Raw genomic sequence first — 65,618 nt, 5'->3', positions numbered from 1 at the left:
TTCTTGGGAGCCAGCGGATTGCCTCAAAAACAAAAGCGGGGAGAGAGGAAGGAGGAGGAGGAGGGAAATCCATAGACGGGGCGTCTTCCAGTAGGATGGTCCACAGCATTACTGAACAACAGAAGCTTAACCAGAGAAACACAAGATCTGGACCGGGACACTGGCTGCTGGGGTCTGCCAAGCCCTTCCCCTGTGCTGGCGGGTGCGGGGTGGTCCCCACACAGAGCCCGGCCCAGGAGGACATGCCCACTTTAGAGCCAAGGAGGCTGAGGCTCAGTAAGGGCTGGCACCTCACTCAAGGCCACAAAACTAGAAAGCAGCCACGGCCAGGCCGGTTAGCAGGCTCCATCAGTGCCGACACCCACACTCTCCTCGCTGGAGCCCCGGGAATTTAAGGGGACTGGCACGTGACACGGGGTCCCGGTGCCCAGAACCCCCCAGCCTCGAAAACACCCGGAGGACTGCAGCAGGATGGTGCAGACGCGCAACAGCACCCCGCGTGCGTGGAGCCCAGAGCACGAGCCCCAGGGACAGGAGTGCCCACCCTCTCCCTGTGGCCAGGGCACGTGGCCCTCCCTGCAGGGCCCTTTGGAAGCCCCTCTCCGCCAGTCCCCACAGGGGTCACAAGGATCTGACATTCTACAGCAAATGGCCAAGGCCTAACCTTGCTGACTTCTTCAAAGTAGTCGAGGTGGCAGCCCATGAGGAAGGACGTCGGTGCCATGATGAAGTCTAGCATCTGGCGCGACAAGACGGGCACGAACGTGTGCTGCCACTGCAGGGGGTACAGGTAGGCCAGGAAGCACTCAGCGACCAGCGGTAGCAGCGCCCAGCTGGAGGAGAAGAACACCATCCGCTGCTCCATGAGGAGGCACGTTAGGATCTGGGGGAGATCAACGACACCGTGTACACACCTCTGACCACGCGCCATGCACTGAACATGCGTGTGAATGCGCCACCAAAACCACGTGGAGCCTAGGTCTCACCCAGTTTCCCTGCTGTTTGCCAAAACGAAAGCCCCTTTAACCCCCAAAAGCACTGCTTGTAAATGGTGTGCACAGTCCTGAATGTCTGCTTGAAGCCAAAAAGCAACTATTCCCAGTGTGTTGTGGAACATTCGGAACATTCTGGAATGTTCTGGAACACACGTGCCCTGGAATCACCCTCCAGACGATGACAGCTTAGATGCCCCACCAAGCCAACCAGCACGGACGCCCCAGGTCCGGAGGGACGCTTACCTGCCGCACTTTCTCGGGCCTGAAGCACAGCAAGGGCAGGTGAAGGTCCAAGTCGATGACCGGGCTCTCAGGGTCCACGTGGGAGGGAAACACGATCTGTAGTGGCTTCATGTTAAATATCTGTGACGACCAAGTTCCGTAATTAGTTCAGAGAGCCGCTCCCAGCAGAGGCCGAAATGCACTGAGACTCTCCGTTCTGGCACCGAGGGTGTCTGACCTAGGATACGTGTTTGAAGACTCACGCTATCCCCGTATATGTCACAGAACCAAACAGTCCAGAGACACACAGAATTGCTGAGCAAGGCTCAGACGTGAATCAAGTACTGAATGTCTTTTTCGGCCAAACTTCCCTAAACTCTTTACTTCATTAGCAGACTGCCCATCGGCAAAGATAAACTGACACCTGGACATCTGTCCCGATCAGCACAGGTTCTAAGTCAAACACGATCGGGTTACTCTCAGAACACTTACTGCATATTACAAATTCTCTTAGTATTTTCAACGTAATTGTCAAAGCTCTTTAAAGACGTGCACTTTAAGAAATCGCTGAGAAAGACTTTATTTTTCTCAATGATGGTATCTCAAAATTACACTTTGATTCAAATTCAGTATCTGCAGAATGCCCCTTCTGTGTAAAAGGACGCGGTAGATGGAGGGGGACGGTAGGGGCCCCTCCACCGAGAAGCCTTCCAGCTCATTGGCAAGTTCGTTCCTGACCGTGGGTGTCAGCCTTTTGGGGGGCACCCAGGAGCGTCCCTGGAGCCCTGGGGACCAGCAGAACGGAGTGACCCAAGTGTGAGGAGCACCGGGCCACAAGCACAGAGAAGATTCGAATCTGAGCACAGAGAAGCTCCCGCCAGGAAAAGTGTGGAAGGGGACACACGGAGAGATGCGGAGCACTGGCTGGAGAACAAATGTTCGCCTTCCATACGTGCTCACACCTGCATCACCACGGCTCTGCGTGAACGCTTGTGCAAAGAACCTGAGGGCAGGAGAAGCCTTCTTTCTGCAAGGGCTCCCCGACGGCACCGTCTTGTCACCCACTGGCCCACAGAAGCAAGACACATCAGAATCAAGGCGGACGCGCTGTGTGGACAGTAACATCCTTTTTATTTAAAACAAAACACGGTAGAGCAGAGTTACATGCTCCCAGCGGTGATGAACTATGAATCATTGTAAAGTTTATATGAAAAATTCCCCTCAATATTTCAAAAAATAAACATATCGACCAGCTTCCCAACTACAGGTAGAAACTAATACAAACACCAGTCATTCTACCAGGGACGCTGTTGGGCCCCCGGGATGCCAGCAACCTCACGTGCGTGAGACCCACACCCTCTGAGCTGGGCTCTGCTGTCCACCCCACCTCTCAGGTGAAGAGACTGAGGAGGGAGAGAGATTTCGGGGAAACACTTTCCAAAGTTCAGCTTTGACTGTAGCCCCACGCAGACAATAGGATCCACGCACAAAGCAACACAGGAAGTGAGTCCGGTAGAGTGAGACGGAAAAGGCGCATTTCACGTGCACACCCAGCGACTTGGCCGTGCTCTGAAAGCACGTAAAATCAGACCCGCTGGTGGGCAGAGAAGCGGCAGAGCGGGCCCAGGGACGCGGGGTGTCTGCTGCTCTCGGGCCGGTGGTCCAGGCGCCGTCCGCGAAAGGGCACCGAGCCAGGCCTGGTGGAGGCTGGGCACCACCGCCCCTGACGCAGACAGGAGATGCCCCACCCGGCGCCCACACGCTTGATTCACAGGAACCACAGCTCCTGACCACTAGCTACACAGCATCTCCATCAATGTTTGCTTGTAGTGGGTTCTGGAATTCCATGCTGAATCGGCTCCGGGGTTAGAGAAGAACCTTGGCCTTGGGTTTTTCCAAAACAAGGAACAGCCACAGTGGTTCAACACTCCCAAAGATGGGTCAGGGCCACGTATCAATGAGGACCCCAGAGCTGGTGAGGCCGCACGAGGGGGATCACAGCGGCTAGTCTGAGCCAGACTCGGCTCATTCGGACAAATGCGCAAGAACCAAGACGCAGGCCCTGCTCTGTGAACAGGACAGGCTAACGCCGAAACACGACCCATCCGTTCATTCATTCACTCGACAGCTGTGGGAGCAGCAGGCATGGTAACAGCGTCGCAAACGCAGCTTGGAGGCCGATGGAGAAGATGGACATTGAACAAAACACACACGTGTGCGGGCCCTAACTGCAGACCATGCTGGGCTCTGCAGGAAGGGAGCAGGGCACAGAGAGACGGGTGGGAGGTCACACAGAGGCCATCCCGAAGAACCTGACTTCCAGGAACAGCATATGCAAGGGCCTGGGGGCAGCACCTGCGAGGGACTGAGGGAAATCCAGTGTGGCTGGACAACAGTCAGCAAGGGAGTGAGGACATGAGACAGAGCAGGACACTGATACAGGGGCTAGGGATGCAGGACTGCGGCAGCTACGCAGCGAGAAGCCATTGTGGGCTTTTACGCACAAGAGGAGAGTCCAATGAATAGATGTTAACAGTCCCTGCAGCCACTATGCAAAGGATGAACTGAATGAAGGGTCAAGAATGGACGTGGCCAGACCAATGGCTCCCCAAGTCACGCAGGTGGGACCCAGTGGCCCTGCGTGGGGTGGTGGCCGTGGCCAACTAGAGGCAAACGCCGGGAGCTGGCCGGTCAGGGATGAGCCATGGATGGAATGCAGGGGTGAAGAGAAGAGGCATCAAGAACGACCCCCAGGAAACTTTCTCACGGGGGTGGTAAAAGTCGGAGAACCAAATGTGAGCTCATCCAAGACTCCGAGGTACAGAAGATGGGTATGGGCGCGGTTCGTGCATTACTCATGCTCAAAGGCGGAACATAGTACATACGGTTAACCCTCAAACTGCCCTGAACTCAGCTTTGTTCACTGCTTAGCCGGTCCTCAGGGAACACTTGTTGAGTGATTAGAGCAAGAACAGAAACTTTGATGACTTCACTGAACCATAAAAAAATACCAATTATCCACATAATAAAGATGAGAGCCTTGCACAAAACAAGAACCCAATAAACGTCCCTACAAAGGTTTCTGGGAGCGGAACCAAGGTCCTGGGGCAACTTGCTCTGTCTCTGGGCCTGGAATGCATCTGGCAGGGTTCCCTCCCCCATCCCACACACTGTAGTGTGATATTAAAAATATACATTTTAAGTTCATGATCACATGTCTCCTGCGAAATAAAATTAATTTTTCAACTGTGAATAATAATCAATACGTAGAGAACCGAGATCTCTATGTCTAAGCTTCCAGAAAGGACTGAGTGAAGCAGAGTCGACATCTATGACCTTCTTCCAGACACTAATCTGGCAGGTGCTTGTTTGAGAACGAGGAAATGCCCGGTGGTTGCGTCAGTCTGGAAGATGCCAGGCCAGACAGGTGTCATCACAGCTCAGCCGTCTTGGCCCATTACTCGGCAAAGGGGGAACGTGGGCTGCCTTTCTGCAACTGTCCTTAGCCCGAAACCCTCAAGTGGTGAAAGAGCCAACAACATCTCAGGACGAGCGTGCCAGGGAACCCAGACCCACGGAAACGCTTGGCCACTTATTCAACAACACGGTGGCACTGGGAAAAACCAAAAAATAGGAAGCCAGGTACTTTTCATTAATCACCCCGGACAGGAGAAAACATGAATCAGTTTAATACAATACCCAATATTCCAGACAAATAAACCAAATGAGCCGGTGTGTTAAGCACTAAGGGGGCCCATCACCAGCTCCACACCACGTATCACGGGCCGCCCGGCAAACGCATCTCTAGAAACAGCGTAATTAGATGATTCTGTAAGGAACCTGAGAAGCGTAATTTAAACACCCTGGAACGTAAGAAACAGTTTAAAACATTAAACCCATCGTCGACATAGGACTTTTACTATTCATAAAGAAAAGACAAAATTCCAGATTTAATGACCAAATGAAGCGGTCCAGGCGGCGGGCTAGGTGTCAAAGACAGTTTTGCAGCAAAATCTTTTATGTGATTGTCAACTTCAAAATCTTTACAGAGCTTCAGATGAGTCAATAAACTAAAATAAAAAAAATCAAATCACAAAATAAGTATGAGTATCCAATTGTCATCTTAGCATTTCTTTTTTTATAATAATTTTTTATTATGTTAGTCACCATACAGTATATCCTTAGTTTTTGATGTAAAGTTCCATGATTCATTACTTGCGTGTAACACCCGGTGCTCCATGCAATACGTGCCCTCCTTACTACCCGTCACAATGGAATATTACTCAGCCATCAGAAAGAACGATTACACAACATTGCAGTGACATGAAGGGGACTGGAGGACATCTTAGCATTTCTAATCAGCGCTGACCTGTCTGCCAGTGCCGGCAGCCCCAGGGCCTTCCAGGCTGGGGGCGGGGGAGGTGGCGGGAGGACACTGACGACAACCCTAGGCCTCAGACAGCAAGGTGAGGCTGCCCAGGGTCAGGACCTGCCTGCAGGGGGGCACAGGAGAGGTGGAGCGTGGGGGGATGGGGGCTGGTCATGTTCTGTTTCTTGCTGTGAGTGCTGGTTACACAGCTGGAATTCATGCAATTTTCTGTCTGGGTCATACTTCAGCAGCGAGTAAACATCTCAAAGGAAAGTGCTTGGCCATGTTTGTTTCCCAAATGCATTCTGACTTTTGAAGTACGGTTGGCCCTTGAACAATGTGAGGGGTTAAAGGTGCTCTCCCCCACGCAGTTGAAAACCTGCATAGAACTTCTCAACCCCCAAAAAACTTAATTGCTGATAGCCCGCTGCTGACCTAAAGCCTTACTGACGACACGAACGATCGATTAACAGGTATTCTGCATGTAATATGCATTATATCCTGTATTCTTAGAATAAAGTAAGCTAGAAAAGAGGAAATGTTTTTAAGAAAATCCTGAGGAAGAGAAAATACATATATAGGACTGTACTGTATTTGTTGAAAAAAATCCAGGTGTACGTGGACGCGCACAGTTCAAACCGCGTTGTTCAAGGCACAGCGGCAAGTGACTGAAACGCATGACGGACCAGCAGGTGCCTGGGGGCAGGCGGCTGGGAAGTGACCACAGGGTGTAAGGGAACTTTGGGGCGTGGTGAAAATGTTCTCTGTCTTAATGGCAGTGGTGGTGACATGGTGTCTACATTAGGCAAAATTCAGCCAACTGCCCTGGAAACCCCACCTCTGTGCCCTGGGGCGGTCCCCGGCCTCACTCGCCACAGCAGGGCCACAGCAGGGCCCACGCGTGTCCCGCAAGCCAAGCGCTTACGCTGTTACTTTAAGTAACAAATCATAAGTCCGCCTGGGGTCAGTCAGGGCGCCTAGGTGGCGCAGTCGGTTAAGCATCTGACTCTTGATTGGAGCTCAGGTCGCGATCTTAGGGTCATGAGATCAAGCCCGTGTCAGGCTCTGCACTCAGCATGGATCCTGCTTGGGATTCTCTCTCTCTCTCCCTCTGTCCCTCCTCCCTGCTCTCTCTCTAAAAATAATAAATGAATAAATCTTTAAAAATAATAATAGCTCTTCCTGAAGTTAGTGTCAGGAAATGGAGATAATTCAATATTCTTCCATATTTTAATTATTGTCAAAGAATAGTATCGAGTTAAAAAAAAAAAAACCAGACTCTCCATAATCTAATTCCCCAAATACAACTAAGCATTCTCTCCCAATTTCTGTCCACACAGAGGCCTAGTTTACACGCCACCATTATAGCAGAAAAACAGATTTTAAAAATCTATAAATCTGTATTTATAAACTGCCTTTTGCATTTCTGTCATCTGTTTTTCTGTTTTCTAGTTCGGGTCATTTAGCAACGACCATCAGGAGACAGAAAACTCGAGGAGCAGGGAAACTGAACACGTTTTTCGAGTTAAATGTTCCTTTGCATTAACGTCTAGCAGGATGGTATTTGTTGCCAGTCACACGTGAATGATCACGCGTACAAAGGCCGAGAAAGTGCAGCAGGTGCTGTCCTCCCCGCAGGCCCGAACCCGTTCCGTTCGAGAAAGGGTGGCAACACCACCCCCAATTCACAGAAGAGGAAACGAGATGGGTGCACAAGCCACCTACCCTCAGGTGCTGAAGATTACCAGTTAATTAACGAAAAGGGACCCTGTCCTAATTTATCATCCTATCACTGCCCACGCCCGGGCAGACATGCCCTACTGAGCACGCAGTCCCGGAGGGAGACCCGGTGAGCGCTCTGTTCTGTGTCGGGGGCAATAAAACGCGGGCTAGACCCAAACTATGGGCAAACACCAGCCACATTTTGAAAACTAAAACATTAAGGCGCTGGAACTTGAGCTCCGAAGGTGGTGAGTTTGGTCAGGAAGGATTCCTGCTCATCCCTCTGACCACAGTGTGAGAACCAAAATGATGGTCTTTCCAGAAGTCTGCGACTTGCCAGGGGTGGAGGGTGGGTATTACAGCATTAAGGCAAACCTCCGTTGGCCGCCTCTGTCGTTAACCAAACCACTGAGAATTCCAAGACTAGAACTTGGTGAGAACGAAAACCAGGCGGCCAGGGCGCGTGTGGCCGGGGGATGGACCGTGTCCACACGCCACAATCATCCCCCGACGACAGGCGGCAAGTGCGCCCGACGCGATTCTCTCTAGAGTTTTCAAAACTTCTCTACGTCCTCAGGCTTTCTACTCAATATCATCAGCATTAAGGCACTTCAAGATTCCACCCCAAGAAAAGATAATTCGTTAACTGTCATGAACTTAACAGGACTGACAGCAGCGGCAGCCTGATTTTCTCAGATAACAGGAGAAGAGCTATTTCTGATGGACGTCTTTTTTAAAAAACCAAACAACATAAAATCCTCCATACTAATTTTACTTCCCACAGTTTGGTTTCATCTTCCCTTGTCTGGCAGACCTTCCCCACAGGCTACCGCCTCGGGAAGCCTCTGGGCCTTCACGGGAGCTCCCGTCACCAAACCAGAGCCCGCCCACCACCGCCAGCGCCAGGCGTGGCCTCGCAGACACGCGGGCACCGCACGGGCTCACCAGGACAGGCAGTCCTTGAGGGCGTTGTAGTAGGGGAGCTTGGAGACCACGCACACCGCGAACGGTCCGAAGCAGCCAGCCACGCCCGCGGTCGGCCAGGATGGCTCCCAGTGCGCCTTGCCGTTGTAGAAACACGACTCGTCCTGGAGAGAAAGCAACAGGCCCGTGTCACCCTCCGATCCAGCTGGTCCCAGCTTCTATCCTCAGCAGTGTGGGCCTCTGCAGACAGAAGCGAGAGGGCAGGGGCCCAGACAGCATCCTGCTCCCCCGCCACCCGGCTGGCGCCCCCTCCGGTGTCACCGCAAGTCCCAGTCAGCGTGGATGCCCCCCCTGTGTCACTGGGAGTCCCAGTCCTCGCAGATGCCCCCCTCCCCCAGTGTGTGATGTGCTGAGGTGGCAGAGACAATGACACGTCCCGACCCCAGATGGGAACACAGTGAGAACACAGTAAGACACAGAAGGGGCCATGGGCTCTGCTTACACAGGAAAAAACCTCCAGCACTGGGCCATATGTGTGTGTGTCGGTGGGGGAGAGGGGGGGTTCTCAGCTGGAGAAAAGTACCGGCACCGAGATTCCAGAAGGCACAGACCACTGCAGAGCTTACGAGTGGTGCATCACTGAGGGCCACAGTCTGGCCCCCGTGGAGGGTTGTTTGGGGTTTTTCAGTAGGGACGGCGGACCGTGATAACAGCTCCACCTGGGGATGGTGTGAACGCGAGGGTCTTGCAAGACAGGGGGAGAGCCCGGCAAGCAGTGGGCACGCCATTCGTCTACCCACCAACCTTGAACCAAGGCCCTCAAGTCAGTGTGCTGGGCCCCCAGGCAAGTCCCCTCACCTCCCTGTGCAACTGCCTGCTCCCTCAGCGGTAAAATGGGGATGATGCTGAGAGTTCCCAGCCCCGTTCGCTGTGGATTAAATGAACGACTGTGCAGGAGGGTCGTCGGCACCGGGCTGAGCACACGGGCAGCTGGCATATGAGGACCACAGTGCCGTCTGCACTCCGGGCGGGGCTGCGCGTGCAGTCCACGGAAAGACAGGAGCGCAGGACAGGGCGTGGCTGGTCACTGGGCACGAGGGGAGGTGGGGAGGCCAGCATGTAGGGCCCAGAGTCACCCCGAAACCACGCAGGCACTGAGAGGATGGGCGAGGGGTCACGCACACCCCAGCAGCCAGGTGTAGTGGGGGAGTCACAGGCAAAGCAGAGGCTGTGACCTTTTTAAAATGTATTTAAGGATAAGAGAAATAACATGTACTTCTCATAGCGATCACTTCACAGACAGGCTCCCAAGCACCTTCCTGAATAATCCAGCCTCCCATCCTGTCTCTGCCGGAAGCGCTGGCCAGGGAGGGGCAGGAACTCGGCCCCCGGCTCGTCTCCCACCCCTACCTAACCCAGGCAAGCAGGCAGGCCGCCAACGCCGCAGGCCCAGCAGCCCGCACACACGGCCATGAGGGGTGGCCTCCCCGCGCTGCCCACTGCCCACCCTAGTCCAGGGGTCCAGGGGACGCCTAGTCCAGACACGGAGGTCGCGCACTCAGACATCAGCAGAATGCTGGACTCCCACAGGTTTCCGAGGCACATCCACAGGCGTGAAGGGACAGAGCCCATCGAGTTGAGCCTTATGCCGTGACACTTAGGGATAATTCTCCCAGCACACCTGGCCCAGCCTCTGACGGCAGAGTGGGGAGGAACAACCGGGCAGCCACCGCCCCCTCGGTGTGGGATTCCTGGACTTCCCCGGGGTAAAGCACTGCTGCTTCTGGAAACCCTCTGGACACAGGCCGTGGGTCACCCCGCCTCTTCAGGTGCACGGCGGCCCCTGCGACCTCCAGGGGCCGGCTGGCTCGCACTCGTGGCCCTGCCGGGCGGGGGAGGGCCAAGTCATGCTCTGGAGGCCCAAAGCCGTCACCCCGCATACAAGAACACAAATGTCCCTCCACGGACATGTGGGAAACAAGCTGTGGCTCACATACACTGGGCGGTAGGACTCGGCCGTAAGACAGAGGCGCTGCTGCCCCAACGTGGATGAACTCTGACCCCATCCACTGAGTGCACGAAGCCAGACACAGAAGCCACATGCAGCCTGAGTCCACTGACACCAGGTGTCCGAAGCAGGCAAACCCATGTGGGCAGAACGGGGGCCGGGGGCCGGGGGCGGGACTTCCGGGGTGATGAACGACTTTTGCAACCAGACGCGGCAGGGGCTGCCCGCCAGCGGGAGTGTACTTAGTGCCGCTGACCCACACACGCTAAAATGATTACAGTCGTGGTGATTGCGGGAAGCGTGTTTCAGCAAAAATAAACACCAGCAGATTTCAGAGGGAATTCACGGCGGTCACGTACGTGCAGGGGTCGGGAGTACTGGGCAACCACGGCATACTTCTGTTCCCACAGACATCGGTCAGCACCAGGAAGTGCACACAGTCCTCCTTCGGTTCGGAGGCCACGTACACGCCCCCTGCGGGTAGAGAAAGGAGAGGAAATCTCGGCACGGCCCCGTGGCATCCACCTCCGAGGCTGGGCTCTCCGTGAGCCCACTTTGCGGCCTACAGAACCTGTCCTCGCCCTGCCAGCTGTGGCACTTGGGGGGTCGGGCCGCCAGCCAGCCGTGGCCCCCTCCGTCCCTCCGTGGGTGCCCATTTCTCAGCCACCCTCTGTGCTCTGCAGAATTTAGCGAAGGAACATAAGAACAACCGCAGACAAACCCTCTGGGGTGTGCCTGGGGGAGGCGACCATTTCTGAGCATGGCAGGTGCAGGGGTTGTCCTAGCTGTCCCCGGGTTGTAATCCCTGAGACCGGGAGACAGCAGCCATTCCCGATGGAACCTCCCAGACAGGGAATGACGGACGGGAAGTCCCTAGTCTGAGTCTTCTACACCAGCCACTCAGCGTTTCTCAAAGACCAGTGGAAAACATGAGGGCCACCCACTGCCGGGAACAGGCCAGGTGGGGAAAGCATGTGAGCCCGGGCTACAGGCCCCGGGGTCCCCAGAAAACAGGAGCCAGGGAGCCCGGCGGAAGTGCACTCTGGGGGGAGATGCTGCAGGCTAACTGGACTCATCCTGATCCACCGGCCGGACCTCTGGAAGACGGGCCTGTCAATCAGAAGTGAAAATCCTTGGAAAGCACCTCTACCAACCGTGCTGGCGATCCCGACAGCCCTTCGTCTGGGATTCGCTCTCCAAAACATGGGGGCTGCACGTCCTTCAGCTCCCAAACCCCCAAGATTAAGAGAACTGAGACCTGCAGTTTGGCCTCGGGGCTGCCAGGGGTAACCAGCCCCCCGTCTGTCACCCTTTCTTGACTTGGTTTCTAGAAAGCACCATGGGGGAGTTGGGAAAGCAGGGCGGGGGATACCTGGGAAGCAGAGCTGAGGCAGGCCAAGCAGGTCCACACCGTTGGGGACACTAATGTCTTCAGGAGGGAGGCCCTTCCAGGGCTCCGTTTTGGGCTTGTCCCTCTTCTTTCTGAAGGAGCGCCTTCTGGTCTTGCTCAGAGTCGCGGAGGGGGCGCCAGCCATCTGACTGTCATCCTTACTGACGAAAGGAGGCACAAAAACCGACAGGACCTCCAGATCGAGAGAAGAGGGGCTGCTGACCCCCTGCTTCAGGGACACCTAAAGGGAGTAATACGAGTAAGCCAACAGCGCTCACCCTTGCTCCGCTGTGCGCCTTCTGTCCAAGCACCCACTGTCGCTCTGTTCCCCTTCGACCCGCCAGAGTGCCGGTTCCGCACCCACGTGTGTGTGTGGCCTCACCCACCAGTGGCCCAGGACAGGAAGGACGGCAAAGAAGCTGCTTTTAGGGACCCATCAGGCCATGCGTTCAGGCAAGTCACCCACAGCACAGGGTCTGGCTCTCCGGCTGCCCCTGGGCACACAGCCCGGCAGTTGCCAGCCCAGGACTGACAGGCAGACCTCAGTTCACATCCAGCTCTGCTTGGACTGCAGCAGCGAACGCCGCATCCCTGAGCTTCCCTCTCAAGGGGGCAAGGTCGCAGGTCAAAGGCTCAACCCCAGCCCCCACACCAGAGGCCCCAGTGCCCTCCCAGGTTGGGGGGGCCGCATACTGTCCAGCCCAGTACAGATGGGGTGCCGGCGTCATGCCCCATGCCAGTGGTCCTGTTGCCACTGACCTGGGGACACGGACCGAGGGGTGAGAAGAAGGACTGCCGGCCTCAGAGAGAAGAGACACACCCTTCCTCCAGCAACCAAACGGTCACCCCAGGTCTACACAACAGGGTCATTCAGCCTGAACACTTTCGAACTTTAACTTGGTACCCGATTTTTACAAAACCTTTTGTCTTTTCAGTCTTCCCCCAGATAATATGAAGAGCACGGGCTCTGCCTCCGACCTCCGTTCTGTCTAGCTACGATGCCTGAGACGGGCCACTCCGCAGAGGCAGTTGCCGGGCTGCTCCCCGAGCTCCCAGAAGAGGTCAACAGGCCGTGACAGAGAAACGGGCAGGTCAGCTCCAAGCTAGTGGAGAAACAGAAGTCAGGGGCAGGATTCGCTGGGTGGCAAGCATGTGGGAAGGTGGGAGGATGCCGGGGTGGGGTGGGCTGCGCGGAATCAAAGATCTCTGAGGGACTCAGAGAGGGCATGAGGAAGGACATCGTTGTCACCAGGAGAAATGGAATTGTCACCGGCAGGGAAGGGACAGCCAGCATCACCGTTTCAGTAAGAATCGTGGAGCCAAAGGGGAACTCTTACCCTTGAGAGGATTCATACAAGGAACTCCCATCAGTAAATACACTCTCTAAACTCAAAAAGCTTATTTTTATTCTGTATAATTTAAATTCAGGCAATAATTTCTTTATATTTGGAAAAAAGTTTAGTACCAGTGGGAACAAAGACCAAACATGGGAAATCCATAGTACTGGATAATGTTTACATCTTTGTGTATCAGGCATGAAAGGAAACCACGTCTTGAGTTCTACAAAACCTTTCTAAAACTTTCCTTATCACCATCCAGCAGTTCGGACCTACTTAACTATGAAAGTATGCACGTCCGCTCCTTCCTCACGTCAAACATCACATCGGTGAGCACTGGGCACAGGTGGTCACACCGTGAAGCCGGCCCCTTGCCTGCAAACCCCCCTCTGCTCTTCCCCTCTGCCCTGACGCTCCTGGGTAGGGCCCCGGCAGACCCCTCCTTCCAGGCTGTGACCCCCCCAGGGCTGACTCCTTGCCCCTCCTCAAGTGCCCCGCCTGGCTGGCAGTCTCCACACTCACATGGTGTCCTCACCTAGGGACGGCGCCCAGAGTCCCACTGCCAGCTCAGACCTCTTGCCAGTCCCAGACCGCACCCAGCTGCCTCCAGACATAAGGCGGGTCCCTTAAACTCACAGCTTCAAAAATTAAGCTCCTGCTGATTTCCCTAAAACCCAAGCTTCCGCCCATATGCTTGCCTGTGATAAAGACAGTGACCCTCGGGTCTTCGGAGCCACCAACCGCAGAAAAGTCTCTGAAAGCAGCCCCAGTGCCAGCCCAGCTGCGCACCTGCAGACCAAGCAGCCACCCACCCCGGGACTTAGAGCAGCTACAGACTCCACAAACTAATCCTTCAAGGGTTCTGCCATGAGAATGGCATCGCCTCCTCCCGCCCGGCCCAGGGCGCCCGACCCGCACTGTCCACTCTCACAAAGGGGGGGCACCTGGGTGGCTCAGTCGGTGAAGCGTCTGCCTTCGGCTCAGGTCATGATCTCAGGGTCCTGGGATGGAGCCCCAGGTCCGGCTCCCTGCTCAGCGGGGAGCCTGCTTCTCCCTCTCCCTCTGTGCCTCTCCCCTCCCCGCTGTGTTCACTCTCTCTCAAATAAATAAATAAATAAATAAATAAATAAATAAATAAAAATCTTAAAAAACAGAACACATGTGACCTCATCACCTGCCCCAACGGGCGGTGGCTCCTGCCACTGGCACCAGCTTTTTACCCCTGCAGACCCTTCGATGGATCCAAACCAGCCTCACACACCATCCCTGTCCCTCCACCAGCATGAAAATGGAATCTGTTTCCATACATTACCGTTATTACCACGTATTCCATGTATGTGGCACACGTGTGCTACGTCACAGGGCAGGACGACGACCTGCATCGTACGCCTGAGCAGCAGGCCAGCCTGCTTCCAAAGCCAGGGTGCCCCCAAAGCCGTGCCCCGCTGAACCTCTCGGTCTCCAGACACAAGCGCCCATGGTCCAACGCTGTGCTTTTTCCCTGCTCTCCACTCCGCTGGACTCGTGCTCACCCCCTCCCCGCTCCTCCTCTTCACCAGGGATGCCCCCTCCACCCCCACTGGAGGGAGACTTTCCTCACCTGCAGCCAGGACAAGGCGCCTCTTCTAGACCATCAAGCCCCTGGCTCCTCACCTTCTTCCACCACCTCCACCTCCCCTCCTCACCTCCTACAGCACCTCCTTCCATCACCTTCACCTCTCGTCCTCACCTCCTACAGCACCTCCTTCCATCACCTCCACGTCACCTCCTCACCTCCTCCAGCACCTCCTTCCATCACCTCCACCTGCCCTCCTCACCACCTACAGCACCTCCTTCCACCTCCCCTGAACCTCCTCCCTCCTCACCTCCTACAGGACCTCGTTCCACCACCTCCACCTCCCCTCCTCACCTCCTTCAGCACCTCCTTCCACCTCCCCTTCACCTCCTCCCTCCTCACCTCCTACAGCACCTCCTTCCATCACCTCCACCTCCCCTCCTCACCTCCTACAGCACCTCCTTCCATCACCTCCACCTCCCCTCCTCACCTCCTACAGCACCTCCTTCCATCACCTCCACCTCCCCTCCTCACCTCCTACAGCACCTCCTTCCACCTCCCCTGCACCTCCTCCCTCCTCACCTCCTAGAGCACCTCCTTCCGCCTCCCCCTGCCCTGGCTCAGCACCTAGAGCACTGATGCCTTCCACGTTGTACTCTATCACCTTCAGAGCTGTTGGTGGGCTGGGCCGGGGACTGTGTGGTCTCTCTGTGTCCCCACATTCAGCCAGCCGACGGCTCTCAGCGGAGGTTGCTCATCCATTCACATCCTCGCGCTCCGCGACCTCTTAGAGCGCAGCAGTCCGGATGCTGAAGGGAATGCGGTCATCATGCTAACGGCAGGAGACTACCTCTCGCCCCGCCATTTATCTAGTCCCTTAAAGTAAGATGGCCTAAATTCAGCCAACTTGGCATTTGGCCATACATCACACATCTGTTTTTCCACCGAACGTATGTCCTTGCGTCTTTTCTGGTTGGATAAGCAATGCAGTCTCATGTTAAAAGCTAACGACAATACAGGAAGAATAAAATACATAAGAATAGAAAGGAAAGGCCTTCCCCCTAATTCCACGAAAGGGTGGGTAATACTATGCACAGCGGAGATTACAGCCTTCACGTTTCTTATGTGCGTATATATCAATATGATTTGTCCCCCTACATACAATCATCTCCTTTTACTGGTTCCACTAGCTTTTTTCTCCACTTCAGCATATGGGGTGGCTGATTCCCTGTCACAGCTGTATGGTGCCACACGGGGACGACGCAGTAACAGCCCTACCGAGGGACAGCTGGCATGCTCTCTTCTTCGTCACACGCACAACCTGAGCAAAGGCAGCGGTGAACAGTGTCTGCCATACATACGTGCACGTGTCCGACTGGGTCATCAGAGTAAGTTCCTGAACGCACAGTCCTGGATCCCAGAGCATTGCAACGGCCCCTCCCCTACGGGCGAGACAAGGTCTGTTCTCACAGCCTGGGGACAGTCACTCCTGCTCTTCTCTCGCCCACACTGATTTACTAACCCCTCCCCGGGAACAACCATTTCAGTCCAAAAAACCAGAGCTAATTAAAAAGTGAGACACACACACCCTAACTGATAGCATCACAGATTTGTTTCTTATTCTTTTTTTTTAAGATTTCATTTATTCATTTGAAAGAGAGAGAGACAGCCCGTGAGAGAGGGAACACAGGCAGGGGGAGTGGGAGAGGAAGAAGCAGGCTCCCAGCGGAGGAGCCTGATGTGGGGCTCGATCCCAGAACGCCGGGATCACGCCCTGAGCCGAAGGCACACGCTTAATGACTGAGCCACCCAGGCGCCCCCACAGATTTATTTCTGTTAGATTATAGAGCGGCACTGATCTTCACACAGGATGGGCCATAATCTGTGAAATAAAACAGAAAACAGATTTGTTTAGCGCTCTAGAACTTGCTGTCCACCACCGTTAATAGCCACGTGGCTATTGAAATTGAAATTAAAATTCAATGAAGTGTAAAATCCAGTTCCTCAGTGGCACTAGCCATGCCTCAAGCACCTGGTAGCCATGTGTGGCTAGTGGCCGACACACGGATGGCACAGATGAAGAACACTGGCGTCATCACTCAGAAAGTTCTGGTGGACAGTGCTGCTCTAGAAGCCGAAAGCCTGGACGCTCTCCACCAAGAACCGCTACAATGTTGCCTTCACACCAAGAATTACGCCAGTGACCTACTCGAGGCACGGAGCTCTCGGCCCACTCGGAGGGTTAGTCGTAGATCCTTCCACACCCCACGCCTCGTCTCCACGGCAACCACGGAGTAGAGAGAGATGTACAAGCCAGAACCTCCCATGGGGTGGACGTATTCTCCAAGTCTTTGTCACTACCCTCACAAAACACCACCCATCTAAGAAATGAAATGGAAAGTTAGGACTCCTTACTACCCTACCAGTAAGTGGAATGTTTCTCATACCTCCAGGCTTGTTTTCATCTGTCACCGAGCAGGAATGCGTCAACGACAGAGAAATGGTGATTTTCAGAGTTATAAAAAAAGCCTCAGACGTTAGAAATAGAACTGCTATAACAGCAGAGTGGCCAAGTGAAGTCACATGTTTAGGTAACTGTAACGTCAACATCGGCCTTAAAGGAGGCTCAGCCCAGGAAGTTGGATCCGTCCCGAAAGGCTGCCTTTTTCCTACTCCAAATATTTGCGCTCCACCTCTTGCTGAACCCCTAACAGAATCAGCGTGTAGGATAAAAAGGGTAATAGCTAAAATGCAGAGTAGCAAACTGCCACTTGCCTGGGAAAGCCGTGGCCTGTTTGGGGCAGGAAAGCACCACCGTGCCATTCACCCTGCTCTCGAGACACGTCTCACCCTGGGGCAACCAACATGCATGCCGAAATCACCCAAGAAGCAACTGAAACCAGGTCATTTCCTATCAGAAGAAAAAGGAGGCAATGCCATTGGCAAATTAGAGGCAGGGAGATAACTCAGTCGATGAGGGTCAGAGGAGACAGAGGTCAAAGGGGATGCAGACATCACCGGGATTTGGGGAGTAAGAAAGGAGGAGGGAAATGCAGAAACCATCGAAGTTGGCTCTGTATGAAGTTAAGGGAGACAGGTCGCCTGGGTGGCTCAGTCAGTTAAGCATCTGCCTTCTGCTCAGGTCATGATCCCGGGGTCCTGGGTCCCTGCTCAGCGGGGAGTCTGCTTCTCCTTCTCCCTCTGCCCCAGCCCCTCTCCTGCTCTATCTCTCTCTCCCTCACTCAATAAATCTTAAAAAAAAAAAAAAAAGCTAAGGAGACTACCAAGACATTAAGAGACATTTATCCAGTTAATTTGAGCAATATCTAGCTTCTCCTGATGACCTCAACCCTTTCCGCTGCACCCCTAAATACTCGGGTGCCTTCCTGTGCCTGTCACTGCTGTTGTCCAGAATGAGATGAGGACTTGCCCAGGTAACTGGGCGGTAGAGCCGGAATCTCGGAGTACTCTGGGCATCACCACTAACCAGAGAAAAATCCACAGATAGAGTCATATGGACATCCTGGACCAAGAGAAAAAGAGGGCCACAAACCAATTCAAAAGAAAGCCTGGGTTACACAACCAAGAAAAAGCAGGGGCACAGTAAAGAAACACAGAGAATGAGTGTCCAAAACTGCTGCTTTCCGGGAAAAGGGTTTGTCACTCTGGCTGCTAGCACACAGAGAAAGAGAAAAGGGCCCCGGGCGGGGGGGGGGGGGGGGGGGGGGAGTAGGCAGCCTTTTCTGCAAGCGAGAAAAACAGTTAGGTTTCATCGCAAAATGACTAAATGCAGAACATTTGAAAGTGCCCCTTACATCTAAAACCCCAAACCTCACGATGCTGTGCCTGGCACAGCACCCACCACCGAGGAGACAGTAAGTCCGGGATAATGAATGAAATCCTTTCTTCCGCGACGACGTAACCCCAGGCGCCCCGGCGCACCCCCCGCCTCCCCCCATCAGCCGCCTTCACCCTGCCCAGGTGTGCTTCCCGAAGCCGGAGCGGCCGAAGGCGGAGCACCTGGAGGCGCGTCCTCCGAGCCCGCGCTCCTCTCCGGCGAGGGCTCCCCAGTCCGCAGACCCCCGCGACTCCTCCGCGGCCAGGACAGCCAAGGTCCCCGCACCGGGCGGGCTGCGGTGGAGGGGGGGTCTGGCCGGAGCCCCGAGCACCGCCCCCACCCCGCAGACGCCCGGGATGCCGGGGCCAGACCCGCGCTCCGATCGTAGCCGCCGCCCGGCCGCGCCCCGCCTCCGTTTCCCCACCGGCCCCTACCTGCTCGGGGCCGCGGAGGCTGTCCCGGGAGGGCCCCAGCAGCGCGCACGACTCCAGCAGCCCTGAGGACAGCGCCAGGTGCTGCGGTGCGGCCTCCGCCATAGCTGCTTGGCTGCTGCGGCCCGCTGGGCGCACCCCACTCGGGCGCCTGGGGCCGCCGACCCCGACCCCAGCCCCGCGCCCCGCGCAGCGCCGCCTGCACAGCACCCAGGCGCCCCACAGCCAGCCGCCGGGTCCCCGCAATGAGCGGTCGGTGGAGCGGAACCTCCCCGGGGGAGGGGCCTCCTGGGGTCGGGGCCTCCATGGGGGCGTGGCCGGCTGCGGCGCGCGGGGTCCGGTGGGGGCGGGGCCTCCATGGGGGCGTGGCCGGCTGCGGCACGCGGGGTCCGGTGGGGGCGGCCGCGGGGCCCCGCGCCAGGTCGTCATTTCCTTACCGGCTCGCGGATCCTGGCGCGTGCGCCGTGTCTGTTCGCGCGCATTCGCCCCATTGGCCCCGCCCCACCGGCAGCCCCCTTCCCGGGGAACGGAGGGAAGTGGGCGGCGTCCCCAAGTGGCAGGCGAGGGCGCCCAGCCCCCGGGGCCCAGGGCGTGAAAGTCACCTGCTCTGGGGAGCCCCGGGCCGGCTCTACAGGGCGAGGAGAGACCTAGGCCTGGCGCGACCCCGGCTCTCGCTGCCTCCTGGAAGCCCTCCTGTGCCCTGGACTGCGGAGTTGGTCGGGCGTGGACGGCAGAAAAGGCTGGTGGGGAAGGGGTAGAAAGATCCATTCCTGGTTAACCCGGTTAACCTTGCTGGCTCTGTCTAGTGAGAGGTTGAGCAACATTCGGCAGGAAACCCCGCGGGGTGGGCACCGCTGGAATGGATGGAGCCTGGGAGCACAGAGATGAGGAGGGTCTGAGAGGAGACAGGGCCCGTACCTGGCCAGCTCCAGACTGGCCCGATCCCGGGGGACCGTGGGCCTCCCCCAGCCACAGACTGGGCCCAGGAGCCTGGCTTTCGTGGCTGATCCCAGTCCCAGCTCTGCCTGCCCGCCAACCTTGGCACATCCCTATCCCTCTCTGCAGGCCAGCATAAGCATCTATAAAACCGAGTGGGTAGGGCACTTCGGTGGCTCAGTGGGTTAAGTGTGTGCCTTGGGCTCAGGTCATGATCCTGGGGTCCTGGGATTGAGCCCCACATTGAGAGCTCTGCTCATAGGTGAGCCTGCTTCTCCCTCTACTGCTCCCCCTGCTTGTGCTCTCTCACTCTAGCTCTCTCAAATACATAAATAAATAAAATCTTTAAAAAAGAAAAAGCGGGAAATGATATGAAAGGAACTTTTCTAGTTCTAATAATCCATGATTCATTTTTTAAAAACCACAAATGTTTAATGATAATGTCAAACATCTGTCATCAGCCTAAGATGAAAAGGAACAAAGCAATGTCAGAATCACAAGGGGGATGGGTGGGCCTGGACCTGGGAGTGCAGTATTCCTCCAACCTTCCCAGCCTGGTGAGGCCCTCACTGCCCGCAGCCTGACTCATGGGTTCCGAGTTTCACTCACTAAGTCACCTATTTATTGGCTGTGGGTCACTGCTGGTTCTCACTTAGGTCTGGCATCCGCGATCTCATTGGTAGTTACCAATGAGCCAAGTAGTTACAGTCACTGACTTCCAAAGCAGGACAGATTTTGCTCATACTTGTCTGGCTCTCTCCGTGGTGTTTTCGTTGTTGGTGGCCTCAGCACAGGGCAGAGTGGAGATACCCATGAACCCCCAGTGCCCAGGAAAGGCTCACTGATGCAGCTTGGAGGCATGAGCCACTCCAGGAAGGCAGCAAAGCCCTGGGCTCTAGGGACCTGGGCTGGAGCCTGGCTCTTGTGCGAGCTGTGGGACAGCCAAGCTCTTCACTGGCCCTAAGCCTCGGCGCCTTCCTGTTTGTTCAAATGCTGCTGGGTGTGGTCAGGACTCGGGGAGGTAAACACTTGGCGGCTGTCAAGAAGACCTAAGTGAGGCTCGGGCGAGAGCAGTGTCCCTTTTCCTCCAAGAGCTGCAAGGGTGGGTTTGAGGAAGGGAGCTCCGGGTAGCAACGGGTCCGGGCCTGGCTCCCGCCGTGCACGGGGCCTGCGAGGTTCTGCTTCTCTGGGCTTCACCCTTAACACCCGAGAAGGCCACAGGTCCTCCACAGGGCTCCTTCTTTACCCTGTGCTTTTCGGTGAGTCCCCAGTGCTCGTGCTGCAGACGCCTGCCCTGTGCTTGAGTGCTGATGGGATTGGACACAGAAGTGCAGATAACCAGCCACCAAAGGCACAGGTGGAAAAGCCACATAACGGCCATCTAGAGGCAGACGATGCAGGCAAGGGAGAAGCGGGAGCACGCAGAGCCTGGCTAACGGGGCCACCTGCAAGGGCGTAACACCGCCCCACGCTGGAGCCAGGGAAGGGACAGGTCGGACTGGCTGCAGAGCTCGCTGTTACAGGGGCTCTTGCTGCGGGCACCCCCATCCCTAGGAGCAGCCTTGCTGCTCTGTCTCACTCTCAGGATTACTGTGAAGAGCAAAGGAGAAAATAGATATGAAAATTGTTTGTAAACCGTAAAGGACAGAGGCAAAAATAGGGGGATGGGCACACCGTTGTGAGTAATGCTGAACAACACCGAACTGTCGACTTCAAAAAGGTTACTTTTACGCTATGGAGTTTCATCTCAATAAATTTTTTTTAATGGAGTTTATTTTTTTTTAAAGGTTTATTACTTAGCGCGTGCAGTGTGGGGGAGGGGCAAAAAGAAGGAGAGCATCTCCAGCAGATTTCCGGTAGGGCTGGATCCCACAACCCCAAGACCCCCACCTGAGCCAAAACCAAGAGTCTGACGCCGACCGACGGCACCACCCAGGCATCCCTCTAACGGAGTTTAGGAGGACCCGGTCTCAAACTGTGCTATATAGCAGCACGCCTTGTGCGTTTTAGCAGTGGTTTAGGTGTTAAAATTCTTTTAAATATAGGGAATAGAGGGAAGCTTCATGACGTTGGATTTGGCAATGATTTCTTGCATATGACAGAAAAAACACAGCCAATGAAAGAGAGAGAAACTGACTTCATCAAAATTAAAACCTTTTTGTGCATCAAAGGATTCTATTAAGAGCATGAAAAGGCAATCCACCGAAGGGGACAAATATTTGCCTGTTCCCTTATCTGTAAAACAGGGATGACCCCCACCTCACCGGCTGTTGGAAAAATTGAACCTACCGGTGACTGTGGAAGAGCCTCGTGCAGAGAGCGGGGACATTTGAATATTTACAAGTCCGACCCGGGAGGCATATGGGCCTTTCGAAGTCTGGGCCCCCATGTTGCCAGCCCCACCCCTCCCTGAGCCTGTCCTGCACTACCCAGACTTGGTCAGGGCCCCCCCACCAAATGCATGGTGCTTTCCACCTCCCTGCAGGGCTGCCCAGAACACACCTCGGCCGAGGGCTGCACTTGTGTTCTCCTACCTCCTCCCCCAGTGGGAGGGGCTATTTCCCTCCAAGCTACAACCCTGAACTCAGGGTTCCGGCCTCCTCATTCTCATACCCCTGCTGCAAATCCTGATTCCAATATGTGCTGTCTTTGACCTTGGGCAAGTGACTTTCTCTCTCTGGGCCTCGGTTTCTTGTCTGTAAGATGGAATAGTACTACCTACTTTGCAGGGCTGTTCTGAGGGTCCAGCGTCACATACACCACGGTCGATGGTCAGGTGCGATCGGCATATCCTTCTGCTCTCATGGTTTATAGGAATCATCTACAGGGCCCGTCCTCTGACTTAATGGTAAGTGGACACTGGGTCATGTTGACATGTATAACCGTAAGCGTCCACACACGACAGACCCGAAATGCCCACTGCAGCGTTCGGGTGCTCGTCACCATGTTCCAGCTGGTGTTTATTGTCCTCAAATCATTGCCCTTTTTACTCCTCTGGCCGAGAGCTCCAGAGGTAATGTGAGTTTCTTCCATCAAGAGTTGAGGTGCCCCATTGCCCTTAAACCTGGTTGCAAATTATTTGACTCTTAACCTATGAAACTTTAATCCTTTGTGTGTGTGTGACACGTGTTCATGAGAAAATACATTTAAGCAAAAAGAAAACGCTCACACCACCCAGGATAAGCAGTTAAGTTTTTGATGTACGTCCATATACACACATGCTCCGCACACACAGTTTGGGACTTAGTCCTACATTTGTGAGCTGATACTAAACAGACTGCTGTGTAATCTGTTGTGTTTTGCTTTACAGTCTAGAATGAATATACTTTCACGCAGATGTGTGAAATCTTCCAGTTGAAAAACAGACCTGGAGAACAGGTCAAAATACAAAATCCAGTGCGATGCTGGTAACAAGGAAAGGACCTAACACGAAATTCCACCAGATGATTAAAAGTAAAACAAAGGTCAGGGGTACACCAGAAACGCTAACAGAAAGAAATCAGGGGCCAGATTTTCACATGAGGCAAAGCAGGAACTCAAGGCCTAGAGCACACACGGTGAGGACAGCTGAGGGAGTGTCTTGGCCTACGAGGCACCAACACAAACTTGTTTCTGACTCATCTTCTCTCTTCCCTAAGCCTTTCGGGCTCAGCTACTCCTCTGGTCCTTTCTCCAGGGTCCAAATGCCCCAGGGGCGTGTCCTCTTTCCACCTGTGGCCAGGCTGGGTCCGCCCTCCCCGGAGGTTTTCTGTGTGACCTCCTTCTGCTCCCAGGGCATAGCTTCCGGAGGACAGGCTGTCTTGGCCTTTGGCACTTCATCCAATGTTCGCCTACCGAGCATTCTTCTATTTCTTTGGAATAAATTAATCCTGCAGGGATCCAGAGCATTTTCCTCCCCCTGGGCCCAGGAGAACAAGTGTTCTGGAAGGATCCGGGGCACTTCTTTCCTTCTCCAGCAACACGGAACTGCACTACAGCTAAAACAGTTAAATTATTTATTCCTCACAAAAGTCCTGAGCTGAGGGCTAGCTGGTTTTCCACGTGAAAATATAAGCCAGGCTTTGACTTTTCTTGGTAAAGTTTACATATCCATAAACAAAGAAAAACATGAGTCTGAATAAAGAGTTTTCTCCGGGGAACGAGAGGACCAGCACATCAGGAGAAAATGTTCGCTATGAAGAAGTCAGACGTGACCGCTCCCAGACCCAAGCTGTCCGAAGGCGCTCGCTGGGAAGCCGCTTCCCCTCCTGAGCCTTCGCGTGCTTGGCTCTATTGGGATGTTTACTGAGCACCTACTATACATCTGGTCCTGTGATAATAGCTGGGCCCGCAAAGAATAAAATACAAGCCCTCCCCGGGCCTCCCCCCGGAGCTCCCTGGGCAGCAAGTGCATACCCAGGGAAGAGAGGGGGGCAGAGGCGCTAAGGAATCAGAGCAGGGCTCCGGCGGGGGGCTCGGGCAAGAGGAGAAAGCCCTGAGACCAGCCAGGAAGGTGAAGAGGCATTTTCCAGGGAGAAAAGGCCTGGAGAGCACGGCAGGCAAGGCAGTGGGGACGGTGTGGCGTGTGCAGAGCCCCACAAGCAAGTCCTTGGGTCCCGCAGCTGAGGAGCTGGTGGGGAGGTCTGTCCTGCCGTTGGCTCTGCCCTGGCCCCGGAACAGTGTCCAGTGCATGGGCTCCAGCGCACATTGGGGAGGGATGAAGACAGCGGGAGAGGGGGCGGGGGCCAGGTTGGGAAGGCTCAGGCGCCATGCTCGGGAGGCTGGCATCTGTCCTGGGGATGGTGGCAAGAGGCTGAGGACTTGGCCCAGGAAAGACGTGGGGCCAGTGAGGTATTTGAGGAGACTGACCCAGGCTGCAGGGCAGAGGCCGGAAGTGGGATCTGAGCTCTACAGTCATCAGGCTGGTGAGCGAGGGGTCCGAGTGAGCAGTGGGTGCAGAGTGGGGAGGGCCCAGAGTGAGGAACCCTTGGGAGGCAGGATGGCAGGACAGGGACGGGGCTGGGGGGGGGAGGTGTGAGTCCAGGCTTCTCCTCTGTGGCCCCACAGATGACGGGCCCCCGTGCCACCTCCCCAGCATGGACAACACCGTCCTCTAGAGGCCTGATGTTCTGCCCTCGTGCTGGTCCGTCCGCTCCCAGGGCAGGGACTGTGGCTGAGATGCCCGCTCCCTTGGAGCCCAGCACAGTGATCGCACAGGAAGATCTCTCTTGTCGGGACCAGGCGGGTGAGCGGGGCAGAGGAGCCTCAGAGGGACCGATGACCTTGACGGACTTGTGAGCATCTAAATGGGGCATCCTGGGGGCTGGGTGTGTGTGTGCATGTGTGTGCACGCGTGGTGAGCAACTCGTGTACTCCTGTGCCTCGGGCTGGGCCTCTTTCGTCCGCTCCCACGGTGCAGAAGGACAGGGATTGCGAGAGAGCCAGGGCGCAGCTCCAGCAGAGGGGACGCGGAACGGCTGCACAGCCGATGAAGCCCGAGCGCCCCCCGGAGAGATGGGGTCGCAGCAAAGCCACGGGGCCACCACGCCTCAGGGGGGCCTCCTTGCCAAATGCCTCCGACCTGCCCAGACAGCCCACCCTAAGCAGCTAGAGCCCCGCTGTCGAAAGTAGTTTTCTCTTTCAAATATTCGTAAATGAGAGGAAGCCATGTGTTGGTAAATGCTTACCGCCGGTTCACTCGGAGACTGCGTAATCTCTGAGCTCAGCATCTCACAGGGTTTGCACGGGTCCAAAGGGCGGCCCTTCACCCTGGCCTCAGGTCCAACAAGCCCTCCGCCAGGCACCCCCGCGAGCGGTGGAGGGCCATGTGTCGGGCCGGGCCCTGTGGTCCTGCAGGGATCGAGGCCATGCCTGGGTCCAGCCAGGCCTCACGAGCACAGGGTCAATGCTCTATGTCGTCAGTGGTGAAATGAAGTGAGAGTACTTCCCTCCCCTAAGAACAACATTCGGTCTGCACAACAAACATTTATTGAGTGTCTACTGTGTGCGGGCCGCCGTTGTGCCTGGCTGTTCTGGGGCGTGGTGGGGTTGAAATCGGACCTGTCCCGACATGGACCCAGCCCGGCTCCAGCAGGCTAGGGGCCCCCAGGCAGGCTCTCTGTGCTCTGGGCACGTTACTTCCCGGGTCCCGGCTCTGCGTCGGGCACAGAGTAATAGGGGTTCAAGGAGTATTTGATGAAAAGAAGATCAAAGTCCCCCTGTCCACTGGTTAGGGTCCAGCTGGGCTGCAGGGTGCCTGCCATTCAGCAGGGATTTTCCCCGGCCTAATACTGAGTAAAAGGATAAAGTCACAGGAGAACACCCGCTATGGCACCATTTAACAAAGTCCAAGCGTGGACAGGACACACCTTGGTAAGAGTATGAGGCAGAGTGGGGTGCTGACGCTGAGTGCGGGCCGGGCGCAGTGGCCATCTGAGGGTTCAGCGGGTGGGCCAGCGGTGCCCGTGTTACAATTAGACATATTCTTTTTTTTTTTTAATGATTTTTTATTATATTATGTTAGTCACCATACAGTACATCCCCGGTTTCCGATGTAAGGCTCGATGATTCATTAGTTGCATATAACACCCAGTGCACCATGCAATACGTGCCCTCCTTACTACCCATCACCGGTCTATCCCATTCCCCCACCCCCCTCCCCTCTGAGGCCCTCAGTTTGTTTCTCATAGTCCATAGTCTCTCATGTTTCATTCCCCCTTCTGATTACCCCCCCTTTCTTTATCCCTTTCTTCCCCTACTGATCATCCTAGTTCTTATGTTCCATAGATGAGAGAAATCATATGATAGCTGTCTTTCGCTGCTTGACTTATTTCACTTAGCATTATCTCCTCCAGTGCCATCCATGTTGCAGCAAATGTTGAGAATTCGTTCTTTCTGATAGCTGAGTAATATTCCATTGTATTTATGGACCACAACTTCTTAATCCAGTCCTCTGTTGAAGGGCATCTCGGCTCCTTCCATGATTTAGCTATTGTGGACAATGCTGCTATGAACATTGGGGTGCATATGGCCCTTCTCTTCACTACGTCTGTATCTTTGGGGTAAACACCCAGTAGTGCAATGGCTGGATCATAGGGTAGCTCAATTTTTAACTTTTTAAGGGACCTCCACACTGTTTTCCAGAGTGGCTGTACCAACTTGCATTCCCACCAATAATGTAGGAGGGATCCCCTTTCTCCACATCCTCTCCAACAATTGTTGTCTCTTGCCTTGTCAATTTTTGCCATTCTAACTGGCGTAAGGTGGTATCTCAGTGTGGTTTTGATTTGAATTTCTTTGATGGCTAATGATTTTGAACATTTTTTCATGTGTCTGTTAGCCATTTGTATGTTTTCATTGGAAAAGTGACAATTAGACATATTCTTTGTAAATAAAAAATACTTTGTATATATGAAGAAAGAGAAAGCCAACGGTCTCGTCTATTTCTGGAGCACCATTGTGTTTGAAACGATGCAGTTGCATGGAGGGTACTTCCCCACTTCAGACACCGTGCACCTGTCCCAGACGCCCCGAGACAGCGGGCAGGCTGAGAGAATGGGGACAAAAGGTGACTTCCACAGGAAACAGGGAAGCCAGCCCTGCCCAACGGGTCGTTGGCTGCCACTGTGGTCGGCTGCTGCCGGGTGCTCAGGCGGGAGGAGAGGACAGATGCGAGAACTATCTTAACCCATCCAGACCAGGAATTAAGACAAGTAAAAATAGACAGCTAACAGTAAATGGGGAGAAAAGAGGAAGTCAGGCGCTAACCTGCACTTGAGAGAGGCCCAAGGTGACTCAAGGTAATTTTCCTCTGCACCTGCTGTTCCTGTTGCCCTAGAACGCTCTTTCCCCTTCCCTCCCTGATAACTCTGACCTACCTTTCATTCGTTCAGATACCACCTCCTCCAGGAAGCCCCCTGAACCTGCCTCCCTGATTCCCAAGTTAGGGCGACCCTCTGCACCCCAACACACCCCTCAGTCCCTCGTCACGTCCCTCTGACCATGAGGCTCATGTCCTCTGTGCCTGTCCCTGGGCTTCCGACCTACTGGCCAGCCTCCCCCTCACTGGCTCCTGGCTCCGGAGCCTCGGTTCAGCCCCTCTCACACGGCACTTTTCAGAAGACAGGGTGCTGCCCTACATCCCGTCCGGTGCAAAGAGCATGGGCATTAGAGGCAGAATGACCCCTACAAGCCCACCCTCAACCCTTCACCAGCTGCAAGGGGGGAGAGCCAGGCAGACCCCACGAGGCTGGCATGAGTGATAGGTGGACCCTCAGGAAAAGTCAGACGCTCCTGCTCCACCCTGCCCTGGACTCACCCCTCCTTGGGACCGTCTGCAGTGCTACCCAGCCTGTCCGGGTTCGACGGAGGTGAGGGGCAGGCCGTGGTAATGATGGCAAAGTCTGCGGACTGCTCGCCCAGTCGCTGCTCAGTGCCTGATGCATACACAGGCCTTCTCTTATCGATTGTCCCTGCAACGCGACGACAATGTGCCACCCCATCTGGTAGATCAGGACCGAGGCTCATCTTGTCAGCTGTTGACCCAGGAGCGAACGGTGGGCAGTGTGAGGATACGCACCTGGGTCAGTCTGCCCCCAAAGCCCTTGCCCCTGCCCGAGGCCGACCTGCTTCTCTGTGCGTGGTTGGAGCCTTCCCCGGCTGGACAGGCTCACCCCGTGGGCCCTTCGGCTCCTCTTCAGGGGGTTCTAGCATTCGCTTGGCAGTTAACAATAGCTCCCTCACTGGAATACTGTATTAGTAGGGATTTTCAGACCATTTGGCCAAAGTCGATCAAATCTATAGCTCCAGGACCGTGAGAGTTCAAGGCCATCACCTCACAGTGCTCTGTAAATCCACTGGGACCTGTCTCCGCACACACAGTGCATGTTGGCATAGACACTGGGGTGGCCTGGTGGCTTCCCTGTCTCCCCACGACCCAGGGCAGTGTTTTCAGCTGGGTCCTGAACGAAGCTCAGAGAGGACAGAACAGGGCCTCAGGAACCCAGAGCAGGGCCTCCAAGGCCAGACTGGAAATACCACCTTCCCAAAAGAGAGGGGATTCATTCTCTCAGGGCTCTTGAGGGAGCCTGTGGAGGCCAGTCCATGCAGGTCACACTCTCTCTCACCAGCCCAGGAGGGTGGTCCTGCTCCCACCCACAGAGAAGGCTCAGAAGTGCTGGGCTTGCCTGGGCCCCGGCCAGGAGCTGGGTCCCTTGGGCCAGCTCAGGTCAGAGTGGCAGTGGGGCTCTCTTGTCCCATCTCTGTCCCTCTTCACCTCCAAAGCCAAAGCCAGGCTGACCCCAGGGTCAGGGAGGGGCAGAGGCCTGGAGGCCCCCCTGCTGCCTAGCCCAACCCTCCTTTCCAGGTGTGCACTTACACCTGTGTGTTTGCCTCTGCACGTGCACACCTGGGAGGAGGGAGACCGAGAGCTAGCTGGTGGACAGCTATCCCTGGGACCCGGGTCACCCCCTCCTCCGTTCACCCCTGACCCAGAGACGTCCTTAGTCCTTATCAAGCACTGGAGCCCTTCCAAGGCCTACGCTCAGCTCAGCTCGGGGCTTTACAGAAGGAAGGTGCCCCTTCCACTTCCCCCCACGCATCTAGGAACATTTCTGCTAAGAGGGTGGAGGCCGCAGGCACTGAGCAGGGGCTCCATGGGAGAGACACCCCACCCTGCATGGGAGGACTGGGGACGCTGACATCAAATGGTCTGGAAGGGCCTGGCCGGGAGAGTCAGCCAAGGTGCATTTTGTTAAAAGCAACACAGGCTTTGGGTCCCAGGCATTTTCATTACCTGAAACACAGCCCTTGACCTGCGAGTGGGTTTAAGAGCTCGTTCCCGCTCCTACTGGGGATCAGACCCTGGAGAAGGAGACAGCTCCTCCCCCGCCAGACAGGGGGCTGCAGGCAGGATGGTGTCCACCTGCTCCCCTTTCAATCAGGGACTGGAAACCCAGGAGAGGGGGCACAGGAACCTAGGGGCATCTTGCACCTCGTCCCCCCACCCAGAACTTGCCCGCAGCCTTCACCTGCAGCATCCCACACTGACCCCCACCCCTCCTCTACTCCTCTCTAGCCGCATCCCCTCCTGGACTGGCCATTCTTGGTTCTGACCTGGGCCTCAATGCCCAGCCTAGGTCAGCACCATGACCTGGGTTCCCTGGACAACGGAACCAGGTCTGCCCTCCGAGGCAGCCCCTGCATGTGGGGGCGTGGCACACCCTCAGGGCCCCTCTGTGTCCCTCACCCTAGCAACCAGATTGTGGACTGAGGAGGTCAGGGGCCAGGCCAGCCTCCTGCAATGACCTCTGGGCCCCAGGACTTGTCCTTGAGCATTCTCAGTACCACCCGGTGTCTCTCCTTCCTCCAAACCTGCCCCCACAGAGCCCCCCCCCCAACGCCTGTCGAGCTGGCAGCCAGTCTTGGGCCTGTGGGAGCCACTCTGGATGCCACTCACCCGCCCCACCCCTGGACAAGCCCCAGCCTCTCACCCCACAGCTCTGTGCGTCAGCCCTGTGCCCCTGAGAAGCAGACCTCACATGGGACTGTATCAGGGGACAACTGTGAGATAATACAGGGAAGAAGCAGGAGCGCCCATCAGACCCTCGGCCGGAGGGAAAAGGGTCCCTCGGAATCCACATCCCCTGAGCCTTGGAACGTGACCTTACTCGGAAATAGCATCTTTGCAGATGTGAAGCCACGGTCGGACGAGGTCATCCTGGATTAGGGCAGGCCCTAAACCCGACCTGAGGACAGCTGCCCTTCTGTTTTTCGTGCACAGTGTTGGCCCGTATTTAATGAGTCTCTGAAAGGGGATCTAGAGACAGATTCCCCAATGCACCTACAATGGTGTTCACTGAGCGTCCACTGTGTGTGTCAGGGATGCAGAGACAAGTCAGCAGGTGCCCGCACCCCCAGACCTCCCCACAGTGCCAGGGCCCTGCTCCAGGCCACGCTCCAAGGCGGTGGGGAGGCAGGCCTCAGGCCCGGGTCTAGGGCCCCTGCTCTGCATGCTTGCCCCCAGGGGTGCTAGGAGGCTTGCTAAGCCTGGTGTCAGTCCTTCCTTCTCAGAGACAGCCATTCAGCCCGTGCCAGGCACAGAGAAGCACAGAGCTTGGAAGCAGCAGGGCGTGGCCCCCCTGCACTGCTCCCCAGCTGAGTGACCGAGTGACCGTCTCGTGCCACTGCAGGGATCTAAGTCAAACGGGGCGACCCTCCCCAACGCCATGGCACCCTGCCCCAAACAGAAAGAGGACTCTGGATTCGTGGGTACTGTGGGGGTTTTCCTACAACCATTTGGAACCGGTTCTAATGAAATGCTTTTTAAAGAATCATAAATGGAAGTGCCGAGTCGACCCGTAATTCTGCTCTTTCCCTTACTGTGAAACCTTTCTTTAGTCAAAAGTGCATCGATGTAAAATAACCTCTCCTCCAACAGACCAAGTGCTGCCCTGATCTCTGCATCCGTCTTCCCAACCCCCAGACGGGTCAGGAGGCCGCCTCACCACTTCCCCGTGCTGGCGGCAGCCGGCTCCGGGGTCCAGTCTTCCCGAAAGCAGTTTGTTCTCACCCTGAGTTTTGCCAGCGTAGCACGAAGGCTAAGCACCTGCCCTCACCGCATCGGCGCCCTGGCTTAACTTCCTGGTTTATCTGTGTTTGACGTGTTGGACGAATGCTCAGCTGATGATTCTGTGGGAAAAAATCCACCCAGAGAAACACATGAAAGACACGTGCCGCGACGCTCTCAGATCCTTTACGCTTGCAAACCTTAGCAGAGCTCTTCCTAAAATCTCGGCATTTGCAGAGAGACCCGCAGGGTGACGATAGTGCCATCTGTCAAATCGTAGCGTTATCTACGGACTTTATTATCGGATCTTCACCACATTTCTTGAGATAAGAACGAGTATCCCATTTCACACCACAGAACGTTGGGGGCTAGAGCTGCCCAGTGTCTTACAGCTGGTGATTATTGGAGCCGAGGGTTCCTGGATGCCTGCTCTCTTCGAGGGTCTCTGGTCAAGCCTCTCCCACTGACCCCCACCCCACAGCACGCTCTGGGCCAGGACTCCCGTTGGACCTACTTCAGAAAAGTCAGGCGTGGGGGCGCCTGGGTAGCGCAGTCGTTAAGCGTCTGCCTTCGGCTCAGGGCGTGATCCCGGTGTTCCGGGATCGAGTCCCACATCGGGCTCCTCCGCTGGGAGCCTGCTTCTTCTTCTCCCACTCCCCTGCTGTGTTCCCTCTCTCGCTGGCTGTATCTCTGTCACATAAATAAAAAATAAAAAAATCTTTAAAAAAAAAAAAAAGAAAAAGAAAAGTCAGGCGTGGAGGCGTCCCGAGGCAGCTCTGGAGATGGGAGCCAGGCCCACGTGTCTGTCCATCCCCAGAGGCCCGGTGAGCCCTCGGGGCACAGCGGAGTGGAGCATCGATCCTTTGCCACCAAATCTTTTTTTTTTTTTTTTTAATGATTTTTTATTATATTATGTTAGTCACCATACAGTACATCCCCGGTTTCCGATGTAAGGCTCGATGATTCATTAGTTGTGTATAACACCCAGTGCACCATGCAATACGTGCCCTCCTTACTACCCATCACCAGTCTATCCCATTCCCCCACCCCCTCCCCTCTGAAGTCCTCAGTTTGTTTCTCATAGTCCATAGTCTCTCATGTTTCATTCCCCCTTCTGATTACCCCCCCCTTTCTTTATCCCTTTCTTCCCCTACTGATCATCCTAGTTCATATGTTCCATAGATGAGAGAAATCATATGATAGTTGTCTTTCTCTGCTTGACTTATTTCACTTAGCATTATCTCCTGCAGTGCCGTCCATGTTGTAGCAAATGTTGAGAACTCGTTCTTTCTGATAGCTGAGTAATATTCCATTGTATATATGGACCACAACTTCTTAATCCAGTCATCTGTTGAAGGGCATCTCGGCTCCTTCCACGATTTAGCTATTGTGGACATTGCTGCTATGAACATTGGGGTGCATATGGCCCTTCTCTTCACTACGTCTGTATCTTTGGGGTAAATACCCAGTAGTGCAATGGCTGGATCATAGGGTAGCTCAATTTTTAACTTTTTAAGGGAACTCCATACTGTTTTCCAGAGTCTTTGCCACCAAATCTGATCCCCATCACGCACCAGCACCTTAACTCAGGGCATCTTTGTTATCCTGGACTTCCGGCACGTCCCCCACCTGCGTCCTAGCCAGGGCTACTGGTGGCCACAGGGCTGCCCTCCTTGTCCAGCCTGGCACTCAGGTCCCCAGCCTGGCCTGGTGGAGCCCCCTTTGCCCCCAGCTGGGGCCTTGGCTTGACCTTGACTGCCCTCCTGAGCGGACGCTATGGCCATAGGGAGCCCACCAGGCCCCCTAATAGCAGTTGCCCTGCTGGACAGCTGCTTGCTGGCAGAGGGGTCCAGTCCTCACTGCTGCCTGCCATGGGACGTGGCCCTTGGTGCAGGCCGAGCTGAGCAGAAGGCTGGGGGGTGGCACCCAGAGTCTGGCAAGGCTGTCCAGCTGCTCTGCCCACGATCGGATTGTCCTATACCTCCCCGCCTAGGGTGCTCCATGGCTCCCTGGTGCCCTCAAGATGACCTGCAGCCCTCGGCGTGGCCCATGCAAGGCTGGCCTGTGCGGTCTCAACTCCTGCTCCCCACACACCCAACTGCCTCCCAACTAGAAGAGGCTCGGCAGCGTCTAATTCTCCAGGCCCTTCCAGACCCGTCCATGCCATTTTGCCTTCCCCACGTCCCCAGGCAGCAAGCCTCCTCCTTGGAAGTGCCCTGGCTCACCCAGCAGGTGCACCCCGGCCCGTGTCCTATCTCACTTTGTAATTAGAAGGAGTGACTCTGAGAACAGGGTGCTAAGTCGGGGTCTAGGGATGGCAGGCACTCAGACACGGACGGAGCCAGATCACGGAGGCACCAAGGGGAGACAGCTTAACTGCTGGCCCAGCAAACGGACGCAGAAGCAGTTCACCCAAAACAAGATGCTAAGTGAGGTCGCCAGCGTGTTGCCAGGCAGGGAGGGGCCCCCTGGAGTGGGCGGGGTGGGGGGGCATGTGAGCAGAAGCTGGGCTGCCTGCCGCCTGGCTTACCCAGGACTGTTCCTGCACTGAGAGCCCCACTCCCCAGGATCCCCTCCATCCAAAAGGTCCTCGTGGAGGCCCCTTCGTGGCTCAGAGGCAGGACCATCAGGCGAACAGGCTGGGGACCTTGCCATGGGCCCTTGTTATTGACCAGGTCACTGAAAACTCCCAGTGAGCTCAGAGCTGGGTGCTCCCCACACAATTCTACACACCCTCCCAGACCCTGTACACGTGGGCCCCATCGGACAGTGAGAGCCCCACTGGGTGGGCTTCGGTGTGAGTCACGTGAGACAGCAGGTTTGGGCCTGGGTGGTGGTCTTACATGAACGAGTGAGTATGTGGCCTCCCCTTCTCTTTAAAGCTGCTTTGCAAATCAAGGACTGAGCCCAGGTCGCTCCTGCCTCGCCCCCGCCCCTCCCCTGACAGAAGCAGCCCTTAATCGGACCCTGTCCTTGCCCTGCCTCCCCTCTCGGGACAGCAGCCAGAGCCGCTCTGGGAAGCCTAAGGCAGCGCTCTGGCCCAGAACTCCCAGTGTTCCCAACATTGGTGTCATCGAAACCGCATCCAGCTGGTTAATTCTACACGTATCTATTTTTCACCATGAAGAAGAAAGGCCCTACCGGAAGTGCGGCGGGTGGCCTGGGATAAATTGTGGCAAAGCCAGGGTGGCTGATGCAGGGGAGCGAGGGGCGAGCAGCCAGGGGCGAGCAGCCAGGGCGGAGGTCACGGAGGACATGGGATGAGAGCCGTTCTGGGCTCAGAATCTCCAAAGCGTCATAGCCTGGAGCCAGCTGACCACAGGGAGCTGGCCTTGGCCACACGATGCCACGGAGCACCTTCCCAGCCCGGGCACCCAGAAAGGACATGGGGTACTCTTCTCTCTTCATGGCCCACTCCGTGGCCTGGGAGTAGGGCTCTAGCTCGCTGCTCCTGGGGGCTCCCTCTCAGGGCATCTGGGCTGCCGAAGGTGGTGACATGCAGCCCCTCCTCTCCCCCATGTCCCCTCTGCACTGCCTTCTGGCCTCCTCCATGTTCGCTTTGGCTTAGGGTCCAGTGTGAGCAGGGGCTTTCTTTCTTTCTTTCTTTCTTTCTTTCTTTCTTTCTTTCTTTCTTTCTTTCTCTCTCTCTCTCTCTTTCTTTCTTTCTTCCATTTTTTTTAAAGATTTTATTTATTATTTGAGAGAGAGAATGAGAGAGAGAGAGCATGAATGGGGGCAGGGTCAGAGGGAGAAGCAGACTCCCTGCTGAGCAAGCCTGATGTAGGACTTGATCCCGGGACTCCAGGATCATGACCTGAGCTGAAGGCAGTCACTGAACCAACTGAGCCACCCAGGGGCCCCAGGGCCTTCCTTCTTTGCTTTTGGTGCCATCCTTGTGAAAAGAGGGTCATTTAAAAAAAATCTATTTTAGTTCTTTTTTTTCTGACATTCAGTTCCTTATATTTGGTTAACGATTACAGTTAATAGAGCTCCTTAACCATGAGGTTGAGGAGGGTGTGTAGGAGACTGTTGGTCTCCCAATATCCATTATCCCCTTCTCCCTTTCTAACAGAACTTTTATATTGCTGGAGATGGCAATGTGCCCAACTGAAAAATGACATTTCCCATCCTTTCTTCAAAATAGGAGTGAGGAGCCATTATGTGAGGCTTCTAGGAACGTTTAAATGCATGACCCTCTTCCTCATTCCTCCTTCCTGTTCCCCAGAGGTAGGATGTGATGGCTGGATCTCTAGCAGCCATTTTGTACCACAAGATGATAGGATGGCAGTGCAGAAAGATCGGAGGCACCTGGGTCTCTGGTGACTGTAGTTCCAGATTTTTCTAACATGAGAAAAAACAAACTTCTATCTTGCATAAACTGCCACTATTAGAGGTTTTCTGTCACTTGTTGCCTAGTCTTAATGGCTACAGAAGGTATAATCCTGATCTCCGTTGTACAGAAAGCAGCATCATGCACCCACTCTGGGCTGGTCCCCAAGCTGAGATCTGCACACACTCTGCCTCAGTAGTCCTCACTGTGGCTCTGTGAGGCAGCTGCCAGGGCCCCTGATATCGGGGAGGAGACTGAGACCAGAGAGAACAGAGGACTTGCCACGGCAGAACTGAAGTCCCCCTAATCGGGGTGTCCCTCCTGCTCCAGCCGAGACACCCCAGGGAGTAAACACGTGATGCCGGAGATGTGGGCTTCTGGACACACAGCGAGAAAGCGACTTGGGTAAGTCGAGTATCCTGAGCCCCAAACCACAGGATTGAGGCCTTGTCTGTTCATGGCGGCAACAAGTCATCTGTGCAGTGGTGGCTTGAACCCTTGGGGACTGAGTCTCCCCACCCTTGAAGGGGGCGGGATGGGTGGGGCTGCTGTCAGCCATGGAAACCCCTCCCGGCTCTGGGATTCTGGTGCTGTGCGCTCGAAGACTTCTGCCTGCTTTGTCTGTTTCTAACCCTCCCTGTCCCACAAAGGGGGCAGCCCCAGAGAAGCTCACTGAGCCCCTGCCCAGGCTGGGAGGGAAACTTTTCTGTGGTTCGAGAACCTTCTGAATCAGGCAGGAGCCCTGTGGAAGCGAAAGAGGAAGTGTCCTTGTGTCTACCTCCCTCTGGTGACATCATGCTTCCTTGCTTTGTGCAGAACCTACAGGTCTGCGGCCCGCCCGTCCCCTGGGAGCACCTCACGCAGTTGCTGTTCCGGAAGGGCACATACACAGCCCTGGGCCGGCTCTCCTGGAAACAGGAAATGCTGGTGTGGGGCTGGAGATCCGTTCAGAGGGTTTTCTGGTCTCCTTAGGGGAGGACGGCTCCTTGAGGTCAGTCAGGTCCTGTTCACCAGCACATCCCACGGGGGTGGCCCTCAGTGCAGGGGAGGAGGCCAGCTGGAGGGTCCTGCAGGTGAGTCTGGCAGGCCTCGGAGGGCCCAGGAACCACAGACGGGACAGGTTCCAGCCCCAGCTTTGCATGTAGGAGCCAGGTGACCCCGGGCAAGTTGCTTGCATCTAGTAACAGCGCTTCTCCCCAGGAAGGTGGAAACCGGATGACCCCAAGGGCCCCGTGTGGATCCCGGCACCGCCGGCCAGCTACGCAGCCCTGGGCAGGTCAAGACCTTGATCTCTTCATCTGTCAAATGCAGCTCGAAGCAGTTCAGGCCAGAAAGAAAACTGGGCAGCACGGACTTGAAAGGCCCCCCACAACGGAGCAGGCTCTCGCTGAGCCCACCATGATCACATACGCCTCCACTCTGTGCACGCAGCAGGCACCAGTGAATGAGCGTGCCGGACAACTGTGTGCGATTACACAGTGGTGGAGAAGCAGGCGCCGGGTCAGACACGCACACACTCACCGACCACCCCCCTCTGTGTCCGCTGAGTGCCTACTATGTGCCAGGCCGTGGCAGGGGCTGAAGGTGCCACCACCCACGAGAAGGGCATAGTGTCCTCTCTTGGATCTTACACTCCAGCAGGCGGGGGACATAAAACAAATACAACAATGAAAGCCTTTCAGTCTGTATCAGAAGCCAGGATGTGGGAGAAGAGACCGAGGGAGCTGGAATCTAATGATGAGAGAGGCAGACTGGGGCAGAGCCCCCAACGGGCCCACATGTCATGTCCGGTGTGGCTGGAGAGTGTGCTGAGCGGGAAGAATGGGACAGGAGAGGAGGCAGTGACGAGGCAGGGCCAGATGAGCCAAGGTCTTCCTAGTTAGGGTGGGGAGGCTGAGTTTATTCTAAGTGCACTTGGCAGAAATAGGTGGTTTTCAACCAGGGGAGGGACGTCGGTCTGACATGGCCTCTGCCACTTACTAGCTCTGCACCAGGCTCTCCTTACCCTGTCTGTGCCTCAGTTTCCCCTTCTGTAGAACGGCACCCACACTGCCAACAACTTCAGATGGTTTTGGCTATTCGTGCCTTTACACGGTACCTAGCACGGAGGACGTGCTCAGTAACTGTCAGTGTGGTGGTTTTTAAAACAATGACTGCAAAATCTTGGGCACTCATCCCGCTGAGAGCAGGGCTGTGTGTCCTGTCCCCTCGAGTCTCCGGTTTGGTGAGCGCTCTAGCACTGTGCAGCCGAGGTCACGCAGCACGGCCTCCCGAGGCTGGGTCACGAAAGCCCTTGGACCGTCTGTCTGGTTTCCTCGGACAACTCGTATCCAGATGTTTCCCCTTGGGATGCTCAGACGTGGCCGCCACGTGGTGAGGAAGCAAGGCCCCACGGTGAGGCCGCACGGCGGGCTCCCGCGGCCTGTCCCAGCTGAGCCCCGTCACCCTGGCATGGGAGTGAAGAAGCCTGCAGGTGGCTGCAGCCTCCAGCTGCTGAATGAGCTCCGTCACAGCTGGGGCCCTGGGTGTCATGGAGCAGAGACAAGCTGTTCCCCTGAGCCCCGTCCAAACTCATGCCCCCAGAATCCGTGAGCCCAGCAGCACAGTGACGAGTTCTGAGGGCTGGGACACAGCCACAGAGGATGGGGAGAGTCCGCCCCTGATGTGACATCAGCCACGCCCGCCTGGCCCACGTTGTCCTCACTCCTCAGGACATCTGCCTGTCTTGTCTTCTCTAGCCCTCACTGTGGTCTCTAACCATAGATAATCTAAACTTGTGGTTTGAGAACTTGTTTTTTAAAGATTTAATTAATTAATTAATTTGTTTGAGAGAGAGAGAGAGCTCGCAAGAGAGCACGGATCGGGGGCGGGGCGGAGGGAGAGGGACAAGCAGACTCTCCGCTGAGCAGGGAGCCCGACTCGGGCCTCGATCCCACGACCCTGAGATCACGACCTGAGCCGAAACCACGAGTTAGACGCTTAACCGACTGAGCCACCCAGGCGCCCCAAGAACTTGTTTTTAAAATGGCAGGATTCTTGGCTTCAAATGAAATCTCAGGCAAATCCAAGTGGAACTGGGGTGGTGAGGCCTGAGTGACCCTCCCCCGCCGCCGCCCCCCACCCCCTGGCACGGCGGCCCCTGGGCGGTCTGGGCACTCGGGGCCCCGGGAGCGCAGTCCTCCCTGGTGTGGACAGGAGGGTCTCTCTGTCTGTCCGGAACTAGAACGTGATCAGCAACAGGGGGCGTTACTGCAGCGGCAGCCGCCTTGCTGGCCGACGGCTCGCTGCACATGTCACACCCAGCCTCTGGTTTGCAGTCTGTCCTCGACGCCCCAGGACACAGAGTGGCCATGTCACCCGCCCCTCCAGTCCTCTGCCCCTGCAAGGAATTGGCCTCAGGGGGCTTTACGGAATTCCATGAAGGGGTATAGAGAGAAGTCAGCCCAGGGCGAAGCGTGCGGGAGCTGCTCAGAAATGACCGACCAGGGGACGTTCGTACGACATCATAGGTGCTTCACAATGATTCAGGGGTCTCAGCTTCCTCGGGAATCAGAACACCTGAGTGCTGCTCTGGCGGCTCCATCCCCCTGGTGTGCCTCAGTTTCCCCACCAGTGAAATGAGGGGCCTGAGCTCAGTGCCCGAAGAGCCCATATGGCACCAGGCTATGGCTCCGGGCCGCACAGACAGGACTTGTTGGGGTCAGGGACGCTGTCCCTGCGGGCCCCTGCTCGGCCACAGCCTGGCACTTCTCTCTCCGGCTCCGGGTTCTTCTTAGGCTGGCGAGGGTGGAAGCACGTGTTCTAGCACCAGGGGGTGTCTGTGACCATCCTGCCTCCTGACTCTGGCCACAGCTGGAGTCATGGGGCCCCCAGCCATGACTCCCGGCAGGCCTGCAGGAGTTCGGGTGGGAAACAGACTCCCATGGGGCCTGGACCAGCAGCCACTCTGGTCTCTCACAGGCCCAAAATCCAAAGAAAGGAGAGGAGGACCTACAAGCAGACACACCCAAAAGTTCTGGGTTTCTTGTTCATTTCTTCTTTGCTTATGCTTCTCTAAACCAGTGATTCTCAACTGGGGAATTCTGTCCCCAGGGGGCATTTGGTAATACCTGGAAACATTTAATGTCCCAACTGGGGGAGGAGGGGTTGCTGGTGTCTCGTGGATAGAGACCGGGGTGCTGCTGAAATCCTGCAATGCATAGGGCAGCCCGACAACAAAGAATTCTCCACCCCAAATTTCAACAGTGTCAAGGTTGAGAAGCCCTGGTCTAAACCAAATCCCATCCACTCTCCAAGCTTCACCTCCTCCAGGAAGCCATCCTTGGTCTGCTGTCCCTGATTATTCCTACTGGCCTTTAATCAGGTTTTCCAGCAATAGTAACCAGCCTCCCCCACGAGGGGAACAGCGTCTACCACCTTAAAAATCACCTTTCTTTGTTCACGTTTGTATCGTAAGATAAAACATCTACAGAGAAACACACATAACCTATGTACAACTTAGTGAAGTGTCATCAACGGGATCCCTTTTAACTGCCGTCCAGGCCAGGAAAGGAAACTGTCGCCCCGCCTCAGCTGCTCGACGGGCCACGTGACGTCATAGCCTTACCTGCCCTGAAGCAAACGCCGCCCCGTACAGAAATGGCTTTCCTGCAGGCTCTGTCTCCCCTTGTCATCTCCCATTGCCATCGCTAGACAAGGTGGTTCAACTGCGCCCTTTGGAAATACTAGAGTCTTTCCTTTTCGTTGCCAGTGTGGAAGTAATGAACTGACCTGCTTTCACCCCATGCAGGTGACCAGTCAGGGTCTTTGTTTACTCAGCCTGGACACATGGATGTGGACGTAGTTGAAAGTCTCAATCAGTTGCAAGTACGATGCTTTTTCCAGCTGAACTTGACCATCTTTGGCCAGTGGACACGTCTGCAAGTTTGGACCCAGAGATCTTTCAATATGACCCTGGTCTGTGGCGGCTTTCTTGCTCTCTGGTGTGTCCAGATGCTCCAGGCTCATCTTGTCTATTTCCTGCTGCAAACCCCGAATCAGCCATTTCTCCAAAAAGCCTTGGTTTATTTCTGTAAGAAACTGCATTTCAAGAGCACAGTGTGGACCCAGGGACGCTCATTTATACTGAGTTAGTCCTTTTTTTTAAAAAAGGCTTTTTTGGGGACACCTGGGTGGCGCAGTCGTTAAGCGTCTGCCTTCGGCTGAGGGCGTGATCCTGGCGTTCTGGGATCGAGCCCCACATTGGGCTTCTCCACTAGGAGCCTGCTTCTTCTTCTCCCACTCCCCCTGCTTGTATTCCCTCTCTCGCTGGCTGTCTCTCTCTGTCAAATAAATAAATAAAATCTTAAAAATAATAATAATGAAAATTTTAAAAATTAGAAGCTTTTTTGGTGGACAGAGCTAGGAAATATACCAATATTTCTTTTAACTATAAAGTGCTTCATGAGTTCAAACTGATACTTCCAACTCAAACTCCAGGCCTCCAGCATTTTGACTTAAAGTCTGTCGCACACCTGCTACCCCTTTCCTTGCACGTTTAGAATTCAGGCTCAAAGAACCTGATAATCACATCACAGTATCTCATAATTACTCATTTGCTCTCTCCCTCATCCCACACTCCACCGGCTTGGAGTAACAATACCAGTGTTACTACCACAGGGATGATTCCTGAGACAACCCACCGTCTCGCAGGCTCTCCCCAGTCTCACTCTGGTTTCTATGTCTCTCCTGTGCCTATGCCGTTGGTAGGATCTGCGATCCTGTGCAATCCTGTGCAATCCTAGATCCTCACAGACGTCTCTTAGCTTTGGTCCTAGAGCCAATCTTCCTTCCAGACTTTCCCTGGTTGCTCATTCTCCAGATGGTTTTTTGGGACCCTCAGACCCTGGCGGGAGCAGTCCCTGACTCCCCGCAGCCCGTGCCCGCTCACCTCTCCTGCCGGAAGGTCTGGTTTGCTGGAGGCTCGGTACTGGGCTCACATTTACTTTGCTGGGTATCTTACACATGCTTCTCCACTTTCCTCTGGCAGGAAGCATTGCCATTGGAAAGTCTGAAAACAATCGAATTTTCATCCCTGTAAGTCCCTCACTCTTTTTACCTAAATTCCTGAGGGATTTTCCTCCTTTTTCTTTAAAGGATTTTACTAGAATGTGTTTATATTCTCAAATACACGGTGTGCTCTTGATACGTAGTTCCAGCTCCAATTTCAGGGAAGTTGTCTGGAATTTCAGTGTTAGCGTTTGTCCATTCCTCGTCCGTGACCGCCTCGTGCAGGGGCTCCTGCTACCTCTATGTTGGATCTTCTTTGCCAACGGACCTCTGGTAGGCGAGGGTCAGCTTTCTCTGGAATGCTTTTTACCTGCGCCTTTGTTTCTTTTTGGATTTTAAGAGCGTTCCTCCTAGTCACTGTTTTGTTTCTCGCAAGGCTTTATCTACCGTGCTCTTTCTATTTTAGTCTTTATTTCCACAGTTGTTTATTCCTTTGTTTTGAATCTTTCCTGAATTTTGGTGCCTCCTATCCTGGGTTTTCTATCTCCGGTCTACACTGCTCTTTTCCTGGCTTTTACTGTGTCCTTAACATCTGTCAGCTCACCTTGGAATGAAGAGCAGGTTACTTTTCTCCTTTTTCATTTCACGTGGATCATTTTTGGTCCTGAAAACGGTAGGTCACAACTTTGGTCTGGTTTGTGGTGTGTCTTTCTGGACTGCTTTCCTTGTCTACCTGGGGTATTATTCTGCCTTTTATTCTCTCTTTTTACATAAGAACATCATTATGGAATTTTAATCTCAGTGCTTTTCTGTTGCTCACATTTGGGTGAGATTAGTTGGTTTCTGAGCTTTTAGGTGCTATGGTCTGGGACTGCTTCTCTAACTCTCTGAGCCTGCGTCTGCCTGCATCGGGCAAGACACATGGCTCGGTGTCTCACATTCGGGGCTCCCTGGTCATTCTGAGGGTTCACGAGGCTCGGCCCCCACACCTCCTGCAGCCCTTGTGCTCACCTGCTTTGGGACAGTGAGACTCCTGCAGCCAGCGGCTGTCCTCTGAGGCTGTGCACGCTGCTGGCAGGGTCCTGGGGCCGCTTGAGGGCTGTCCTGTTGTCAGGCCGCCCAGCTGCATCCTTCTTTTCCACCCATATGGATGTAGGGTCCTTTGGGGGCCAAGCCCCTACTCTGAGGCCCATCCTCTGACGGGTGGAGTGACGGAACTCCAGATGGGTTTAGGGAAACTGAGATCAGAGGGACCTGAGCTCCCTTTTCTGGGGAGAACCTGAACACTGTCAGCTTATCTCCACTTACTTCTATTTTGGGGGTCATGGGGACATCTTTATCTGAGTCTTGTCATAAATGCTGTTCTTTGATTTTGCTCTCCAATTGTTCTTTTTTTTTTTTTTTAACATGGGGATTCGGGGGTATTTACAGCTAGGCTGCCCTCCAAACTGCCATCACCTGGAGGCTTCACAAGCCCTTCCATTCCTATGCCTGTTCCATTTGCTCCTCCCGGTAACCCGGAGCAGCATGCCATGTGACCGGCCCCGAGGGGGAAGCAACCTGGCCAAGGGCCCTCACCTGACCTGTGGCCAGCTGGGATTTGTCTCGGGAGATGACATCGTGGGCCGTGACAGCACCTGGCACCGCACCTGACAGCTAGCGAGCCACCCGGCATCCCTCACTTGCTGAGCACCTACCATGTGCCACACCCCGCGTGAGGATGGGGGTGGGGAGGGCAACTCACCACTGGGCAGCCCAGACTGTGGCCCCCACCACCTGCTGATTCTCCACCCAGACACCTCGCCGACCAGCCACTGCCCCTAGCGGGACCTCACCGCTGCTCCCTGGACGACAGAATATTGTGTGGTCTCTACCTTCACCCCATACCCGTTCAGTGTCCATACAGCCAGAGCCCTCTGGGGCTCCCTGCTCCCGAAGGACCCGGACCAGCCCCCTGGTGGGGCGTTCTGGACCATCTTGGCCTTCCTCATGTCTGTCTCTCTGGCCACATCCGAGCAGGGCTGTGTGCGGGCTGATACTCATGAGCTGCTAACCGCTCAGGGTTTCCCCTAGACTTCCTGCCACCTGCAGCACTTCCCGGATCTGGCCGCGGCCTGGAGGAGAGTTCCAAGCTCCCGGCCCGGGGAAGGGCTGACGGAGCAGTTCACAGAGAACGAGAGAGCCGGCTGCAGGCCGCCGCGCACCTCCGCGCTCCACGCTCCGCAGAAACACATGGGTGAGAGGCACCTGCCTGCCCCCGGCCCGGCCTGCCTCCCACAGTGCAGGCCAGCCAGCTTCCGTCCCCGGCTGAGTCCCCTGTGACAGTGAGGTGGGGATGAGGAAACCCCGGAGAATGCGGGGAAACTGAGGACAGAGGGGATTGGAGCCCTGGCCTGCACCTTCACACTGGGCTGAGGCAGCCTCACGGACATCTCTGCACCTCAGAGTGTGACAGAGTGTGGGTCCCCATGGGCGCGGCAGTGGGCGCCCCACAGAGGCCTTGCTGTTGAGCACAGAGCACGCGGCCATTCTCTGCGTAGACCAACACCCAAAGGTGACAGAAATGGGGCCACTTCAGCCACGTCAGGGCAGGTAGGTGAGGACTCAGAGGGTCAGAGACCCCACATCCAGGCCCCCACCCCCGGGAGCCCAGGACAGAGGGGCAGCGCTAGGGGACCAAGAATATGCCCACAGCTGGGAGCCAGCTGGCCACAAACCCATGTGGCACTGAGCCCGCCCCAGAGCCACGTGCCACATTTGGCACATGGTAGGAGCTGATCAGTGTTTGCAAAGCTGGAAATCCCACGAACACAAACAGAAGGGTACTCTGTCTCACAGATGAAGAAGCTGAGGGACTTGCACGGGTGACCCAGCAAGACTGGCAAAGCTAGGGTCTGACCTGGGGTTCTCTGAGCCCAGAGCCCTGGCTCCCAGCTGGTCCACATGTGGCAACATGGTCTGGACAGGCCACAGGGGCCCTGAGGCCAAGAGAAAGTGCCAGGTGCTGCCAGGGAGGGTACCTGTCCGGCCGGGGAGTCCCAGGCCCTTGCTGCGGTGGAATTGAGGCCTGGGTGAGTGCGGCCTGGCTCGGCAACCCAGAGTTTTCGGGAGGGAAGGACACCGCCTGCCCCCTGCAGCACTACAGGCCTTCCCTCCTGCCCAGCCCCTCCACATGCCGAGCTGTGCTGGGAAGAGGAAGAGTGTCTCAAACCAGTTCCCCAGGGTCTGGCCTGGCCCTGGGCCCCAGCTGTCCACCCTCCTGAGTCAGCTCTGACTTCCTGATGGACAGGAGCTGGGCCGGGGGCTACCTGGGCCCCGCGCCCTCTACATCCGAGCCCTGGCAGGCTGCCCGGGGCTGCGCCCGCATCCTCGAGCATGGACTGCATGCGCGCTGCGTGGCGGGTGCCAGTCTGGGTGGGGTGGGTGCAGCCAGAGCAAAGCTGAGGGGCCGCCTGGGAGTCAGAGGCCACGGGGCTCCGCGCGGAGACGCGTTATTGTCTGCGGAGGAGAGTCTCAGGTGCCGGACAGGACGGTATCTTCCCAGGGCCCCCCAGCCAGCACACCGCTGCCCTGGACTACGTGCTTGTGTCACCCCAAATTCGTGGTGACACCCTAACCCACACTGGGGCAGTATTAGGAGGTGGGGCGTTAGGAGATGGTTAGGTCGTGAGGGCGGAGCCGGCCTCGCTCCACCATGTGGGGGCACAGTGAGAAGACTGAACCAGGAGGAGCCCCCCAGGAGCTCCCCCCAGCCGGCTCCCTGCTCTCAGGCCCCTGCCTCCAGACTGAGGATAAGTGTCTGTGGTGCCCGTTACAGTAGCCCGAGCTGACCGAGCGGGGGCCGAGCCCGGCTGTGAGTCCAGGAAACCTGAACCCCAAGTTCATGACAAACACGTGAAATAAATAGTATGTTAGGTGAGGATACATGCAGGCAGCAAAGTAAAGCAGCAGGGGTGGAGTGTGTGTGTGTGTGCGTGCTTGTTCCCGTCTCCGTGTATAGATGTGCGTATCGCTGCGTGTGTGCATGTACACACACGTGTCTGCCTGTGTGTGTGCACATCTGTACCTGAGTGTGCAGCACGTGTGTCACTGTGCATATGTGCACGCACGCGTCTGCATGAGTGTGTCTGTGTGCATGCATGTGTGTGCACGTCTGTATCTAGGTGTGCAGGCACGTGTGTCACTGTGCATATGTGCACACACGCGTCTGCATGAGTGTGTGCGTGTGCGTACCCGGGCATGCTGGGGGAGGTGGGCCGGTCTTCTCATGGCTGGAACCTGCCCTGCGGTGGAAGCTCCCACTTGACCTTGCTTGTTCCTGGGGTCTGTCCCAGGCACGTGGGGCAGCTCTGTCTCCTGTCTTTACTCCCTCTCTGCACCCGGGCCTGGCTGGGGGCTGACCCACGCAGACCTCGCCCGCTCTCCATCAGCCTGGGGCTGGAGGGGGGGCAGCTCGGCCCCGGCAGCGAGGGAAGTGGTGAGGACGAGGCCAGCAGCACTGAGCCTCCGTGGAGCACCTGCTGCCCGCTGGGCACCGTGCCGGGGCCTTAGCGGCATCGCCCTGAACCCTCCCGAACCGGGAAACCTCATCATGCCCACGTGAGGGCTGAGGATTCCAAGGCCAGCAGAAGTAGCATTTCATGCCCAGGGTCCCAGAGAACAGGCTCCCCACACCGGAGTCCCCTGCCACCAGACCTGGAGGTGGCTCGCCCAAGGGCATACGGGCCTGGAAGCCAGTCTCCTTTCTGCTGCAGCCCAGGCAGATGGGCCCAGAGATGGAGCATTCATTCATTCATCCATCATTCATTCTCCATGACAAGGTGGCCAGCGGTGCACCGTGAGCCCCGAGGACTGGCTAACCCAGAGGCAGGAGACACGCTCCGCTCCAGCTCTGCTTCTGCATCCGAGAAGTGAGGGTCCTAACACCTCCCTCATGGCGAGATCAGGGCTGGCGTCCTGCCAAGTGCACAGGCTGCCTCCTGAGATGCCCCTCCCCTCCTGCCCTCAGTGTCGCAGGGGAGCTCTGGTCTGAGGGGCCAGCAGTCTGCCCCGTGGGAGGACGAGGGGCTCCTCCAGAGCGAGCCCAGCCGCGAGAGTGTGCCCCACAGGAGGGCACGGCGGGGAAGACCCCAGGGTGGGGAGCCAGGGCCCCGTCACCTCCACGCCGCAGACTCACCCCAGCAGCTGGGCCATCGCTCCGGCGACACAGGGTTGCACCTGGAAGGGCTTGGCAGGGAAATCTGTGATGTGGAATGCCCTGCATACCCGTCTAAATGGCACGTGTGGGAGCGGCCTGGAGGCACACTGTTTGAGATACCGCGGTGTAGACAGCCACGCCATGACACGCTTTGTTTTCTTTAAAGACTGATTTATTAGGGCTCCTGGGTGGCTCAGTCAGTTAAACATTCAACTCCTGATTTTGGCTCAGGCTCTGATCCCAGGGTCATGAGAGGGAGCCCTGTGTTAGGCTCAGCAGGGAGTCTGCTTGGGATTCTCCCTCTCTCCCTCTTCCACGGCCCCTCCCCCATAAAATAAATAAATAAATCTTTAAAAATAAATAAATAAATAATTTTAAAAAGAGAAGATATTCTTCTATTTTAAAAAAGATTTTGATTTATCTGTTTGAGAGAGAGAGAGTGTGAGAGCGCCCGGCAAGGGGAGGGGCAGAGGGAGGGAGAGAATCTCGAGCAGACTCCCTGCTCAGTGACGGGCCCGAGGCGATGCTCCATCCCACGACCCTGAGGTCATGAGACCTGAGAGGAAACCAAGAGTCAGTTGCTCCGCAGACTGAGCTGCCCGGCGCCCCAGCCGTGACATGCTGGGGGCGGGGCACAGATGAGAGGTACTGAGGTACTGAGGCGGCCCTCTCTGTAAATGCACGTCTCTGTTTGGTTCATTTTTGTACCCTGGGCACATAGTAGGTGCTCAGTAAATCTCTGCTCAATGAACAGATCAACAAAGGACGGGCGCTGCTGAATGGTCGTGGGATGACAGGTGGTTTTTCTTTCTTTTTGCCTATTTTTACATTTTTTTGGCAATAATTACATAGAATTTTTAATGTGAGAAAAAAAGAACCGCAGAGATTTCAAAACCTCGTCACTGCACATCTGGTGTGGCCACAAGGAAGTGAAGGGGCTTTGGGGCAACAGCAGCTCTGTGAGGCCCCAAGGGTCACAACGGCCAACGTGACATCTGCATGTGGCTGAGACGCACAGAGGGTCTGGAAGGAACCAAGCCATGGGAGCTGGGGGGCTTTTCTTCCCTCGCTCATGCCCCCTGCTTATCACACTGCTGGGGTAATGGGTCTATTCCAGGAAGGGACACAGGACTGCGGGGCACGAGGGACACGGCTCCAGAGCCTCTCACTTCACTCCAGGGGCCTCGGTTTTCCCACCCGTGAAATGGGCTGACGACAGAGCCCTCGGCCAGTGTGAGAAGTGACTGCTGCCGTCCCAGGGCTTGGCCCCCACCGTGTCATCAGGCGCGCTTCATTTCCTTCCCTTTTCCTGCCCTGCTGTTCCCAGGGTTAAGCAAGACGTTGCCCATACACGTTACTGCCGGTGGCAGAGGCGCGGGAGAAGGGCCCATTCCCGCATCACTGAGGCTGGCCCGGGGAGAAGGAGGACAGGAGGGTCCTGGGCAAGGAGCGGGGCTGAGCCCACAGCCCAGGGCTGGGTCTCAGCTCGGCCACTCAGCAGTGGGCACAGCACCCCTCTGTGAAGGGGGCACGGCGGGGCCCACCTGTCAGGGCTCTTGAGATGGCTCGCTCTTCCGGTGGGTACCCCCCCCCCCGTGCCCAGAAGACCCTCTGTCCCCACCCTCCTGTGCAACCCTGGCTCAGCCGCCAGCCTGTCTCTGCCGCCCGCCCTTCTCCTGCATCCACTCTCCAGCAGGCCCGGGGCTGGCCTGGAGCACAGCTGGGCCTTTGCTCTTCTCCCTCAAAGCCCAAACTCAAGGAGCTTGACTCACGGTACTGACTGGTCTGCTTCCTTGTGGTTTGGGAGGAAAGGAACATGTGAGACACAACATCGGAGCCTTGGGGCCCATCTCTCTGCTCAACGACCCTGTGCCGGTCCCGCTGCTCGTGGCCCCGCGTAAGCGCTGGTGGGCCCACTGTGTGTGGGACTTCGGTGGGACCGCAGGGAGCACTGGGGAAGCCCAAGGAGCCACGGCCCGCTTCCGTGGAGGATCAGGGAATGTGCACCTGCCCAGTGCCACAGAAACTGTGCGGTTTGTGCGGGGTCATTTGCCAGGATGTGTTCCACAGCAGGGTGGGGGCGGGGCCTGCAGGTCCCTGGATCGAACCAGTCCTGATGCCAACCCACATCTCCTATGCCCCACCCCACGCCAGCCACACTGGGGTGGGTGAACAGCTCCGGGCAGGCGCCCACTCAGGGTGTCACCTGCCGGCCCCTCGCCTGGGCCCGGGATACATCCCACCTGCGTCCTCCCCAAGGCTTCTCCCCAGGTGGGAGGCCCTTGGGGGCAGCTCCACGCTTGAGCAGTCATGCCCGTGCAGCCACCCCTAACCACTCAGCCAGGGGAGAAGCCAGTGGGTAAATGCTGCCCCAAAGACAGTTCTGAGATCCCTCCACAGGCTCCCCGGGAGCTGACACAGGATGGACCCCGGGTGCCCCGGCCGAGCCCAACATGACACCTGCGCCTCAGTTCCTCCTCTGACCCTGCTCCCTGAGGTCAGACTGCGGGCTCTGCAGAGTGGCCACCCCTGAACCGGTTACTCCTGGCTCCTGGGTTCAGAGCCACCCTTCTGATCCACTTGCAATCAGAAGGAAGGAGGACGGCAGTCTCCTGTTCAGAGCAGGGGCACGAGGGGGGCCTCCTGCCGGACAGCGGCTCAGGGACGGCTTTCTCAGAACGGGGGGACCCTGGAAGGAAAAGGCCACCAAACGTGTGTGCCAGCCGGCTCTGCTGGGGAACAGAGTCCCCCACAGTGAACACCCATCCTCCCTCCGAGGGCCTGGGATCCGGGACTGAGCCGCCGGCTGCTTCTGCCCCAGGTCTCTCACCTGGAGTCTGGACCGGGCTGACGTGCCCTCGGCCACGCTGTCGCACTCACGTGGCTGTCCTCCCCACGCGGGCCTCTCCACACGCGCCCGAGCGTCCCCACGGCCCGGCGCGCCTCCCCTGCAGCAGCAGTCCGGGGCCAAGACGGAGGCCACGCCGCTGGCTTCCGCCGCCCCCATGGGTCACATGGGTCAGCCCGCCCCCGATGGGAGGCCACTTCACGATGTGAGTCCCAGGGAGCGGGCTCACTGGAGGTCAGCGTGGAGGCTGGCTGCCCCTGCATAAGAGTAAAAGCTCTGTGACCCGGGTGTCTGAACCGAACCAGCTGATTTGGACACAATGTTACATTTCCCCGTATAAACACCAGAACTAAGTCCCTGCGAGCTCCTTCCTTCGCCCCCTGATCTGCTGCTTCTCGGTTGACACGTCTGGGCAAGGACGGAGAGCATCTAGGACTGGCCTGGTGTTCGCTGGGCCCATGAGAGGGTCCCTCGGTCCCCCCAAAGCCCCCGGTCTCCAGGCCCTGGGCTGGGGGAGGCTGAGCAAAGAGGCGTGACGTTCAGGCACATGGTCAGTAAGAGGTGGGGTGGGGATTTGGACTAGGCTGGCCAGAGCCCAGCCATACGCTGCCCAGGGGAGGGGACAATCTGCAAATAGGGTTGACCCTGGGTCCCACCCCAAGTGTTCGTGTGCCATAGGGCCCCATGCCCCAGCCTCCCACCACCAAGCCCTTTTGGGGCCCTTCCCGCCCCCCCCCCCCCCCCCCCCCGGCCACTGGCTCATGAGCTCCTGTGCCTTGCAGCTTGGCTCTGCCCCACATGCTGTGACCTCCTTTGTCCTTCCCAGACACTGCAGCCCAGCCCAGGCCATTTGGCCTGACCCAGTCAGTCCCCTCCAGGGGATGGAGTCTGGAGACTGCCTTTGGCCCCACTAGGGCCAGAGACCCACGGTCTGGAAGCCCTCAGCACTGCTCCCAGCAGGTCCTATCTATTCCGTGTGCACCTACTGTGTGTCAGATGCTGCGCTGGGCCCTGTGACAAGCGACGCCTCGTGCCTGCTCTCAGGGAAGTTACGGGCAGCAGAGGGGACAGGCAGAAAACCAGCGAATGCCTGGATACATTGGGCTCCTTGTTATAAGTGCCTCCTGGCTGGTCACTGGATTCTGTAAGGGGGCTGCGGGGGCGGGGGTGGGGGAGGGGCTTTCCAAGGAGGTGACATTCAGGCTGAGATAGGAAGAACACCAAGGAGTCGCTGAGGCACATAGCAAGGGGAACAGAGCTCTAGCGAGGAGACAGCAGTGCAAAGGCCCTGAGGTTGGAACACTTGGCACAGTGGAGGGACTGGGAGAGGCCAACCAGGTAGGCACCCCCGCCCCGACCTCGCCTCTCTGACCCCAGCCTGTGTAGGAAAAGAGAGATAATAAACCTAGTCCTGGGAACTGAGGATGACGAGGGTGGAACGTCTGTGTGCTCCGTGACTAGCGCTAGTATTAACGACAGTGCAGGGGCACCCAGGAGGCTCAGTCAGTTAAGCGTCTGCCTTTGGCTCAGGTCATGATCTCAGCGTCCTGGGATCCAGCCCCACATGGGGCTCTCTGCTCAGCGGGGAGCCTGCTTCTCCCTCTGCCTGCTGCTCTCCCTGTTTGTGCTCTCTCCCTCTCTCCCTCTGACAAATAAATAAATAAAATCTTAAACAAAACAAAACAGTGTAGACAGGCAGTGGGGTGGCAGGGGCAGCGCGGTCCTGGAAGGAGGGGCCGAGATGGGGTCTTGCAGCTGACCCTTCCCTGCCTGTGACTTGGGGCCGGGTTCCACGGTCAGATGAAGTTGTATGCTCAGGAACAATGCCCCCGGGGGCCAAGCATCTATTTTGTGCGATCCAGACACAGCCCCCGTGTGCCAGGAAAGTGGGGCTCAGAGGTGGGTGCGGGAGTGGGCCCTGGGTCTGGGCTTCCACAGGCCGTCCTCACCCAGGCCACCCCATCCCTGCACAGGAGCAAAAGAGAGTGTCTCAGGGACCCGGAAGCTGTCCCACCAACCACAGGACAGCTGTGGGCCTAGAGGCTGAACAGCAGACATGGATGGTGGGGGAGCTGTTGTCACATCATCCCTGAAAGGTAAGCCTGGACCAGGGGAGGGCCATCTGTGCAGGAGGAGCTGCGTGTGGGGAGGGTGGGGACACCTGCTTAGAAGCTGGGGTGCTCCCCTCCTCCCTAAATGAACTAGGCCCAGAAAGGGTCTGGAGGACAGAAGCTGGACCCTTGAGGCCCCACTGTGTGCTGGGCTGTGTCTCTGCCCAGCTCCATGCTCAGCTCCATGCTCAGCTCCATTGGGCTTCCATCCTGCTTCTGTCCTGGCCTCCTTCTGGTTTCCAAAGCTTCCAGGAAAGGGCAGGAGGAGGGAAGTGGTGGGATGGGCCGGGAACTGCCTGTTCTCTGAGTTCCACTGGGACAACCCAGAAACTGGGGCAGGGAGGCCCAGACAGAAAGGAAAAAGAGGGGAGGGGAAGGGAGGGGAGGGAAAGCAGGGGAGAAGGAGAGGAGGAAGGGAGGGGAGAGTGGGAGGGGAGAGGAGAGGAGAGGGGGAGCAAAAGGGAGGGAGAGGGAGGGGGGAGAGGGGAGAGAAGGCCAGGAGAAGGGGAGGAGAGGGAGGAGAAAGAGGGGTGGAAGGGAGGGGAGAGGAGCCCAGAGAGGGGGAAGGGAGACCTGGCATCCTGGAAGATGCTGTTTGCACACTCGCTAGGGGGAGTGTCTGGCGTGAATGGCGGCCAGGAGGGGTCAGTGTGGGTGTGTGGAGCAGAGCATGTGAGCAGGAGGGTGTAAGAATAAGTGTGTGCTTGTGAGTGAGAGCAAGCGAGGGTCTGTGTGAGTGTGTGTGCAGGTGTGAGGGGTGCTGTGGTGACAGCCAACAGAGCCCAGGAGGCCCAGGGACCAGGAAGGCCCCCCCCACCCTGTGCAGGACTTTCCCAAGGCTCTGCCCTCAGCCCAGGAGCTGGGCCCCCCACTCCTGCGTCATCCCCATTCCCCTGGGACAGAGAGGGCCTGTCCCACCTTGGAGGGGACACCCCCACGGGCCCAATGCTGAAGTCACCCCCTGCAGCCCCCTGCAGAGCATCACCCGTTTCACTGACGAGGGCGACTGAGGCCCTGGCAGGGTGCGGCTGAGACGGGAGGTTCACCCCATCGCCCACCTCCTGCCCGGTGGCAGTGAGGGAGCCACGGGGCCGGGCCGCAGCAAGCCCAGGAAGGCCCAGGGTCGCTGGGCAGGACTTTCTGCAGGCACTGGGTCCTAGGAGGAGCCTGGAGGGATAGCAGGACCCTCGGCCATGGCAGGCAAACACAGGGACATGACCTTGTCCTGCATGCATGCACGTGTGTGTGTGTAAGTGTGGCTGGGGGGGAGAGTGGGGAACAGGGACCCTCATCTCCTGGCTCAGTCCCATCTTCCTTTTGCTGGTTCTCCCCCAGCACTGACCCACCATCCCCTGAAACCCCGCCCCACCCTACCCTCTGGGATCCCCGTGGGAGTGCTCCTCCCCAGGACCTTGGCTTCACCCCTGCCAGCTCCCCCACCCCGGCTGCCCAACAGGTTGGAGGGGGTTGAAGTGTCCCCCCAAAATTCATGATCCCCCAGAACCTCGGAATGTGGCCTTATTCGGGAAAAGCATGTTTGCAGATGGCATTAGTTAACACGAGGTCATGTGGGAGCAGGGCGGTCCCTACTTCTAGGGACTGGTGTCCTTGTAGGAGGAAGGGGGACTCACAGAGACACGGGAGGAGGCCACATGGAGACTGAGGCAGAGACGGAGGGGTGCGGCCACAAGCCAGGGAGGCCTGGGGGCCCCAAAGCTGGACGAAGCAGGAAGCATGCTCCCCCAGAGCCTCACAGGGACCCGCCTCGGGGACACCTTGACTTCAGAGCCTCCAGACCCTGGGAGGGTATTTCCTGTTTTCTAAGCCACTTGGTGGTCATTTGTGGTGCAGCCCCAGGACCCAGACACAGGGCTGCCCCCTCCTTCCCTGTCGCCTCCTCACTTCCACCGAGTTCTGGAAAGAGCAAAGCCCCAGTACCTCGGCAGAGGAGGGTTTGTGCAGTGGGGCGGCCCCAGACCCCCACTCAGACCCCCAGCTACAGGTGGCCGCCACCACCCCGGCTTCCCACTCGTGGCGCAGCCCCGGTGTCCCCTGGGTGCTCCAGGGCAGAGACTGAGGCTGGGGAGGGCCACGAGCTCCGGGAGAGGTGCAGGCCACCTCTGATGGGCCACTGGGCTGCAGGACTCCCCGATGGCCTTGCATAACGGAAAGGGACCACGGAATGCTTACGGGCTCCCTCCCTTACCGCACAGACTTGCCCCACAATCCTGCCTGGGCATCTGCTCCCTGGGGGGCCCTGTTCAGTGCTGCCAACACTGCATCGCTCTCCCCACACTGCAGACGCCAAAACCGAGGCTAGAGCAGAGCGGCCTCTCCTGGCCTGCACCCCAGCCTACCCCCTCCGCTAAGCAGCTCTGGGGCAGGCAGTTCCCCCCAGCTGTGGGCCTGGTTGCCATGGCTTCGGAGGAGAAGAAAGAGGAGAGGATTCCTGAGCTGCATCCAGAAAGACAGGCTCGCCCCCCACCCCCCGCCCCTTCTTCCTCACTCCCTTTCTCTGACGTCAAAGTGGCCCTTTGTGTAGCCAGAGGCCCGTGCCACTTCCTCCCCGGACGGCCATGGCCGGGAGCAAAGGAGGTCAGAGAGCCCAAGGGGCCAGGAAATGAGTCAGGGGACCCCAGCCTGGCCAAGACTTCCTAGAGTGAGGGCTCCAGACCCTCCTTCCCACAGGGAAGGGCCTCCAGCAGCTCTCCTACTAGCTGCTGCTCTCTTGCCTCTGTGCCTTCGGCTATGCAGTTCCCTCCATGTGGGCAGCCCTTCCTCACCCCTCACGTCCAGCCCCACTGGGAAACGTCCCCCTGCATTCTGCACCTGCCTCCATCCCTGCGTCTTCATGGGGCTCTGAGGTCTCCTTTCCACCCGGTGTTCCCAGGGCCGGGATAGGCTGCTGCTCAGTAAATGAGTAGATGTTGCTTCATTGTTGCAATGTCCCCTTCCAGATGAAGAAGGGAAGGAAGGAGGGAGCTGATGAGATGTCAGTCCCCCTGGTTATCCTCCCCCATTCGCACTGGACCCAGCACGTGGGTCCGGCTGTCCTCGTGCTTCCCAGCACAGATCTCCACCCTTTGTGGTCTGTCAGCTTCCTGGCCTATGAGAGTCTCCTTCCTGGGGGAGTGGGTGCTCTCTCCACACCACAGAAGAGTGGGTGCTCAGAGAATGTGTGGGAAGGAAGGAAGGAGGGAAGGAGGGAGGGAGAGAGAGAGGGAGGGAGAGAGGGAGAGAAGGAGGGAGGAAGGAGAGAAGGAAGGAAGGAAGGAAGGAAGGAAGGAAGGAAGGAAGGAAGGGAGGGAGGAAGGAAGGAAGAGAGGGAGGGAGGGAGGGAGGGTAGGAGGGAGGAAGGAAGGAAGGGAGGGAGGGAAAGAAGGAAGAGAGGGAGGAAGGGAGGGAGGAAGGAAGGAAGGAAGGAAAGGAGGGAGGGAGGGAGGAAGAGAGGGAGGAAGGGAGGGAGGGTCGGAGGGAGGAAGGAAGGAAGGGAGGGAGGGAGGAAGGGAGGGAGGGAGGGAGGGAGGGAGGAAGGAAGAGAGGGGGGAAGGGAGGGCTGGAAGGAGAAGGAGGAAGGAAGGGAGGCAGGCGGGCGGGAGGAAGGGACCCCAGGTTCTGGTCGGGTTCAGGAGTCTCACCCAACCCGTCCAGGACCAGGAGCTCCGGCAGCCCTGCCTCTGAGCCAGCCTCAGGGTAAGCAGGAGGTGGCAGGAAGGATGAACATTCGTCCAGGTCTCGGCAGCCCCCACAACGACGCGGGCAGCTAGGTTGAGGGGCTAGAGATGAGGGCACACGGTCAGGGGGCACGGCTGCCGGCCGCAGGCAGACTGACCGGCACCAGCCACCAGGAGCAGGTTATGGTCAGAAGCCCTCACCTGGGGGACTGGCTGACAGCAGGCGGGCACGCGGCGGAGGGCCCCGAGCGGTCCCCTTGAGGGCGAGTCCTGCACGCTGGGCTCCAGGCCCAAGGTGGGGAGAAACCAGTCCAACTTTCCACTGAAAATAAATACCCCAGCAGGCCTCTGTGGGTAGGGAGGAGGGCTGGCTGTGTGAATGGCTTGCTTTGCACACTTCCATGATTATCTGAATTTTTACCAAGAGCATAGATTATATACATATTTGTTGAAGAAAAGAAAATAAATATCTGATGACCCCAAGGCCTCTGCCTTCCCTGGAAACTTCTACACTGCTGGGCAGTTGTGACAAAGCCCCAGAAGATCTGTCTTCCCTGGCCCTCAACCCACCTGGGGAACATGTCCTATGGGCTAGACCCCTCACCCAAAGGTGGCCATGCATTTTTTTATCAATTTGCTTCTTCATTCCTTCACTACTCTGTGTCAGGCCCATGTCCCCTGAAAGCTGCCAGTCTAACAGGGAGACAGGTACGAGGACCACATACCCACCATGCCACCGAAGAATGTGGTGTAGAAGTATAGCTGTGGGAGTAGTCAAGGAGGGCTTCACAGAGGAGGTGACCTTTGAATGGGGCCTTGAAGAGCGAGTAAGAGTTTGTCAGAAGGAAAGCGGGTAGGGGAAGGACGTTCCAGGCAGCAAGGAGAGTGTGAGCTCCAATGTGGATGTGATCGAGGTGCCAGGAGGAGTCTGGGGCAAAAGGGACACGAGTGTGGGGCAGGGTGGTTAGCAAGAGATCAGGCTGGATGGGTGTGGAAACCAAAATCACAAAATGCCTAGATGCCGGGCAAGGGGCTTGCAGATTTTCCTTTGGGCCAATGACTGTGAACTTGCTCACCAAGGACACAGCTTTGGGTTTTGGGTTATTTATTTTTTTTTCTAAGATTTATTTATTTATTTGTCGGAGGGAAAGAGAGCACAAGCAGGGGGAGCAGCAGGCAGAGGCAGAGGGAGAGGCAGGCTCCCTGTGGAGCAAGGAGCCTGCTGTGGGACTCGATCCCAGGACTTTGGGATCGTGACCTGAGCCGAAGGCAGACGTTTAGCCGGCTGGGCCACCCAGGCGCCCCTGGGCTCTGGATTCTGACCCACAGGCCACGGTGGGAAGTTCCCAGCTGGTTCTGACCAACTCCCGGGGTTGGTGTCCACTGCTGTAGCTGGGGTCATTGCAAATGTGAGAGTGACAGGATCCAGCTAAAGGCTTGGGAGGACAGTGATCTGCCTGAGGCCCCAGGGATAAGGGGCAGAGCCGGCCTCCAACCCAGGTCACTCTGACCCCAAGACCACCCCTGCTGTCTGTCAGCGTGGGCTGGGGCCTCGTGCTCCCTTTGCTCATGTGCTCAGGGGCTTCCAGGGTCTGGCCCTGCTGCGCTCAGGGACACAAAGGTACCAAGTCATGTTTCAGGCGCTTTGTCTCCAGAAGGGAGCATGAAGCTGTCCTCCGAGCTCCCACTCCCAGCCCCTTCCAGGGGCAGCTCCTGACTTCCTTTCCCTCTCCACACAGCATGGGGTGTCCTCGGAGGCTACCCTGAAAGAGCAGACTTTGGCATGAGACAGACCCGAGTTCACGTCCAGGCTGTACCTGGAGGGGACAGGAGGGTCTCAGGCAAGCACGTGCTCCTCCAAGCTTAGCGTCTCACCTGTAAGCAGGGGTGGAGGGTGGGGAGAGAAAGCATCCCTCAGGGGATGGGGGAAGAGCTTCAGCACAAGGACCTGGGCGCGGGGCCAGGTGCGGAGCCGAGCCTGAGCAAAGCTCACTCCCTTCCCGCTGCCTGCAGGTGCGCCCGGGCTCCACACCTGCCTCACCCTATTTGGAGCAGGATCATGGGGGAGTTTCCACGCGGAAGGGCTGTGTCTGCTGCCAGTTAGGGTGCAAGGGAATTACACGCAGGTTGCAGACGTGTTCTCTGATGACTTCATGAGCGAGGCATGCTTGGGCAGAAAGGTCTCTATTCTCTGAGGCTGGGGACTGTAAAGCTGCAAGACTCTGAGGACTGACCCTGAGCAGTGGTGTTCAGTCCCCTTGGGTGCTGAATACGTTTTGCCAGCAACGCCTTGTGTGGGTGCCCAGTCTATACAACGGATAAAAACTGGGCCGCTCTGCTTGAAGAGGGGGTGTGGAAGGCGGTCCTGGGGAAAGGTCCAGGGTCCCATTTTCCCTGTAGCCCTGGATCCTGGGGAGATGGGGTTGGAGCTGCTCCTGGCTGTGGATCGGGGTAGCTGGGGAGCAGAGCACTGTGGACAGAGTCCAGCAGCCGATATTTACCAGCTGGTATGAAAGGACTTCTGTATCCTCAAAACCGCATGCTGGTGCCAGTGTGGCTGGGCCAGGGAGCTCATGTTTCACAGCAAGAAGTCAGTCTCTACAACAACAATGATCATATGTCTTTGTGAAAAATCATAATGATGTCAACCTTTTAATGTCCCCACGGTCTCTTCTCTTAAACTTGAAGGGATGTTTTATTGAAAACCTCTCTTGTCTAGAAGAACTATTCATATGAATCCAGCAATTCCATTAGCTTCCCTTTCTTTTTCCTTTGTTAAATTCAAGTACAATTACATAAATATAGTACCAATATATGATTCTTCTGGTTTTGTAAGTCTTTCTACCTATCTGTTCCTCACCCATCCTTCTGTTTGTGTATTTGCATGTAAGTCCCCCGAAATGATGTTCACCTAATGCCAGTGGTTATTTCTGGCAGGTGGGACCGGGGCTGGGTTCTCAATTCCATCTTGGGGATTTTGGGCATGTTGTGAATTCTTTGTTATGAGCAGGTAGCACTTTTATTTTGTTTTAATGGTTTTTTTTCTTAAAAAGTAAGATGGAAAGAAAGCATTAAGATCATTAACCAGAATTCATTCTGGAAACTGAGTACTGAGTACTAAAGCCAGTGATGACTGCTATTTTTCTTTTTAATTTCTAAAATCAAGGGAAAACTATTTTACTTTTAAAATGAGGGGGAAAGGACATTGTGGAGATCGTGAATCAAAAGCGGCTGGCAATGATCTATTCATCGACAAATATTTATTGAACAACTTAATGCCAGGGTCCCGTGTTTCCCGTTCTCTTATAACTTCAGGTTTTCAGTCCCCGCATTCTGTAAAACCTTTTCTATCACACAGTCCCTGTAATTCTTATAGGCTGCCACTAGGTGGCAGTATGCACACCCGTATTCTGGGTGGCGCTGTGCTGAGCTGCTCAAGTCAGGTAAGATTTCAGTTCAAGACACCTATTACTGCTTTGTAAGTTCTCATTGGCAGAATTATGTCATATATATCGATATGCATATATCGATATATACCTATATAGCTACATCTGTGTCTATATCTATATCTAAAATCTGCAGTATCTATATACAAATACAGATATATTTTAGGATTGGGAACATTACAATTAAGGGTGCTCGACTACTTGTCTTCCTCGAATAAACACTCCAGACACAAGTCAAACAAGAGACTAAAGCAAACAAACACGATACTTCTGCACACGAGACAGGGTGGCCTAGAGGCCAAGCACCCCAGCTTTGGAAGCCAACAGATAGGAGTCCAAATCCTGGATTCATCCATCATTTGCTTCATCACCTTAGTCAAATTACTTGAGCTCCTTTGGCCTCAGTGTCCTTGTTTCAGTGCTGGGGATCTAATGGAGTCTGAATCACGGGGTTGTTCTGAGAGTTAAGTGAAATGGGGTAGGGAAAGAAATGAGGATCTAGCTGTTAGTATTCCTGCAGTCATTTCCACCTAGAAAACTCCTACTCATACCTGAAGACCCAGCTCAAAGGTCTCCTCCTCAGTGAAGCCCCTGCTAACTTTCTCGCAGGGAGTGAGACACTCCAGAGGGAGGAGAGTTCCAGGTGGAGCAAACTCTGGGGATCAAGGCCCTGGGGCTCACATTCAGAGACACACTTCCTTGCAAACTTGGATGGAGTTAAAAAAATTCTACAAATAACCGTAATACATTTCATTAAAGAACAACAAAAACATATATAGTAAAACTCTTGCTAAACAAAATTGTTTTATTTTACCTGCTTCTGTTACAACTAGAGTCAAATGATAGCTTCTGAGGACAGAAAGGTGGGTTACCTTTTTGGGCTTCAGGAGTTCACCTTTGAAAAGGAGTGTGGCCCTAACCTGCCTCCTGGCTTGTGGTGAGGATCAAAGTGACACCATAAAGATGAAAGTTGCCCTGCCTCTGGTTTCATTTCCTACCGCAAGGTTGTCTTTTTTTTTTTTTTTTTTGAAGAACACAAATCAGGTATTACTTCCTGCTTGAAACCCTCCCCAGGCTCCCTGCGGCCTAAAGAACAAAGGCCAGGCTCCTAAGGATGCCTGAAGAAGCCCCTGGACGAGTGCATTTTTGCCCCTTCCACTCTGCATCCTGGGTCTGCTCAGCTGCCCTCGGCTGGTGACTCCCAGATCCCCGGGGTCCTCCTCTTCTGTCTCCAGCCCCGAGACCAGCGCGCAGGCCCCACATCTGTCTACCTCCAGCCGCCTCCCACAGCCTCTTTCAGGCCGTCTTCCAGGTTCCAATCTAAGTACAGCCCAGCTGATGCCACGGAACACACCCCTGAGCCTCACTCTCCTGTGTGCAGAGGGGCCCGGGACACCTAACTCCTCAGGGTGGGCAGGAAGTCTGGCGAAGACACGCGTGAGGACTCGGGCCAGGCCCCGGCCCACTGCGGGGCGCGACTGCGCGGGTTCCGGCCCTGGGGCTGGGCTGCAGGGCGGCGGGCTAGGGCGGCCCTGCAAAGGGGCCGCGTCCGGGCTGTGCGGGGCAGGGCAGCGGGTGGGAGGGCTTCCCCGAGATCGGTCCAACCCCGCCGGCCCAGAGTGCCGCTGGTGGGAGCCCCGGGACCTCAGTTCGGCGGGCCGCCCCTCCCGGCCCCCGCCGAGGCTTCCCCGGACTCGGCCACCACACGCGCGCTCAGTCCCTCGCAGTCCTGAATGCCCGGCGCGACTGTCCGGCGCGGTCTCGGGAGCGTAGCCCTGTGGCTTGCTGGGCATGCGCGGAGCGCCGGGCGCATGCCCGGTCCTGGGGGGGGGGGGGAGGGCGGAAGCTCGGCGCGGGGACGCGGCCGGGCGCGCGCCGTGGCGGTGAAGCCCGCCTCAGCCGGTCGCCGCGCATGCGCGACCTGCGCCGACGCAGCACGCCCTGAGGGCGCTATCCCTTCGCCGCCGCCGCCGCCAGCCCGCCGCCGCCGCCAGCCCGCCGCCGCCGCCAGCTCGCCGCAGCCGCCGCCAGCCCGCCGCTGCCGCCGCCGCCGCCTCCGCCGCCAGTCCGCCGCCGCCGCCGCCACAGGGACCGCTGTGCGCCCGCGGCGTGAGGCGTGGGAGGGAGCACCGCCTGTCGGTTCGCGGCGCCGCCTCGGAGTGGTCTGCCCTCGCCTCCCGGCGCCCCGCGCGGTTCGAGTGAGTGCGGGCCTGGGGAGGGGGCCGGGACGCGGGCGGGCGGGCGGGCCGGCTCCTGGAGCTGGGGGTTGGCAGGGCCTAGCGGGGCCAACCAGCCGGTCCGCGCGGCGGATATGGCGGAGACGGGCCCCTCCCGCGCGGGGCTCGGGAGGCCGAGGATGTGGGGAGGCCGGAGAAGTGGGGAGGACGAGGGAGGGGCCCCGGGAGGACGGCGCTGTGGGGAGGACCGGGGCGCGGGCGGGTCGGGAGATGTGGGGCGGACTGGGGGGTCTCCGGGAGGACGGGGGGGACACGAGAGGCCAGGGAAGGGGGAGGAGGGGGCGGGTTCTGGGAGAACGGCGCTGGGTGGAGGACGGACTTGTGGGGAGGTCGGTGGGCTCTGGCAGGCCTGGGGACGAGGGGAGGCCGGGGGCTCGGGTAAACGGGGAGGTTTGGGGGACATGAGAAGGCCTGGGGGTGTTCGTGAAAGATGGGGAGGTTGGTGGATTCGGGGGTCTCGGAGAGACGGAGGGGCTCGAGGCCGGAGCGCACAGGGAGGCCGGGGGCTTGGGGAGGCCAGCAGGCTTCCTTGGGAGCCGGCCAATTGCCTCAAAAACAAAAGGGGGGAGAGAGGAAGGAGGAGGAAGAGGGAAATCCTTGGGGACCTGGAGGGGGGGCGGGGGAATAGCCCTGACCCTATATGGGGACTCACTGGCCCTCAGGGAAGGGCGGGCTTCGCACCCGGGTCCGCGCGGGCTCCTTCCCCGCAGCTGGCGCGCAACTTGCTGTGGCCCTGTGGTTTTCGGGGCGAAAGCCCTGGAGACCTCGTTGATTCATTGTGCCTCCAAGTTTACCTCTTCCCAACCCAGCCCCCAGCTCTGCTTCTGGCTTAGGTGGAAGAAGGACTTGCTGTTTCTTTCTCTCTCCTTTCCTTTCTTTTCTCAGGAGGAGGAGTGAGTGAGTGTGTGTGTGTGTGTGTGTGTGTGTTACTTGGTTTTATTTAATTGGAGGATTTAGCTTAATGCACTAAGGGTAAAAAGAAATTTTTTTTTAGTCATTTCAACAGTGTCTCATTCTTGCATAGTTAGCCTGCAGCTGGGTTTTTGGCAGTGAGACTAAGATAATAGTAATGTAGTAATTGTGGGAACTGGTTGAAATACATTCAAGCTGAAGGCGGTGTAAGGATTTGGGGATCTGTACTTAAGACGACCAACGCTGGGATTCTTAGGTAGAATGTTGGGATTTTCTCTTCTTCAAAAGGAGTAATTCTAAAGTACTAGAAAGCAGGTGTCCTGATACCCAAGCCGGCACTCTTTTCATATTACGCAATGCGTACAATGTCAAGCAAGTGTCATCAGGTCTTGGGTTCCATATCCATTAGTGATAGCCAGACTATTAAAGTTCTGTAAGCCCCTGGTGAACTTTTCATCTTTTGGGGAGAATGAGGATATAGGAGAAATATTTGTTTTCTCAGGTGTGAAAAAAAGTTGTAACTCTTTAAAGGCAAGCAAGGCCCATGTGTTTGAATTTTAGTTCTCCGGAAGGATAGCAGGTATGTGTAGTAGATACTCAGTAACCAAATAAATGCAAAAAAATTAAAAAAAACCTTTGCTTTTGTGTATACCCTTGTAGCAGGCGTTGTACTGGACTCTGCAGGGTGATAACTGGATGAGAAATGATCCTCTCCAAAGGTCTTTGCAGCCGAGGGAGGGAGACAGAGAAGTCAGTCAGTGATGATGGTACAGTGGGTAAGTCCTGTGATAGAGGTGTGCCCAGGGCATTATGACGGGTACTCATCTTTCTTCAGTCCCCCACATTCTTAACCCTTTTTATACCTATTGTTATTTCCCCTCTACCCCAGACCTATTTTCCCCATACCTTCCAGTAGCCTCTTAGTAATTTTTCTTCATGGTCATACAGACTCATCTCTTCTTCACATTTGATTTCTGGCTTACAGTTTCCTGGAGATCTCCGTTCTCTTCTTTTCTGAGCTGCTTGCTCCTTCGGTCTTTTATTGTGTTGTCCCTGGATGTTCCTTTGTTCTCATCGTTTGGCTTTTGTCCAGAGTTGGATTTTATGTTTGTGGCAACTCTTGTCTTTGTCTTTCTTCACTGACTTCTTCCTTTTGGTGGCGTTAATTACTTTAAAAAGATAGTACAGTGTTTTTGGACAAGTTGAAGACAGCCTTCAGCATGCCCTCCTCTTGAGCAACACTGCTCCGGCTTGGACTTGTTTCCCTCTCTCCTGGTGCACAGCCACCATTCTGGAATCTCCCTTCATCGTCGTCCTGGGGATTCCCTTATCCCTTCTAATGGAAGCTCATGCCTTGCTCATTTTTTGTTGATGCTCGTGTTTTGGTGGAAGACTTTCTCCAGGGGCTTTCTGACATAGGATGCTTAGGAGGCAAACCTTTTGGGACCATGCATGATTGAAACTTGATTGATGGTTTCGCTGGGTATAGAGTTCTGTATTGGAATTCATTTTTGTTCATAAATTCAAAGATTGCTCCATTGCCTTCTTGTTTTCATGTTACTGTTTTAGAATTCAGAAGCTATTCTCATTTTTCCTTCGTATGTAACTTGTTTCCCCCCTCCCATCTTTAGAAGCTTGTAGGAGTTTTACAATTTGTCCAAGTCTTTTGAAATATCGTGATGGTGTACCTTGTGTGGTCGGTTTTCATCCACGGTGCTGCATATTCAGCGGGTCCCTTCATTCTGGTAACTGGGAGTTTTCAGTTCTGGGAATACTCTTTGGCATTACTGTGCTGAGGTTTTCGCCCTTGCTTTTCCTTATTTTGTTTTCCTGGAAGTCTTATTATCCGGAACTTGGCTGTCCTGGGCAAAGGTTGTAATTATCTTAATACCTTTTTCTTCTTCTTCTTCTTCCTTCCTTTGCTCCTCCTTTTCTGCCTTTTTTTGGGGGGGGGCTTTTTTATTCTCTGTTCAGGGAGAACAGAGAGAAACTTTTCTTTAGTTTATTATTTCTGATTTCAGAAAGGTTCTTTAGATTTCCAAGGGCTCTTTTTCTATTTTTCTAGAAGAACATCCTGTTTTTCTTTATTGATTGCAGTGTTGTCTTACCTCTATATTATTGATAGTTTGTATAGTCTCTGTTTCTTTTAGGTTGTTTCCTTCCTTCTCCTGTCTGACGTGGTGGGGCCCTTTGACTTTTACATCAGGGTATTCTGGGTGGGCCATGTGTTGGGGGTCCCCAGGGTTAGTATCTTTAGATCTGTCTTTTGGAGCTGATCAGATTCCCCAGAAATATTCTCCAGTCCCTTTCCGGCACAATTCTGACTTCAGAATCTGGAAGCCAGCGGTGTGCGTGTGTGGTCTGTTGTAGGAGAGCTGGAGAATTCACTGTTCACTGTATATACGGTCATTAAGTCCAGGTCTGTTCAGTGCAGCTGGGCAGGGTGACTTCAGTCCATAGATGCCTCTACTTTTCTGGGGAATGCCCCCTCCCATCTTCTTTCAGAGTGAGGGGTCGTCACGTTGTGCCTGGCGTTGAGGTTCTGGTTTCAGCTTCCATGGCCTTCCCTGGCTCCTCTGTATTTGGGGCTATGCCTTCTTTACCCCCGTTCTGTCTACACTGCTGCTGCCACTTCCGGTCTTCTAGGACACTGCTGTGCAAGTGGAAGTGGTTCCCGTGTGTTCCACTGCTGAATTGGGACCTGGCTTTCTTGGGCCTGCTGACTCATTTACTCTACTTCAGTCTTTTATAGTTTCTGTCTCCTCCAGGTTTCTTCTTTTTACTTTTTTGTTTGGGTCTCAATCTTCCATGTTAGAAGATTTCCTCAGTACTTCAAAAATCTTGGCTTTTTTCTCCTTTCAGTTCTCCCTGTGCTGTTTCAAACATTTTTTAAAAAGATTTTATTTATTTACTTATTTGAGGGAGTGAGTGTATGCACAGGAGAGAGAGCAGAGAGCACAAACGGGGAGGGGCAGAGGGAGAGGGAGAAGCAGACTCCCTGTTTAGCAGGGAGCCTGACCTGGGGCTCCATCCCTGGACCCTGGGATCATGACCTGAGCTGAAGGCAGATGCTTAACAGACTGAGCCACCCAGGCGCCCCTGTTTAGAACATTTTTAAAAAATATCTCTTTAGTATAGTTTTGATGGAAGGCAGTGGAATAGATGTCTATACTCTGTCATTGTATCGTGCACTTATTAGCCAACCACACCGTTAATTTATGATTTTTGATATGTTTGAGTAGTTTCCAGTTGCTTCACATGTATTTCTTTTCTTTTTTTTTTTTTTTAAGATTTTATGTATTTATTTGACAGAGAGAGATACCAGTGAGAGAGGAGACACAGGCAGGGGGAGTGGGAGAGGAAGAAGCAGGCTCCCAGCGTAGGAGCCTGATGTGGGGCTCGATCCCAGGACTCTGGGATCACGCCCTGAGCCGAAGGCACACGCTTAACGACTGAGCCACCCAGGCACTCCTTCCTGTGTGTTTCTTAAGTAGAAATAGGTTTGAAGACAGGGACGTGATGCCCTCTTCTCACCCCTCATCCCAGGCGTTGCCCAGTAGGCTTGCGTGGGAGGTGATGGAACTGGCTGAGGGGTGAGTTCAG

The 65,618-nt window shown here is 56.0% G+C and overlaps 1 protein-coding gene and 1 long non-coding RNA gene across 17 annotated transcripts in view; one reads left to right on the top strand and one right to left on the bottom strand.

The window, feature by feature from the left end:
- Window positions 1–16,334: 16,334 nt before the first annotated feature.
- Window positions 16,335–19,383, bottom strand: LOC125282076 (programmed cell death protein 7-like). 2 transcript variants are annotated; one of them, XM_057312994.1, is made up of 2 exons: window positions 18,795–19,358; window positions 16,335–16,404 (listed from the first exon to the last, which is right to left on the bottom strand). In XM_057312994.1, exons 1-2 carry the CDS (start codon window positions 19,218–19,220, stop codon window positions 16,384–16,386), a joined length of 447 nt encoding a protein of 148 aa, XP_057168977.1. In that variant the 5' UTR covers window positions 19,221–19,358; the 3' UTR covers window positions 16,335–16,383. The 2 variants fall into 2 exon arrangements, with proteins under 2 accessions (XP_057168977.1, XP_057168976.1); XM_057312993.1 differs by lacking the exon at window positions 16,335–16,404 and adding an exon at window positions 17,298–17,433 and having other exon boundaries at window positions 18,795–19,383.
- Window positions 19,384–60,900: 41,517 nt separating this feature from the next.
- LOC130543888 (uncharacterized) overlaps window positions 60,901–65,618 on the top strand; it is a 310,572-nt gene continuing 305,854 nt past the window's right edge. For 3 of the 15 annotated variants that reach the window (XR_008959620.1, XR_008959618.1, XR_008959617.1), the window contains exon 1: window positions 60,904–61,064. This is a non-coding gene — a long non-coding RNA (uncharacterized LOC130543888). Of the gene's footprint in view, window positions 61,065–62,675; window positions 62,792–65,618 lie in introns of all 15 variants that reach the window. The other 12 variants (XR_008959615.1, XR_008959614.1, XR_008959624.1 and 9 more) reach the window with 8 other exon arrangements.

The sequence above is a fragment of the Ursus arctos genome, unplaced genomic scaffold (genome assembly GCF_023065955.2).
Source record: "Ursus arctos isolate Adak ecotype North America unplaced genomic scaffold, UrsArc2.0 scaffold_16, whole genome shotgun sequence".
Taxonomy (NCBI): domain Eukaryota; kingdom Metazoa; phylum Chordata; class Mammalia; order Carnivora; family Ursidae; genus Ursus; species Ursus arctos.
This window is presented reverse-complemented; position numbering and strand designations above follow the sequence as displayed.

What these genes read in the sequence shown, in the direction of transcription:
- LOC125282076 (XM_057312993.1), bottom strand. Translation starts at nt 19,220, where the DNA reads ATGACGACCTGGCGCGGGGCCCCGCGGCCGCCCCCACCGGACCCCGCG. An exon ending in GCCTCCGCGGCCCCGAGCAG is followed by an intron (nt 17,434 to 18,794) that starts GTAGGGGCCGGT and finishes TTCTTCTGATAG; the next exon opens with GAAATGACCTGGTTTCAGTT.